Here is a 72,089-nt window from a genome sequence, read left to right as displayed (position 1 = left end):
CAACACCTTCCTACACACATACAATCTCAACTCTGGGGAGACGATAGCCTCTACAAACATTTCACAGGCATTACACCCCCCTCTTTTAATAATCAATCCACTATTGACTATGTCTTCCTGTCGCAGGGTCTAAGCAAGTGCCTCACCTCCTATGAGATGATAAAATGTAACAAGAATGATCATGCCGCCCTACAGGTCGGACTAGACATGTCAGCCAGAACCTGTTGTTGCGCAACCCCCTTAGGGATCACTAACAGTGAAAAATGCTACATACCCATGAGGAGGATTAAATGGCCACAAGAAAGTTTGAAATTTGGAAAACAAGCTGGGCGGGGTGGCCAACCTCGTCCCGAAAGTCAGGGATAATTACAGGCTGGTCCAAGCTGTCCTGCGACTTATGTACATTTCTTCAAGGAAACCCCAGAATGCACTAAAATTAAAAAACACCTACACACTTGGACTGGTAATGGAAATTAAGAAAAGTGTGCCGCATTGAGGGGTCATACAAAGGGCCATAGAGAGGGCGCATGGGATTTGAACACCATTTGCACAAAAGAGCAGCTACATACCATGGGTTGAGAACACAAACATTTGGTGTGGGAGCTCAAGAAGAATGCGTAGGAGGCTAAATAGATTACAAATTTTGACTGATTGCTTCAAACAAACATCAGCAATTTTGGCAGTACGCCATATGCTACAAGAACAAAAGCAGGGGAACTCCGTGCAAGCAAGGATTTGGTTGCCCCCTGTTAAAGTACTTTACTGCGAGCCGCTGGACCAATGCCCAATGACCAACGCTGTTGACAAAATGCAGGGGAGACTGGAAAGTATTATCTCTCACAAGGGAACCTTCAATCAGATCAGAAAGGATGGTGCCTATGGGCTCCCAGGCTCATTGTTCCGGGAAAGACAAGTAGTTTTGGGCCTCAGCATTGGTGATACTGTATGCTGAATGCTGGCTCAAAGAAGATGTCCCGGAGTCATGGAATGGATCCATCCTCCAACCCGGCTTCAAGAAGGGCCCCAATACTGATCCAAGAAACTATCGCTTAGTTGCTCTATTAGACATTGAGGACAAAGCATAGGCCACCATATTACTTCAGGAATTAGCACAGTGGGCTTGCGAGGCAGGCTGCCTACCCTTATATCAAACAGGGCATCAACAGTGGACAACATCACCTTCTTCTCATATCTAGCCCAGCAAGCAGCAATTCATAACTCACTCCCACTGTTTGCATGTTTTATCGATTGCTCAGCTGCCTTTGACGGAGTTGCTTGGAACATCTTATGGAAGAAGCTTGAGAGGTAGAACATCTGTCCTAAATTGCTACAAGCAATCATGTCCTTATACCAAAACCTGGGTAGGTGTAAAACTCACAGGGAAAACAGCAACTGCTAAGATTAACACAGACCGAGGACTAAAACAGGGCTGTGTGCCGGCCCCAATGTTATTCAACCTTTACACAGCAGAGCTGGTTGATGAAGCCACTCTAGTCACCCCAAGAATTGGCGACAAGAGGATTACACTTTTGTGGTATTTAGACAGTCTAGTGCTGCTAGATCACACAAAAAACTGTCGGCAATAAGCCCTCAATGCCCTGAATAGGTACAATCTCAGAAATGAATCCGTGGCCAATGGGAACAAAACAAAAGTTGTGATAGAGATCGCAGGTCACCCGGCCAATAATAATTTTTCACCATACACGTACCAGGCCCATATTTTTCCAATTCATCACATACATTAATCGGGAGACCTAACACTCTACTACCATTAACCCTGGTTCCTACCTATTTATTTCTATTGTACCTGACTTACCAATCCACCGTTGCAGGTACCTAAGATCCACAATGGATCAGGGAGCTAGCTGTAAAAGAAAGGCAGGCAAAATACAAAACCCAACTTATTTCTATTTCGCATTAAATGATCACAGACAACTGGGAAGTTTTAAAAGTTTATCTAGAAATCAGGTTCGGGAATTAGCAAGTTTACAGTTAAGAAGCAATCAATAATCAAGATAACAATAAGAACATAGCCATAGAGGGACAGTGTCAGGGCAACCATTTATGAGTCTACAAGAAAGTTATAACAATGCGGTCTACTAAATAGATTTAGAACTTGAGTCACGAACTAGACTTTACTGTTGGGAAAATTACTGCAAGGTATGGATTGGAAATCCTATGCATCTATAGGAGGGGGAAAAATTGGAACACGCTATATTTCTAGTATCTTAATGCAAAATCAGCTTTCAGGAGAATTTATATACCACAGTTATGTTTCATAAACAGAATGATGAGAATGTGTTCTAAAAGGTAGGGGAACATAGGAACATGCTAAGGAAAATATACTGTATGACTTTGTAATAGGTTGCGGAAAGCATGGAAATTAACATATGCAATGAAAATGTCTTTATTAAAGCAAAGACAGAAAAATAGAAGGTGCAGTATAGAGTTTTCGCACTCTATTTACCTAGAAAGGTGTGCAGACCAACCCTGGCCACGGATCAGTCAAGGACAGGAAATACCCCAAGGAAGGACAGGCATCTATGGGACAGCAGGTGCAGATTGGACACCCCAGGACAGGACAGGAAAACCAGATTAGGATCAGGACAGGACCACCAAGGCACGACCAGCACCCGCAGTTCGGAAGCAACGCCTGCGCTCCACCCTCTCTGCAGCTATCAGTCAGAACCCCGATTGGGTTAGCGAACTCCCCAGCAAAGTGCTTTGCCAGCACTTAAGGTTTAGTAAAACCTTTAAAGTCTATGGTCAAATTCGGACAGAGTGCTCCGCAGCGCTCTGTATTCAGTCACCTATTGAGTGCGTTGGGTCAGTGACAGGTCAGCTATTCAGACAAGTCGGACAATTTCTCTAGCTGAACCTAGGCTAGATATACTGTTTTCGGGTCAGTGTACCACCCCCCCAATGTTGCAAAGTGTCAGAATCCCCAATTTCGATTGGTCCCCACATAGGATAGGTTAACACACCAATCAGAACAGACTTCTTCAAGCTTAGTTTTGCATCTTATGGTACCGCCTAGCAGATTTGGGGTTCCCATGACATATTCTACAGAATACAATAGGATTTATACAAATGTAACAAATGCAGAACATTTTCGTTTCTCTTGCTGGGTGAAGGTGCATCTTCCCAGGCACGTCTTGGCAAGGACCTTCAGTTGGCACTCGGTCAATGCCATCAGCAGCATACTGGACATGCGCACTAGGGACCTTCAAGATGGTTCACGTCTCATTCAGACCCCCCCATATCGCGGTACATGAAAAGTAAGCGAAAACAAATTAAAACATAGAATATAAATGAATGTACCATATACCATGAGTAGTTACTTTATATTTCTTACAATAAAAATATACTATGCCATTATGGATTAGTGCAACAGACCATAACACGAGAGCATCAGTGCAAGCTTCACCCTGTGAGTATTTAAGACAGCCCTATTAGCGGCCAATACGCATGCGCACATTTTCCCACCACAACTGCGACTACGTCACGTCACGTGAGTGTGACTAACGCATGCGCAGTAGTAAATTCCCAAGCGACGGCCATTTTTAAGACAAGGATTAATCGTATTAGTAAAACACATAGGCAAGCATCACTAAGATACATGTATACCAAAAATAAATGAAATTAGTAAGACATACAGTTTGGGTTACTGAGTTATAAATGAATCGAGGTTCTTGATTTCAGCAAGTCGCGTAATGTGCGAAATCTTGCTTCATCAATCCCCTCTTTGATGATATTTACTATCATCGCAACTTAATGGAACCAGATGCCAACTTTTTTCACACTTTGTGCAGTTCGATTTCTTCCAACATCCTATTCAATTTCTCTTTCACATCTTTATTAGGGTGAGAATTTTTCACCCTTTTGTAAATTTGATTATTCAAGTCTTCCAATTCCAGTTCATCCACACTCCGTTTCACACCTCTCTTATTCACAGCGTATTTCTTTGTGTGTTTGCAACATTTGCAACAAACAAATATGAGAAAGATTATGAAACCTATCACTCCAATTGGCATCAGTACCTTGAACAATACATTTTTACCTAAATTAGCAAACCAATGACCTACATTAGAGAGACCATCGACAAGTCTCTTCCAGGCACTGTCAACCTCCAGTGGTTTGAGTTCCCTTTCCAAATTAGTAATGTTTTTCACATATCTTTTGATCTGTACACTTTTGTCCGGTATGTAAGTGCAACAATGTTGCGCCTTCAGCATCCGGCAGACTCCGCCCTCTTTTGCTAATAAGGTGTCCAGGGCAAGTCTGTTCTGCAAAACCATTGATCTGATCGCAACCATTTCGGTATTGACCAGCAGGAATCCATGAGCTGTGTCAGTAGACAACACATCCACTATTGTGGATAATTTGCAAATTCTGTGTGTGTTCAGAACCACTCCCACTCCAGGTATCAGTGCACTAAAAATACTACCCATTATTTCACCTACGCTTTCTCTTTTACTACGCACTAAGCCATTAGTGTTTTCATTGCTTCCAGCAATTTCTTTCACATGGTATATTTTCGGGAAAACAATGCCAAAGTAGCAGCTTCCATACCAGTGATCCGGCAATTTGAAATAAGCCTTGTTTCCACATATATAATAAATTCCGGGAAACACAGGTTCTGACCCATTTTTGAAACCCCAACCTCCAATTACCTTGTAATTATGCTCACATTGCCTGGAACCAATGAAAATGTTATTATAATAACTAGTCTTCTCGCGATGAAGACAGAGTTTCCCTTTCCTTTCGAAATCCAGCAACAAAGCAGGACCACTCCCACCATTTGAGGTGCTTTCCATGTTTTCAGCCCATTTAGGCGTTTTCTGTCTCTTATCATTTGCCTTTCTTTGGAAACTCTCCCTTCTTTTCTCTGCCATGTTTAAAAACATTTTTTCTTGTTCATGTAATGAACAGGTCAAGTTATCTCTGTGTGCTTCATTTAAGCCTGTAGTACCTATTGTCAGGAAGTATTCTCCCATATAACGTGTAACGTCACTTTTAGTATGTACAGGATTCAGATTTCCACGTATGGGCAGTTCAGAAAATATCACGTCTGAGTTAGAGTAATAGTACTATAACGGTCCTCTTTTGTAAAATAAACTAGCTAAAATGCTACAGGAAATTCCATAGGTCAAAGGTAGGTGATGATAAGTCACGCCTTCAGCTACAGAAGTAGGTAGCTTCATGCAGACATAGCAGTCTTCTATTTCCATAGTTTCTACATAGTGCACTAAAAGATTAGCGAAAACATTTAAATGTGTCTGGTTTTTAACTCCATGATAATGTAGTCCTTCCTCATCTGATGCTTCTAAATCGCGTTTGGTTTGTCTGAGTGCTTTTTCACGTCTTTCTACACTTCGTGTTGTCAGTTCATCAGTGTAAGAGGTCACAGTCTGAGTAGGGTCAATATTAGTATTTTTGCTCACCATATAAGGAATGAAAACTGTTAGTCCTATCCAAATTATTAACACTATAGCTATGCTACATATACATACTCTGCAGCATGTTTTGCAACAACTGCGTCTAGGCCTTCCATTCACATTTGAATCAGACATTTTCGTTCAGAAGAAGATTTCTCAACCCCTCTTTGTAACTCTGCACAGGTAGCTTACCCTGCACAACTTCAGGTTGGTTCGTCTTCCTCGGCAGAATAATCAGCTGTCTGTTCTTCGTCACTTTCGTCAGTAATATCAAGATCTTCGAATTCTTCTAACACTAAATATGTCCATTCAGGATCTTGGTATTTTTCGTTTAGTCTTTTTATTCGTTCACTCCGTCTTTTGGAGCTTTCTCCAGCTTGATCGGTAATACGGGGACTTTTCCTTCTTTCTGCAAGTTTTTCTTCTACTGTTTTTATTCTCAGTCTCAGTTTCTTAATATATCCTGGTTCAATATTTTTCTTTTTCTTGAGTCTTTTAGCTGGCACTGTGATTTGGCTTTCTTCTGATACTCTTTTATTTTCGTTTGTTTGTGGCACTTCTGTCTCTGTCTCTTCCCTCCCTGTCTGACTAGTTCCAGGTCTTGTATCTATTTTTTCTGCCTGGTTACTAAGCTGGCCTCGTTCAGGGGAATTTTTGTTTTGGCTTTCGAATGTCTCTATTTCTGAGTCCTGAACACGTTCTTCTATTTCTATCTGATCCTGTTCAAGCACTTCGATCTCTTGATTTTCTTCTGCTCGAACTTTTGTACTAGTTCTAGTCTGTCCTTTTTCAGTTTCAGGAGTTTGTGGAGGTGTGTCAATCACCTGTTCTGTCCCTGTCTGACCTTCCTTTTCTTCCTCAGATTTGACGTGAATCTCAATGATCTGAGGGTCTTCGCCTGTGCCTATCTCTTCCTCTCTATTCCACTCTCTATCTTCTTGGGTTCGCTCTCTTGTTCTGATTGGGTCTTCGGTTAGGTCGATTATAGGTATCCAATCATCTTGGCTGGTGCTCGGTTGTTCGTCATCAGCTACTTCAGGACCAACGTCTGCAGACCCCTCAGCTGGACAACCTTCAGCGCCTTTTTTCTCATCTGGAATCACCTTCTGTGTATGGCTGGCATGGATCCACTTGGGCACGCCTGCACACTTCACTGCTGTCGTGGTCACCAGTATTATTTGGCGTTTTTCTCCCCACCTCGGTGCAAGGCAACTCGAACGAGTATGTTTCTTTATTCTGACCCAATCGCCAGGGACCAATTTGTGGACTGGAGTCGTTGGATTGGCGACGGCGTCTTCTCCAATCTGGCGAGAGATAGAACGCAGTTGGTCACCCAGTTGCTTGCAGTACTCAAGTACCAAATCATCAGAAATGTTTAACAGTTTGTATCCTGGTACCCATGCTTGTCTCATCACTCTTCCCATCAGGATTTCATGAGGACTCAGGCCTGTCTTTCGGTCTGGAATACTTCTGAGTCCCATCAGAACAAGAGGCAAGGCATTTATCCAGTTCCTGCCAGTAGAATCACACATTTTTGCTAACCTCGATTTTATAGTGCCGTTTATTTGCTCTACTACTCCAGAAGCCTCTGGACGATAAGCACAGTGCAGCTTTTGGGTGATCTGGAATGCTTTACAGAGCTGATCGATTATCTCATTCTGAAAATGTTTGCCTCTATCTGATTCAATTGTGACTGGAACCCCGAACCTAGGTATCAATTCTTGTAGTAACAATTTGGCTACTGTTATGGCGTCACTCTGTTTGATAGGGTAGGCTTCCACCCATTTTGAAAACAGGCAGACAACGACAAGGACATATCTTTTTCCCTCACAACGAGGCATGGTGATGAAGTCAATCTGTATTCTCACAAAGGGACCCCCTGATTTCCCAATTTTCCCCAGTTCAACTACTGTTCTTTTGCCAGCGTTGAACTGCTGACATGTCAAGCACCTCTGGCAGAGTGACTCTGCTACCTTCCTGAACTTCGGATTGTACCATGTTTGTTGGAAAACCAGAACCATGGCATCCCTACCAGTGTGAATCTCCATGTATCAGTCTGGCCATAGAAGCAAGCAGATGCCTAGGCAACACAGGCATACCATTTGGGCCCACAATGACACCATCCTCACTTCTTGGTCGACAACCAAGTTTCCTCCACTTCTCTTTCTCTTCCGATGGCACAGCATGCTGCCAATCTCTCACCTCATCCCATGTAGGCACCTCTTCAAACACCATAAGTTGGCAGCTGTTTCCAGGTACTCCCAGTTTAACATTTACAGACATGCGATTTATTGCACAATGTCTGGCCACTTCATCAGCAAAATTATTTCCCAATGATACATGATCAAGGCCCTTTTTATGAGCAGCACATTTGACCACTGCCAATTCTTTTGGTAACTGGATGGCCTCCAGTAAATCTTGTACAACTTTCCCATTTCGAATGGGTGTACCTGATGAAGTCAAAAATTCCCTTTGTAACCACAACTGGCCAAAGTCATGCACAACCCCATAACAGTACTGACTATCAGTATATACTGTTATTCTTTTGTTTTTCCCAATTTTGCAAGCTCTTATCAACCCAATCAATTCGGCTACTTGTGCAGACTTTATTCCATATAAACAGGATGCTTCTTTAATGCTGTTTAAAGTGACTACAGCATAGGCAGCACTTAGGCCCACTAGTTCGTGTCTTATACATGAGCCATCTACATACAGCTCTTCATCGTTAACAGGCAAAGGCATTTCTTTAATGTCTGGGCGTGGTTTAGTACTGAATTCTGTCAGGTCTATGCAGTCATGCTCGTCCTCTCCCTCGTCTTCTACAACCATTGAGTCAGGGAGTAGGGTGGCTGGATTCAGGATATTACACCGAGTAATGACCACATTTGCAGCACCCACGAGAATCCTCTCGTATTTAGTCAGCCGACTAGGGGTGAGATACTGGGTCTTAGTTCGGGTTAGTAAAATTACAACTGCATGAGGAACATACACAGTGACAGGATGTCCCATTACAATGGATTCACTTTGCTCTAAACTCGTGCAAGTTGCAGCTACTGCTTTCAGACATCCAGGTAATCCAGCAGCTACTGGATCCAAAGTGGCAGAGAAATATGCCACCGGGCGTCTAGTCAACCCATGCTCCTGAGTTAATACTGACAATGCACAGTTGTCACGTGTGTCACAGAACAGTGCAAACTCCTTAGAATAGTCAGGCATCCCTAAGGCAGGGGCTGTACACAGGCAGTCTCGTAATTTAGTGAATGCTGTTAAGCTTTCATCATCCCATTCAACTGGGTCCTTTGCTCCTTTCTTGGTCATTTTTATCAAAGGCTTTGCCAGGACTGCGAATCCCACAATCCATTGCCTGCAGTAACTTACAACCCCAAGGAACATTCTGATCTCTTTCTGAGTACGGGGTAACTGCATCTTTTGAATTATTCTGACTCTCTCTGAAGTGACTTTTCTGATGCCTTTTTCTATCTGGTGCCCCAGATATTTCACTGACTTTGAACAGAACTGCAATTTTTCAGGGGCCACTTTATGTCCCTTTTCACCTAGGTGATTCAGCAAGGCAATGGTGTCAATCACACAATCTCTATGACTTTTAGATGCCACCAAAAGGTCGTCTATATATTGCACCAATACAGACTTTCCAGTTAAGACTAAAGATTCGAGGCACTTTTTCAGGATCTGATTAAAGATAGAGGGGCTTTCTGTGTACCCCTGGGGGACCCGATTCCAAACATACACGTGACTGTCGAAAGCAAATGAGAAAAGAAATTTGCTGTCTGGATGCAATGGGATCGAAAAGAATGCGTGACATAGGTCTATCACGGTAAACCACTCAGCATCCCAGGGAATCTGATATAGGATCACTGCTGGGTTTGGGACAATAGGACAGCAAGGAACCACAATTTTGTTTACCTTTCTCAGGTCCTGCACTACTCTGTACTTGCCACTAGGTTTCTTGATTCCAATTATGGGTGAGTTACACGGACTACTCAAGACATCTTGTATGATGTTTGCTTCTAGCAACTTTTGTATTTCAATCGCAACTCCTGCTCTCACTTCGGCACTCATTTTGTATGGCTTGGTATTGGGGTAAACTGCATTTTCTTTCATGGCTATTTGTATGGGGTCTACATTTGCCATCAATCCTACATCCTTTCCAGTAAAGTCCCATACTTCTGATTTCACTGCCTTTTGAAGTTCTTCGGGTAAGTCTTGCACAGTCATTCGTTTAATTTCTGAGTCAGGTCTGATTAACATTAATTTATATATGCCATCCTCGTCTGGGGTTTGGATTTCGACGCCTTTTGGTGAGCAAAAGATGGTACAGTTCATTTTGCACAACAAATCACTTCCCAGTAAGTTTACTGGACTGGTATCACGCACTACAAATCTATGCATTTCTTTAAAATTCCCTATTGTGATCTCCATGGGCTCGGTAACTGGGGTACTAATCAATTGATTAGACACACCCACTACTTGGATTGCTTCTCCCGAGAGGGGTAGGTTTGGAACGTCCGCTGTTCTCACAGTAGAACGGGTAGCACCAGTGTCCAATAGAAAGGTGACATCATTTCCATCAACCTTTCCTTCAATGTATGACCCTGACTGGTCTACCGGCAAGGAGGCGCCAAGAACACACTCCTTGTCCTCCCCTCTCAGGCCTCGTCAGTATTGATCGTCACAGAAAAAGGTATCATTCAACAAAAACTGCGAAGTTGCTGCATTTCTATTTTCATCGCCTCCCCAAATCTCTATGTCATCACCCTGTGGTGATTTTCCCTTATAATTTGGCTTTGGCGCTCGGGGCAATTGACTTGCTTTTACCTGATGCTGAGTCTTTCTTGGTTTTTCATTCTGCGTCTGTGGAGTCAAATCAGGGGTTTGGGTATTATCATGCTGTAAATATGGACACTCGTCTCTCCAGTGCCCGATTTCTCCGCACTGGTGGCAGGGAAATTTCTTTTTAGCTTCTTCTCTGCTCATTTTTACCTTAGGCTTCCCTCCACCCCCAGAGCCTTGATTTTGGGTATTCTTATTCATTTTATTTAACTGCTTCTCCTGTTGTTCTGCTAACTTCACTTGTGCCCACATGACCTTCTCCTTGAGAGCCTTTTTCTTATCTGCCATCTCGTCCTCACAGTATTTTGCATACCGTAGGACTTCATCCATTTTCTTAGACTGTAGTGTAGTTCCTATTATCCCAATAGGCTCTGCGCATTGGAATAATACCTCCAATAGTATAGACCTAGACCAGACGTTAACTAGGTCTTCTACTGTCGATATTAGACTTAAAGTTTTGGGTTTGCCAGCTAGCTCAGAGTTCACTAGAAACTTTCTCGAATAGACAAGGAGGAGTTGAACCTCCCTGGATAGACAAGAAGGGATTTAGTTTCTGACAACCATAGAACATGACAACTTTGCTCTCCCCTAATCAAGAGTGTATCTCTAGAGTCGTGTGAAAACAAAAGACAACTTATTTTACTCAGTCAGTACGTGCATTCTTAGTTTCACCAGATTGTAGAGAAAAGGAAGAGACGGGCGTGTTCAATAAAAGATGTTATTTATTGATCAGTCTCTCTTCTCGTACAAGAGAAATGAATCGATATTATTGCAATACTTATGGTTAAGTAAAGTGCATACAATAAAAGCAGAAGTATAAAATAATACTGTAAAAACATTTATGTGGTTTCTAAGCCATATGGTGGTTTAAAATGGATAAAATAGATATATACATATAAGCATTTGACTAATCGTACTCAACTGGTGCTTCTAACTACGCCTACCCCAGTGTACCTGACCTAAGCCTAATACGTGGGCGGGGATAGAAAGTAACAGTTTTAAGTTAAGTTTGTTTTGCCAAGTGACTGACTCAAGAATTCTCTGCAAGGGGTTATTCAGTTCCGTACCTTGAATCTAGGATGATTGAGGGATGGTATCTCTCATCTTTGGTCTCGATATTCCAGGCTGCCTGCAAGGGCTGCTCGGAAGAGCCGGAGCTGGATTTCTCGGCAGGAGAAAGCAGCGTCTCGTTCTCAGCGCGTCAGGAAGGCGGGGCAGCTAGTGGGCTTCGCTCTCTGCTGGGCTTCGGGAAGTCTCGCTGCTCCGATCTCGTCACCACCGCGTGTGTTTGCTTAAGGCAATATCGGTAATATTTATACCTGTAAGGTGCCGAGATTGACATAAGGATGGACATAGATACGTCAATAAGGATGTCATACGAGCTGGTCGTTAGCGCATTCTTTTACTGAAGTTCTCGGTGAAATCAAAACAATGGCCGCAGGGTTTTTCCCAGGTTGTCATAGGTTTGATTTGTTTTGAGAACTCCGTATGCCTTATCAGGGGCTGGAGGAATATTGCTTGCCTAATTAGATGGCAAGCGTTATGACCTAATCAGATAACGCGCTCCTGTGCCGTGGTCTGGCGTAATCAGATAACGGTTTCTGCATCATGGGATGGCTGCTAGTTAACTCGTTAACCAGAATAGGGTCAGGAATAGGGGGATCGATACAGAACCTATAGGAATACATCACACCCACTCCACGCTAACTATGGCCATATTTACGAATCTAGGCATAGTAAAACATACTGTAGAGTATCGTGTATACCTTACCACCCCAAAATACATATAATGCATTTCGAAATTATGTAACATACGGGGAAAAAAATAGTCATATGTACTATATGCACTCAAGCAGTAGAATAATGCTAAATTAATCACGCATATGTATACATTATTAGTAATTGAATATGAGAATTACACATGAAATGGCTCTTAATACAGAAGAAAGGTTCGAGACCACTTCATCACAGTTCAAAAATAATTATAAACATACCAGCGGGCAGCTAATGTCTATGAAGTTTCTAAAAATAGAAATTAGTTCTCTAAGAATAGTTCTTACTTTAAGCAGAAGAAAAGTGTCCCGTAAAATTTAACAAAAATATTTTGGGGCTGCTAAAAAATTGCTGTCCGTGAACTGGAGAAAAAGTCGAGCTTGCTACTTTATTATTAAAGTTGAAGGCCAAATTCAAGGTGTCGGGAACGCCGTGTGCTAGCTTGTTCAAGAGTCATTATTTCTGCTCTGGTGAGAACATCATATCGTTGAGACTGCTGAAAAAGCTGTCAACAGCTTCCTGTGATAGTTCCACTAATTCGGAAAAGGATGTAACCATGCATTCATGTGCATGATCGTCTCTATTGACGTTTTGATTAGTATTGCTGACAGAAGGTTGTACCTGATCGATGCTGCTTTCATCTCGATCTTCACTACCCCTTAATCGTAGTGGTGAAGTTTCCACGAATGCCGTCATCAGGATTGGCAGCCGTTGAGGGCAGCACAATGCATGAGCCTTTACCGGACCCAACAATGTTTCTGCATCCATTGGCGCATCCGATTGTAGCGTCAGACAGGTGTCCAACACGCATTCTTCTCCGCACAGCATGCACCTTAATACAGGTAAAACACATCTTTGCCATATCGGTCGAAATGAAAGAAACCAAGTCATGTTCAGGTCTCTAAGCCGGGTTAGTCCCATGATTTTTGATATCCGGTCCCGGTATCCAATGGCTCGGATTGTTTCTTCCCTTGTCGCAGGTGTTTTGTCTGTGACATGGTTTGCCATAACGAAATATAAGGACTAAGAATAGGATTCCTGCAATTAGTCCCAAAATGAGGGGAACTCCTCCAAAAATCGAATGGACGAAGTCTGGAAAAATACCCAGTATGGCTTTGAATGGTGTTAATGCCATCGAAAATACAGTCTTAAATACATTTGAGACTCCACTGGTATCAGAAATATTTAAGATTTCATTCAGGATTTCTGCGAAATGTATGGGGGAATTAGTTGATAACAATGAGTGAATCTCTGCAGTCGTCCTTGCGACTAGGAGATCATACGTTTCTTTTGATGACGTGAGCCTGGTCGGCGTCTGAAGAAGCACTGTTTTCATTCTGCTTAAAGTATCGACTCGAATAGAAGTAATTTTCAAGTGAGGCCATGCCCTTGCCTCCCTGTCTGGAAACGAGCTGGGGAACAATAAGCGTCCACAGCACATGACCTTCGCAGTCGTACTAACGAGATAAGGAACCCCGGGCAGTAGACTACAACATCTGCGATCCACAATTAGAATGTAACTCCCGTTATAGAGTCTTTTAAAGAATGGTTTTATCTCTGTTGCAGGTGTGCCTAGCTGGTGACATGAAAGGTTATTTGAGTTCCCTTCACAGGCTCCATGCAAACTAATTCCATTACACAGAAGTGTACCGCTTAGTGACATCGCACAATTATTGCCACTAAGAAACACTTTCTGTCCTTTATTACTGACACATGCATGTGAATAGGGCAAGTTCCATGTTGTCTTAATGTACCCTTTTCCCAATTTTTCGTACATGCCAGCCTGTATATATTTTTGGCAGTATTGAAACCTGAAAGTAGATATCGGAATATTAATTATCCCATGTATTATCCATTCAATGACAGGTCGTTCTGACATTGTCAATGGTAATCTCTCGAGTTTCTCAATGCTCAGGATTGTATAATCAGCACCCTTCTGTGCCATACTGATCTGTTTATCAGTAAGGTTAAAGATATTGAATAGTGACGTTGTGTTGATTAGACGCCAAGGCACATAGCCTGAACGCAGATTTTGTAACGTCCAGCCAAGCTGTACAATAGAACGCAATTGAGACTGACCGTGTTGTAACAACAGTAAGTCTTGCGATATTATGTCGATTGCTGATGACACAATGCTGTCCAATGAAAAGATTCTGGAGGACAGAGTCATTAACCCATTGTCCACTACAGAAAGCGATTTTTCCAAATTAATACGGTCATTTTCCCGTATACTTTCTGCTGTCTCAATTTGAGTTATCTTCCAGGCCTCGTTGTAAGCTGCATATATAGAGGCTGCTATGAAGCGTTTTTGACGCTGTTTGCGTGGTCCCATAATGAAATCACGCAAGTCAGCACCATCAGTAAGTAAAGTTAGGTGTTGCTTAATTTCTGTCAGTGTGGAAGTTTTTAGCCATTGAAGGCAGAGTTTGCCCACACTGTAGGTGGTGATTATCCCTGGGTGTTGTCTTTGGGAATATCTAGGGTCTGGCCTGGTCAATGTGAACCCCTGTGTTTTGTTCAGGAATCTGTCTTGACAGTTATTAGTATCTGTGGGCCAGATTAACCATTGTTTCCAATCAGGATTTGTTCTGTTTTGGTTTAATACATAGTTTACGTCTATCTCTTCATCTGCAGAGTTATTGCTGTTCATTGTTGGTTTTGGAATAGACGGTTTATTTAAGTCTTTGATTTTGGCTAATCCAAGACAGGTAGTTTGTTGAATAGTGTCATTCAAGAATATAATTTGTTCTGGGATCATGCAGGCTCTAAACAATGATTCTATACCTTGTACTTGCCATTCTTTTGTACCCCAAACACTTTTTACTTCAACATTTTTGTCCCAATAATCAAAACCAAATGTATTCATTTGTTCAAATAATGAGTCCGAATATATCAATTTTGTGTTTGTAAGCATGGTTTTTGTTCCTGTCTTATTTGACAATTTGAAATAAAATGTTTCAGCATTACTTGTGTTGAACCCTGAAAAATATGAATATTTGTCATAAACGGTTCTTGAGCTTCCTTTTGGAGGGGTTGCACAATGTTCCCATTGATTATAATTTAAAACATTTCTAGGTTGTGCAGATTTATGTAGAAAATGGTTACCATAGTGGTTGTAGCAGTACATACTATCATAATTAGATGAACCCAGCAAATAATCATGTTTGGTAAATTTAGCAGACATCACTAGATCAGACATCATGTTGTTAATACTTTCAAAGTCCCAATCATCAGCAAATGAGTTTGGTTTTACAAAGTCACTCAACGAGATCTTGATTTGGTGTGGATATTTGAGGATTTCTACCGGACCATAAATTTCATAGTCAGTATTGTCCCATGCTACCCCACCCGGTATAGGATTGGCTGTGAAATTGACTGAAGAAAGTTCTCTTTTCTTGACGTGTGAAGACGTGTGTGGCTTGAGGATCAAGTTGATTTTCTGGCTTGCTGTGTCCATTTTTGCATATTTTCCCTCAATGAAGCGTCCCAAACATAGTATCATGATGAGCCAAAGTATCAGGATAAATACACCAAAGGACACCCAAAATTCAATCCACGGAGAAATCAGATAGGTTTCTTTCAGCTGTTTCAAAAGTTCCTTAGCTTTATCTTTAGAAGTTTTTGTTGATGGCTGTGTCTTTGATTCACTTAGATCTTCAGAAGAATCTTCAAAGTTGATGAAGTAGCCGGATGCCGTTCTGTCTATTGTTCCAATTGCTTCAGGATTACTGTTTCTTGCAGCTTCAGCATATTCATTTGTTACTTCATTGTAGGTTGGTGTGTCTCTACTAAATGTTTTTATTTGGGTTTTCAGAGGTGTGAGTTCCATTGCATTGTTGCATAGTCCTTGTCGTTGTTCTGTAGGCGTTTCGAATGTGATTAGCCTTTTAGTTAGCACCTCTGTACTTGTAGCAAACCTTGGTGTTCTACTACTTATCGGGAGTCCACTTGGCCTACTGTTTGTTATCGGCCACATGATTGTGGTTGTACCAGGTCGATGGATACAACTCGGTTCTCCTTTTTACCAGCAAGCGGCGGTAGTACAACTGATCTTGTCCCGTTGATGGACAAGACAGGAACTGCTTTTCTGTAAGAAGGCCCAAATTCCTTCTTTACCGCGATCTTTTCTCTGACTAGATCCCCGACTTTTGGAATCCAGACAGGTCTTGCTGGGACAGGTGGTGGTTCTTCAGTGGTTGTTGGCTGCTGTTTCAACTTTATGTTGCTCAGGTCTTTTCTTGTTTCGTTTAAGTCCTGTAAAATAGCCAAACGATCTTTGATATCAAAGCTTTTTTCTTTTACCACTGAAGTCTGACTGTCAAGATCTAAGACTAGCATCCTAGTTCCAAACAGTAATTCGTACGGACTGAATCCCCTCAGAGAATTTCTTGGCAAGTTGTTTAGACTACGTTGGACACTTATTAGATGTTTGACCCACCCAGCTCCCGAACCTAATACCTTTGCTGTTATAGATTGCTTTATGTCTTGGTTTTTTCTTTACACCGTCCCGTATCCCTCAGGAAGGAAGTGAGAAGAATCCCGCTTCGCTATGCTCATTTGGCCGTGCTTTCCCACAAGCTTGAGGGCTAAAGTGAAAACATTGGTCAAACGTAGCATGCTCCTAGCGTATATGCCATTTAGACTCGCAAATCTTGTATAACAGTCCCGACGTCAGCCGAGTGCTGGGGTCTACATTTATAAGTGGAAACTAGTCTTTATGTGTTAATGGGACGCATTATTTACACTTGTTTCACTGATTATTGTTTAGCCCTTATTGAGTGAAACGCCATGGTATTACCCCGTTCCTCTCGCCGCTGCGATCTCTGTTGCAGCCCGGGCATTTTTTTACAAAAATGTGATGATGCAGGCTCATGCCTGGCCACCAGTACACTGATTGTAGTTCTTCCAGAGAATCTTTTAGTTTGAGGTGTCTGAGACCCTCGCCCATATGTGCGTCTGCTATTAACAAAGTTCTCCTGTCCTTGTTTGGAATTACTCTATCCCCCACTCCAGGCATTCGAGCAAAAGGAACGGAGTTCGCATCGATTATGTATGTATATTTGAGTGGATAACTGATCGGTAACGCTGAGCAGTCGCCTTTTGATGACGTTTTCACCGCCAGCATTGTTTCACCGTCAATGTATTTTACTGCACGCTTTTTTCTAGCTACGGAAGCCGATTCAGTTGCTACCGCTGTGGCTTTCTCAGCCAATGAATTCCCTGCAACGTGAACGCCATCACGCTGATGACTCAGTGAGTGTATCACGTGAGTCTTTGGTAGTTCTTTTTTTAACAGAACTATTTGTTCCCAAAGCAGTTTTTGTTTTATTGTTGCACCTGTGTCATCTTTGTAACCGTTTTGAATCCATTTCTGTAAATCGCTGTTATATGATTTGACGCAGTAATACGAATCGGACACTATGAGTGTCGGGAATTCGCGATCTGCATTATCTAGCGCCATTTTCAATGCTATTATTTCAGTCTGTTGTTCTGAATTAGTTTCTACTGAGTGTGTTTTTGTTAATAGAGGTCTTAGTATACCTCCGCGCCACACTTCTTTTGTAATCTCACATGTGGGGTTGTATGCTTGTTCCCCCCAAACGGATGGTTGAGCATGTCCGTCTGTATAGATTACACAAGCGTATTGTCGTAATGGCAGAATGTCGATTGGCAGAGGGAATATTCTTTCATATTCTAGATATTTTAGTTCCTCTAGTTCTGGATCAAAGTAGTATTTTACTTTGTCCATTGTAATGGAATTCACCCATTGTATCCATTCCGGAATCAATGCTGTTGTTGGTAAATTACACGGGGTTTTTAATGCCTCAAAGGCTGATTCTGCTGTTCTGACTGTGATGTGTCTACCGTCAGCTTTATCTTTTTCTCTAGCTATTGCGGTTTGAACTGCATGAACAATGTTTTCTTTAATGCTGAATTTCTTTTCAGCTTCTGTGTACAAGTGTGATTTGAATGCAATTGGTACCTTTTCTCCCTCGTTAGAGGTCAGGTATGTGAATCCGCATCTTCCTGGGATGACTCGAATCACAAGGTTGCGTGTGTTATCACGTGTTTCTAATTTTGTTTTAATTAACATATCTGTTTGTAAGGATCTCAGAATTTCTGTGTGTTTTTAAGTCCAATTGTTTTTTTTTAAATCTGGTTTTATTAGATCATAAAGGGGTTTGACCCTTTCTGCGTAATTTGCAATGTATGTTCTTCCGAAATTTAGGAAACCTAGAATTGACTGTAGGTTTTTTAGTGTTCTAGGTGCTTAGAGTACGGCACATTTCTCTAGGAAATTGTCAGCCAGGCTTTTGCCTTCACTTGATAATTCATATCCTAAGAACAGGACTGTTAGATGGGCAATTCTAGATTTTTTAAAGTTGAATTGGTAACCCTCTGCCGCGAACCCAAGTATTATGGTGTTCCCTCTCTTCAAGTGAGTATCCAAGTCATCATCTGTTAGGTATATGTCATCGACATAAGATAATGCTTCGTCATCATATGTTTGTAGTAACTCCGTTACCCTCGCTGAGAATACTCCTGGGCTGTTCTTGTACCCCTGGGGTAACCGACAGAATTCTTTTTGAGCGCCATTTATTGAGAACGCTGATAAGTATCTGCTCTCTGGTGCTATATTTGGACAAAAGAATCCATTAGAGATGTCTAATGTTGTTTTATATTTTTTGCGCACTATGTTATTCATTAGTGCAGCACTATGCGAGTTTTGTACTGCAAAAGTTTTGCAACACGAGTTAAGGTGTCTGTAATCCAAAACTAGACGATATGAATTGTCTGGTTTGGAGACAGGAAACAAAGGGTTGTTCATTTGTGAGGTGCAAGTTTCAATCACCCCCTGGTATTCTAGTTGATCTAGAATTTCTTTTACCTGTTTTTTAGCTTCTTGCTTGATTAAATACTGCCTTTGTGCAGTAGGTTGTGATTTTAACTGGATTTTGTGAGGAGGAGAGTCCTCATCCCATCCTACATGATTTTTATATAAAGCAGGAGCCTGAGCTACTGCCCACTTTCTTGCAAGTGTATATTTTTTATGAATTGGAATATGATTTGAGAAGGCAGGCATAATTATTTCTTCGCCATGTGGGCACTCCCTGACAAACTCTGGTGGCCAGTCTTTTTCAGCTAGAAGGATGTCATAGCCCTTGGAGAGATTATCCCAAAAAAGGCCCCTTATTTTTCTAGTCTTATCCCCTTCTATGCGTAAAGTTATTTCATATATTTTGTGAGGTTTGCTAACTCTGGTGTCTGCAGTTTCCACCTGAATGTATTCATTCGTGTCCACTGTCTCCAGATGATTCATAAGGACTTTGCGTGCTATGCTCACTTCTGCTGCGCTGTCTAGCATTGTCTGAGCCCACTCTCCGTTTTTCAGCTGTGTCCTCAGTATTCTCGGCATTGTTGAATACTTTAATGCTGGCTACCTTCTTTTTTGGAAACTGTAATTTTTTATTTGGATGAGCAGGTTCCTTGTCTTTGGACTTGACGTGCCCTTCCCTGGGTTCCGATCGTCCTCTTCTTTCCGATTTCTGCGAGGAAGTCTGAAAAGATTGAGAGGGACGTGTATCAAAATCTTGATATCTATCAGGTTTCTTTATGTTATCCCTATTTCTAAGGTTGTATTTTTTCACAGAGGGCTCCCTTTGGGGAGACTTGGGTCCTTGGTGCGGAGATCTTTCTCTCCGCCGAGGAGACCTTCCTCTGGACTGGAATCTTTTTTCTTTTGGATTGGATTGTTTGTTTCCATCCCAGTTCTTCTTTTGACTGTTTAGATTATTTTTAATAAATATTTTTTCAGGACTTTCAATTAGTTGGGGTTTCACTGGTATTCCACCCAAACTATCTCTACCTAGTTCTTCATAGGATTTTTCTATAATTCTGGCAATTTCAGCTGGTTGGTCTGCTATATCTGTCTCTTTTAACCTCTGGCGGATCGCCACATTCGCTGCTTCTCCTTTTATGTTGGCTAGTAATATTGCCGAGACCTGCTTGAAGTCTTTTAGTAATTTCATACCAAGAGTTAAAGCGGGTTCTGGACCGTATTCGTCTTGAATTTGTTTTAGCACATCTGGTATTACTGACATGGATGGAACTCCATGTGTTTTTGTGTAAATGGAAGCAAAGACTGTACCCCAAGTGTCACAGTCCTCCACGTGTGGTGCGATTCCCATTGGAAGACAGATAGTCAGAATCCTGTGTTTATCCACAGGGGTGGTGTCTGGAAACACCGCCTCTATTTGGGTGATTTTTTGTGCTAACCAGAATGGTATTTGTTCCCGTTTAGCTGGTACTTTACCTAGGCAGGACTGTATGTTCTGTGGTGTAATTTTATTTGTGTTCCCCTGATGTGGGGTCAGCTGTGGAATTTTAACTACAGGTTGGATGGTTGAAGTCCGCATTTCATATTGGACTAGTTGTGTATATATTTTAATTAATTGTTTTAGTTGTACTAAAACATCTGCTGCAGACATTCTTTCGATGTCTGGATGTGGTGTGTATCCGGCTAGGACCGGCCACGTTGCTACTGGTCTACCTAGTGGACCGAGCCTGGTGATGTGATTATTATGTTTTAGGGCGCCATTAAACAAGAGCAGATGCTCTTGGAATTTGAGTGGTACTTCCACTTCCTCGAAAGGAGTGTAGGTATCCGGTGGTTCCTCTGTTTTATAACAGTGGAACTCCTTTGTTACAGCATTTGCTGCTGGAAAGTTTATCCATGAATAGAATACCTCTGTCTGCCGATATTCGTGTGCCTCAATTACGAATATGACTGTACCACCTCTTGGTGTCAGTCCATTTTCTATAAGTTTTAACGTTATAGATCTTCTTATGTTGACCGGGATGAGTATTATATCCGGGTCTGCTTCTTGCATAGTATTATCAGCTGCTATTACTTCAGCTGCTACTCTAGCTCTCTCTCTTTCATCATCACTGTCTGGCATTTTACTTTCAGGATGGTTATTCTGTTTGTTTGCAGATCAGGTTTCTTGTGGAAACAAAGATGAGATGCACAATATTTTGGAACAGTGTATCCTTCAACGTTGATTGAACCAAAAACCATACATAGGAGTTCCCTCCTGCGAGGTTTGGCGGATTTTACCTCTCACCCACTCCAGACGTCTTTGGAGTATTATGGGAAAAAGGGGTCTGAGTGAAAAAGCACGACTGAGTTACTCTAAAGTCTTGCGTTAGTTTTATCGCCTATCCAAACACGTTGGGCGCCATGTAGTGTAGTTCCTATTATCCCAATAGGCTCTGCGCATTGGAATAGTACCTCCAATAGTATAGACCTAGACCAGACGTTAACTAGGTCTTCTACTGTCGATATTAGACTTAAAGTTTTGGGTTTGCCAGCTAGCTCAGAGTTCACTAGAAACTTTCTCGAATAGACAAGGAGGAGTTGAACCTCCCTGGATAGACAAGAAGGGATTTAGTTTCTGACAACCATAGAACATGACAACTTTGCTCTCCCCTAATCAAGAGTGTATCTCTAGAGTCGTGTGAAAACAAAAGACAACTTATTTTACTCAGTCAGTACGTGCATTCTTAGTTTCACCAGACTGTAGAGAAAAGGAAGAGACGGGCGTGTTCAATAAAAGATGTTATTTATTGATCAGTCTCTCTTCTCGTACAAGAGAAATGAATCGATATTATTGCAATACTTATGGTTAAGTAAAGTACATACAATAAAAGCAGAAGTATAACATAATACTGTAAAAACATTTATATGGTTTCTAAGCCATATGGTGGTTTAAAATGGATAAAATAGATATATACATATAAGCATTTGACTAATCGTACTCAACTGGTGCTTCTAACTACGCCTACCCCAGTGTACCTGACCTAAGCCTAATACGTGGGCGGGGATAGAAAGTAACAGTTTTAAGTTAAGTTTGTTTTGCCAAGTGACTGACTCAAGAATTCTCTGCAAGGGGTTATTCAGTTCCGTACCTTGAATCTAGGATGATTGAGGGATGGTATCTCTCATCTTTGGTCTCGATATTCCAGGCTGCCTGCAAGGGCTGCTCGGAAGCGCCGGAGCTGGATTTCTCGGCAGGAGAAAGCAGCGTCTCGTTCTCAGCGCGTCAGGAAGGCGGGGCAGCTAGTGGGCTTCGCTCTCTGCTGGGCTTCGGGAAGTCTCGCTGCTCCGATCTCGTCACCACCGCGTGTGTTTGCTTAAGGCAATATCGGTAATATTTATACCTGTAAGGTGCCGAGATTGACGTAAGGATGGACATAGATACGTCAATAAGGATGTCATACGAGCTGGTCGTTAGCGCATTCTTTTACTGACGTTCTCGGTGAAATCAAAACATTGGCCGCAGGGTTTTTCCCAGGTTGTCATAGGTTTGATTTTTTTTGAGAACTCCGTATGCCTTATCAGGGGCTGGAGGAATATTGCTTGCCTAATTAGATGGCAAGCGTTATGACCTAATCAGATAACGCGCTCCTGTGCCGTGGTCTGGCGTAATCAGATAACGGTTTCTGCATCATGGGATGGCTGCTAGTTAACTCGTTAACCAGAATAGGGTCAGGAATAGGGGGATCGATACAGAACCTATAGGAATACATCACAAGACTGCCAACAAATCTTATTGTCTTTGATCCACTGGCAAATTTCGGGTCTTAAACCGTTTACAAACCTGTAAATGAAGTGGGTCATGTCCTTCATCTCGATGTTATCTATTCCACTGTAAGTTTTGAACATCTGCAACAGTCTCTCATAAAAGGAGTGCACAGACTCATCCCTTTCCTGCGTGGTTCTATCTATTTTAGTCCAATCAGTTTCCTTTGCAGGCACCTTCATTTTCAGATGTAACATGACCTGGTCATATTTTCTCATTACCTCATCAGAGGGAGCACCGGTTACAGGGTCCCTATCATACTCTTTGTTAGGCCAATCGATGGCAACCTTGCATTCGGTCCATAAATCCACAGGAACCACAATGTCGAAAAACCCATCCAGGTCTTTCCACAAGCACTTTTGCACCTTTACAAACCTTTCCACCTGCCTGTACCAGTCCACAGGCTTTTCTCGTAATTTTGGAAAGTCATTGGTAAAGGACACAATATCCTGTTGGGACCATGGAACGTGCACATATTTTCCCCCTGGCACTTCACGCATAGGGTATAACTGCTCAGGTTTGTCAGCTTCTTTTAGAACGAACTCGGAAGACGTCTGTTTAGATCTGGCCTCATCTTTCTTCTTTGCCCACCTGGCTTTCCACTTTTCTACGTCTCCCCATTTTTGCAACACAGTCAATAATTCTTTAACCTGCGCCTTTTTCCCTGACACATTCATATTTTCCAGATCTTTGTCTGAAAAATCAGCTCTATAAGGTTTCTGCAGTGGCTTTGATTTTGAAATATCGATTCCCATACTAGCTGCAGTGTCTGTTAATTTTTCATGGAGCACTCTGGTGTTTCGGGTAAAACTTTTGCCGATAAACAGCAACTCTTCTTCAGAATAGGTATTTAATCTGTCTAACCCTACATTTCCTGCCATTAGCTCCTCCATTTCTATTCTAAGCTTGAAAATATCTAAAGGTTTCGACTGAGGAGTTTGTTTTTCTAATTCTCGACTCCACCTTTCAATTTCTTCAGGAGTCACCAACGTGACACTCTTGGTACCCGAAGTCGATTCCATTTGAATCTCCCTCGTGTTAAAAGGATTGTGTCTTTTCTGTAACCTTTTCCCTGCACCCCTAATGGGCAGATCCATTAGCGAGACCTCAGACTCGCATTCACTGGTCTGGTCATCCACAATTAAGGGCTCCTGTCTTGGCTGTGCTACAACTGGAGTAATAACTGGAGTCTTCGGACTTCCCTGTCTATCCCCATACAGCGGAACCACTGGTCCAATAGTTACCGGGATTGTCAATGCTGCAGGACTTGTGTTTAACTGGGAAATCTTCTGAATTATCTCGGCTCTCTGCTTAGCTAAAGCCTCTCGTTCCCTGTCCTCCAGTATCCTGTCTAATGAATTGTCATGTAATATCTGCGGAGTCAAAGTTGGGGCATAACTCGGGGCAGTGGGATGTGTCTCACTTGGTCCTTACCATAATTAGGTTTTGGGAACAGACTTCCTGTACCTAGGGATCTTGGTTCTTCCTCAGACGGGGGCCTTGAGAACGGAAGTCCTGACGTGGAAGGCCTTGCCTCACCCTCGTAGGGAAGTCTAGAGCAGAAGTCTCTTTCTCTCGAATATCTTGACTCCCCACAAAATGGTGTCTCTAGCACCTAGAGGTCCCAAACCCTCATTATATGGAGGTATTTGACGACTCTCTCCTACACTTACTGATCTGGCCTCTTCCTGAGGAGGAGGTCTCCGTGAACTATCCCCTTCACTAGAGGGTCGGTGTCCTTCATTATAAGGAGGCGGACTTCTCAAAAACATGTCATCTAATAATTCATCATCCAACTCCCCCATGGGCACCCAATGTTTACATTTTTCTGTTCTTTTCTCTCCTGCAGGAGGACCACCCATTGGCATCATTGGAAACAACCCTTCTACAATCATATTCTGTCTCCACTGTTTCATCTTTTTGTCTCGGGTCTCCTGCTTCAATTTTGGATAACATTTTGTTAACCCTTTATCCATTCGGGGCTTGTCTCTCTCGAAAGCTTCGATCTCCCATTCCTCTAAAGCTTCGTACTGCGTTAATCTAGGTCTGGGATGTAAGTCATTCATTCGGGTTCTCAGATTAAATAGAATTCTGCCATTGAATGTACCCTCTAACGGAAAAAGCCAAAATTCCGTCATCCTTGGTGTACTCCGCCCAGTTTTCTAACCATACACACGAGTGGTACCCTTTATCAAACATCATGAAAGATGCGGGAGTGTTAGGTGGCGGAATGACAACACCTTCTCTGGTTTTAATCGGTTTGTCCTTTTTGAAATAGTTCTTCACCTTATTTACAAGGGATATTTTTCTCTTATTTCCGTACATAATGTCGGTTTTATGCCCTTTCCACTGATCGTTTTTAAACCCTAAATGTCGTGGATCAGGTCTAGTATGCGGTCTATACGAGTGCCACATACGATTTCTACTAGTGACTCTGTTTACAAATTCACTTCCAATCCAAGTGCGTCTTTTATTTTCGTGTGACCAATGAAATGCACGAATTCAAATAATCTCGACCAATGGGTGCGCGGCCTTTCGTGAGACAGGTTCTCACGCTCCGGCACTCACCCCTGCTTTACAATTCCAGCTCCGCTACACACCTGCTGCATCTACCAATCCCAGCGCGGCACGGAGTGACGTCAGAGCTGCTTCGCGACTGACTCCCTCCTTCACAAGGTAACGGAAACTTAATTTCTCTCTAAAGTGCTTGTGCTTGGTTATTTAACAATGAATACACATTCGCCACTGTACTCAAGTGTCTAGACAGGAAAGATTTGTTTCACTGCAAGTAAACTCCTTCTGTCTACTTTTCACACGCTACGGATAGATCTCTTCTGCCTACCCTTCATTCAAGCATTAGTGAACCTGCTACTCCTTTGACTCATCCACTTCTTTTCGGGATATATTCTAAGCCCAAAGTTTCACCAGCGAACCCCTTTGCTATCACTCAAGCCCCGACGAACCTGCTACTCCTTCTGCTGTGACCCCTACTAGGTTATATCACGATAGAAGTTTTGCCAGTGATCTCGTTGCTATCATTTATTCAAACATACATTTCAGGGAAAAAAACCCTAGTCAGTGCTTCCAGTTCTGCCTAACCTGCACCAACTTTCCTGGAGTCAGTGACCTCAAAACAAGAGGATTCTTTTCACCACTCGCTATTCAATTCCCCGGGGATTCCCAACAACATGAAACGCTTAACTTACAAATGTGTTAATACATATATCAGTACAATAATAGGAAAAACAATTTAAAACATTTCATAATTTTCAAAGCAAAACATTTCACGTGAGTGATCAGTTCACGGAAAAAAGTCTATCTTTTTAGCAGCAATAATGTTCTCGACTAGCAGCAATAATTTCTAACAGTATCCAACTTATCTAGCTTAACTAGTCCTACCTGACTTTAACTAGTCGCTAACCATAGCTCTGCTACCAGAAAATTACTGATAGAGATCGCAGGTCACCCGGCCAATAATAATTTTTCACCATACACTTACCAGGCCCATATTTTTCCAATTCATCACATACATTAATCGGGAGACCTAACACTCTACTACCAGTAACCCTGGTTCCTACCTATTTATTTCTATTGTACCTGACTTACCAATCCACCGTTGCAGGTACCTAAGATCCACAATGGATCAGGGAGCTAGCTGTAAAAGAAAGGCAGGCAAAATACAAAACCCAACTTATTTCTATTTCGCATTAAATGATCACAGACAACTGGGAAGTTTTAAAAGTTTATCTAGAAATCAGGTTCGGAAATTAGCAAGTTTACAGTTAAGAAGCAATCAATAATCAAGATAACGATAAGAACATAGCCATAGAGGAACAGTGTCAGGGCAACCATTTATGAGTCTACAAGAAAGTTATAACAATGCGGTCTACTAAATAGATTTAGAACTTGAGTCACGAACTAGACTTTACTGTTGGGAAAATTACTGCAAGGTATGGATTGGAAATCCTATGCATCTATAGGAGGGGGAAAAATTGGAACACGCTATATTTCTAGTATCTTAATGCAAAATCAGCTTCCAGGAGAATTTATATACCACAGTTATGTTTCATAAACAGAATGATGAGAATGTGTTCTAAAAGGTAGGGGAACATAGGAACATGCTAAGGAAAATATACTGTATCACTTTGTAATAGGTTGCGGAAAGCATGGAAATTAACATATGAAATGAAAATGTCTTTATTAAAGCAAAGACAGAAAAATAGAAGGTGCAGTATAGAGTTTTCGCACTATATTTACCTAGAAAGGTGTGCAGACCAACCCTGGCCACGGATCAGTCAAGGACAGGAAATACCCCAAGGAAGGACAGGCATCTATGGGACAGCAGGTGCAGATTGGACACCCCAGGACAGGACAGGAAAACCAGATTAGGATCAGGACAGGACCACCAAGGCACGACCAGCACCCGCAGTTCGGAAGCAACGCCTGCGCTCCACCCTCTCTGCAGCTATCAGTCAGAACCCCGATTGGGTTAGCGAACTCCCCAGCAAAGTGCTTTGCCAGCACTTAAGGTTTAGTAAAACCTTTAAAGTCTATGGTCAAATTCTGACAGAGTGCTCCGCAGCGCTCTGTATTCAGTCACCTATTGAGTGCGATGGGTCAGTGACAGGTCAGCTATTCAGACAAGTCGGACAATTTCTCTAGCTGAACCTAGGCTAGATATACTGTTTTCGGGTCAGTGTACCACCCCCCAATGTTGCAAAGTGTCAGAATCCCCAATTTCGATTGGTCCCCACATAGGATAGGTTAACACACCAATCAGAACAGACTTCTTCAAGCTTAGTTTTGCATCTTATGGTACCGCCTAGCAGATTTGGGGTTCCCATGACATATTCTACAGAATACAATAGTAACAAATGCAGAACATTTTCGTTTCTCTTGCTGGGTGAAGGTGCATCTTCCCAGGCACGTCTTGGCAAGGACCTTCAGTTGGCACTCGGTCAATGCCATCAGCAGCATACTGGACATGCGCACTAGGGACCTTCAAGATGGTTCACGTCTCATTCAGACCCCCCCATATCGCGGTACATGAAAAGTAAGCGAAAACAAATTAAATCATAGAATATAAATGAATGTACCATATACCATGAGTAGTTACTTTATATTTCTTACAATAAAAATATACTATGCCATTATGGATTAGTGCAACAGACCATAACACGAGAGCATCAGTGCAAGCTTCACCCTGTGAGTATTTCAGACAGCCCTATTAGCGGCCAATACGCATGCGCACATTTTCCCACCACAACTGCGACTACGTCACGTCACGTGAGTGTGACTAACGCATGCGCAGTAGTAAATTCCCAAGCGACGGCCATTTTTAAGACAAGGATTAATCGTATTAGTAAAACACATAGGCAAGCATCACTAAGATACATGTATACCAAAAATAAATGAAATTAGTAAGACATACAGTTTGGGTTACTGAGTTATAAATGAATCGAGGTTCTTGATTTCAGCAAGTCGCGTAATGTGCGAAATCTTGCTTCATCAGTTGTTATCTTTGGGAGATACCCTAAGAAAAGATGAAAGCCAGCATATGAAATAGTCTGGCTGAAACATGTAGACCTACTCTTAGGATATTTGAGTCTAAACCTAAAACTCTACACATATCCGCATCTCTTCATTTTTAACTCTGACATAGGGCTCACCATTAAAACTAATTAGTAAAAGGGGACCTATAGATAGTTTTAATATCACAATCACTACACCACACAACACTAAAAAAAACACTCAGCTGTAGTTCAGGTATCATAGCACATCCAGGGTGCACTCGGCACCTCGGGTGGGCCCCGATGATGAAGCATGCTACCAACTAGGTTGGTGGGTGAGGGTTTTCTTAAGAAACCTAGGGGGTTTGCATTAAAACATAAACTTGAGGCTTCAACAACGAGCCAGTTCTTTTTGATTATACACATTCATAAAGGGGAAATGAACTAGCTCCTCTTGACACTTCCTCTCTCTATTATTGATTTGCATATACAAGACAGTGCACAGCTGTGAGGGCCCCTTCTTTGGCAAAATATTCCCCCGCAACGATGGCAGAAAACCCTGGCTTAACATTCACAGCAGAGGATATACATGAGATCCTCTCAGGCCCACTGTTACTCGCTGATTTCAATATTTCACAAACCATCCCACAAACCCATGATTGGGAAAAACTCACAGAGCAAAAAAGAAACAGAATTCGGACAATCCTACATGGTGTGATTCTTACCAAATATCTACGCAGTAATACAGCCCCGAAAGGGCTACTGGTCACCAATGCACCCAGGATTTTTTGGGAAGACCCTTCCTGACGCACAGATAGCATGGCACTGCACCAGGGACTGGATAGTCCTAATGGTCAAAACAGCTAAAAGGTTGTTAGGTGCCATGCTTATTGAAATCCAAACCACAGAAAACCACGTTAAAATTACTATCACCTCCTTCAAGATAAAGCTGGATGAGACCAACAAAGAGATGAACGAGTACCAAGAATTCTTGACCCAGTCAAAAAATCTCCAAATTCCAAAAAGATCTCAAGAGATTCTCGTACTCCAAGCTCTACCCACATGCAGAACAGAACTATGTCCCACCCAATAAACTGGACACCCTGTCGGAAATCTCGGGGATGATACCTCAATGAGCATTGGGACAAGCACAGGCAGCAACCCGAGACAACGAGGGAGGGGCAAGCCCCACTAGTGGGAATCTTTTCCCAGCCAAGACCAAAGGTTTTTCTCACTCAATTCAACCAACCACCCCAACACCCCTTTTTTGGATGGAACCCCCAGTTTCACCCGGCTCCCCAGCACAGCTTCACACAAAATCAAAAGCTGCCTTTTTTAGAGAGGGGCAGGAGAGGAAGAGGCAGGAGAAGAGACAGACAGTGGGTACTCTGGGGAGAGGAAATAGGACCAGTGGGGGCGAACACCAGGAGCAAGTCCAAGGAGTCCCAACCAGGACCGAGTGGACAAAGAACATGAAAAACACCAGTCACAAACAAAATCTAGCATTTAATCTATCCTCGACAGTCCTCACGCCGATAGAAGAGAGAGTCCTCAACAAAGGACTCAGCTTTGTACCAACTGCTCGCCTGGACAAATTCAACTCTATTGCAAACTGGCAGAGTTTTTCAGAAAAGTTCAACTTAAAGCGTTCTGTGAAAATCAGACACTAACTGACAACACAGGGAATCCAAGTGCACAGGATTCAGAATCAAATCCACCTTCTGCCCTCCACCATCCACCACACCAGTGGAGCTAATCGCCTTCGAACAGGCAGTCTTCAATGAGATAGAGGAATCCAAGGAAAATGAGACCTTCAACAATCTGTACAATGAGGATTGGGAAGCCCTGCGAAAACTAAAACATAATGACTCAATCACCATCAAACCAGCAGACAAAGGTGGAGGAATAGCCATGCAGAACAAAGAGTACTACACAAAAGAGTGCAGAAGTCTACTCGACGATGGCAGAACTAAAAAAAAAACAAAGGAGGACCCGTCTGAGGCACTGAAAAATACAATCCACACCCTAGTGAAAGAAGCAGAAACAAGGAACCACATTTCCAAACAAGAAGCAGAGTTCATCTGTACAGAAAAAGCCAAAATGCCATATTTTTATACGGTGCCTAAGATGCATAAAAACACAAGAACACCACCAGGCCGCCCAATCGTGTCCTGCATAAACTCCCTCTTATAACCATAATCGCGATTCTACGATTTCTTTCTGAATCCGTTGGTACAAAAATCAACAACCTACCTAAAAGACACTAAACATCTTCTTAATCTCATCAAAGAAATACCCTTTGACCCACTTAACAGCCTGCTAGTTGGGCTTGATATTGAAAGCCTATATACCAGCCTCCCCCAGGATGACAACTTACGAGTCATAAACAAAACCTTAGATGAGATCACATGGGATTTCAACACCCCCAAAGAATTTGTAATTATTATTATTATTATTAGTGTCTCTTATAAAGCGCGCAGCTACCCCAACGGGGTGTCCCGGCGCTAAGATTAGCAACTAGTCCCAACAGGCAAAAAATGTATAGGCAAAAGAGGTAAGTTTTCAACGCCCGACGGAATTCAGGTTCAGATTTCATCGAGCGTAGGCCCATAGGCAATTTATTCCAACGTTGGGCAGCTCTTAACTCGAATGTTTTCCCTCCAGCACGAGATTTAAATCTTGGGATGGCCAATAGATGTTTAGAATTAGAGCGAAGCGCTCTGCTGTTACAGTAAGGACGGAGAATGGTTCTGAGATGGGCAGACCCCTTGCCCTGAGTAGAGCGATAAGCTAATATCATGGCTTTGAACTCAATTCGTTTATTCATAGGCAGCCAATGCAATTCGCGGAGATAGGGAGAAATATGCTGCCTGCGTGATAGACCTCCAATCAGACGAGCCGCAGCATTCTGGACCATTTGAAGTTTGTGGCAAAGGCCGGAGGATAAACCTAAGTAGAGTCAATTCGCATAATCCAGATGCGAGATAATTAGTGCATGCACAATCGTCTTTCTATTAGCACTGGGCAGGTAGTTTATGAGTTTTTTTAGCATTTTGATCTTGGTAAAACATGCTGCAGAGACTGATTGGACCTGAGACCCGAAAGACAGCTGTTGATCCCAACGGACTCCTAGATTTCTAACCGAATCCTTCGGTATCGGGGCTTGGCTAAGATCTTCCGGCCACCAGATATTGGAGTCAAGAGGGGATGACTGATTAAAAAAGAGCACTTCAGTCTTAGCTGCATTCATTCTCAAAAAATTAAGATCCATCCAATCAGCAATATCTCTGATACAGGATTTAAGAGGATCAAAGGTGGAAGAGGAAGGCTTCTCAAAGGTAAAAAGCAGCTGTATGTCATCGGCATACGACGTGGTTTTAATACCAGACTTGGAAATCATATCAGCTAACGGGGCAAAGTAAACATTAAAAAGAAGAGGACTTAATGAGGAGCCCTGAGGGACACCCCATTTCAATGGTCTAGGAGTGGAAGTGAAGGGGGGTATGAAAACATTGCGTACGATTAGTTAAAAAGGAACCTATCCACTTAAGGACCTTGCCCTGTATTCCTAGTTTCCTCAGTCTGTCCAGTAATATGGGGTGAGAGACGGTGTCGAATGGTGTTGATAAATCCAGCAGCACCAACACCGCCCTCAAACCCTGATCCAAAGTCCATCGGACAGAGTCGGCCATCTCAATTAAGGCCGACTCCGTGCTGTAGCCTTTGTGAAAGCCATGCTGAGAATTATGGAAAAGGTCATGGCTCTCGATGATGCAGTAATGCAGCGCGCAACCCTTTCTCTCAAAGACAATTACTTTGAGTTTGAAGGGGAATTTTTCCTACAAACAAATGGGGTGTCTAGGGGCAGCACATTTGCCCCCAGTGTGGTGGGCATCTACGTTTACAGCTTTGAAAAAACATACATCTTGAACACCAACAACCCATTCAAAAAACACATTAGATTTTGGCGCTGTTTCATCGACGACATCCTGATGATATGGGAGGGCCAAGAAGAGACACTTACCACCTTCCTAACATGGCTTAATGGCTGTGAATCATTGTGCGCTTCACCAGCATGGCGGACAAAAGAAAACTCACTTTTCTGGACTTAACCATTGAGGTAAAAGAGGGCCATTTGAAAACCACGACCTTGTATAAATCTACCGCCAGAAATACTCTTCTCAAATTTGACAGCTTCCATCCACGATCACTCAGGGAGAACTTGCCATATGGCCAATTCCTGTGCATTAGAAGGACATGGAGGATTACCAAGAACAATCGAAAAATCTAGCCGCAAAATGAAGAAGCAGAGGTTACCCCCAAAAAATAATAGGCACATCCAAAAAAAGAGCACAGAACCAGAACAGGGAGACGCTGTTGGAAGAGAACCAGCGAACAGACACGATAATTCCACTGACTTGCGTAATCACTTATAACACCATCACAAACAAAATGACTAAAATCATGAATAAACACTGAAAAATCTAAAACACTGGGAAACTAAAGTGGAAGTAACCACTTTTCTCGTTCAAACAAGCAGACAGTCTGAGAGATCGCCTGATCACCACATGCCCAAAACAGACCATCAAATCATGGGACATCTCTGTTCACAATGCGTGGGGCCTTCCCAGTGTTATAGGCCATTTCCTTTGTGGAAACTGCAGCATATGCCACCTAACGACAACCACATAAACCTTGGAATTGGAACAAGGCAAAACATGGTCTTTGAGGAAACACACCAACTGCAATTCCACACATGTCATATACATGATTGAGTGCCAATGCGGTCTCCGATACATCGGCATGACCAGCAGAAAAATAAAAATCTGAATCGTAGAGCACAGAAGCAATTTCTGCTGCAATAGAAACACCACCAGAATGACCGATCACTTTATTAAAACAGGACATGCCCCAAACGATATACAATGGGTCATCATAGAGCAGATCGAGGCATCTGGGGCATGGGAGAACCTGCTACTTCACAAGGTACAACGCTGGATCTATCGACTTTCAACTCATAAAAACAGGTTGAAGGATAACATCCCATGGAATGCACTAAATAATACATGGTTCTTGAATATGGAAATATTTGGTTCGCCACAAGACCCTATAAGTGGTACAGTATTCCACACCCTGACTGGGGACACTCAGATGTACGGACATAAGTCTGAGGCAAAAACTCAGTACCCCAAACACACCCCACACAGGGTGAGGTGTCCCCCAAGTGCTGTACACATAATACTGAGCACATAAACCCCAATGAGTAACTCCCAAAGGGGTAAAAAGCATTCCTCATCCCTAAACTGGTCCCGGTATCTAATTAAATTCTACAATAACAATACTACTCAAACACCTGGAATGTTTGTCTACAACTGTTTTCTTAGGATTTTCAACACTCTTAGATCCAATAAGGTATCTCTACATCCCTGACAGTCTGTGTAAAAACTCTTTTACTACTAAAATCAATCAGGTCTCCCAATAGATATAATTTGCATACAATTCTTTCAAAATCACCAAATATTTAATTTTATGTGCCAAACAATCTTGCAACATTGAGCAAATTACATTTTGCATATAGTTTTTTTGAAACCAGTTTTTGTGTCAAGCATACGGTGCGGGCATGTCCTTGCAATACTGAGGAAATCGGAATAGTCTCTCCTCGATTTCCATGAAACAACGCCCCTGTGTGATGACGCGATAATGCGGACGCCGAGAACGGACACCGGAAGACTCCGCATTTAATGCGGGTTTCCTAAGTGGCCAAACACCCTCGGAATCCCAGATGAAGGCAGCAATAAGTACTAGCAGGGGGCAGTGGACCGTGACGAAGTAAGTAGAGCGCCCGGGCTCACACACTGGGAACTGCGACATGCCGAGAACAGCAACTGGAAACTCGCCAAGTAACCCCATACTTTCTGATTTCAGCGTGTGACTACAGGCACTGCCCCCTTGCGGGATTCATGTTGTCAATGGCTAATCTACCATAGTAAGCATTATTTTAATAACTCTGAAGCCAAACACCTTGCCGCATATTAGCAGCTGCAGAATCTTCAATGTAGTACATACATCTGAAAGAAACAGGTTAGTATTAGATTCCTTACCTTAGAATATCCCCAGGCGTCAGTCTGGATCCGGAAACTTTTGCGTAGCAGTACCCCTGCGCGTCGGTAGGCGTCGTCTGCAGGCGTCCCCTGCGGCTCCGCGTCCGTCGTCGGCGTCGTGCGCCGTGATGACGTCGCTGGAGTATATAGACGCCGCCTCCGCGCGCTGACGTCATTTCTTCTTTTTTCCGCGCCAGTTGGCGCAGATCCGAAGAGCAGTACTCCGGTCTTTTGACCAAAGTTTTTTGATTCTTTCTAACTCTAAGGTGCCGATAGGATGCCCGGGTTTAAGAATTGTGACGGGTGTGACCGCACGATGTCGGTCACGCACCACCACCGACTCTGCCTCCGGTGCCTGGGCGCGGACCACGACGTGGAGTCCTGCGTCAACTGCCGGGCCTTGACGAGTAAGGCTAGACGGGAGCGGTCCCGCAAGCTACTCGAGCTCCGGGTGTCGGCCCCGCGTCAGGAGCGGTCCCGGTCCGGCCGGAGGTCGAGGGAGCGGTCGAGGGAGCGGTCGCGGAGCCACCACGAGCGCTCCGGAAGTCGTCACCATTCCTCTGGTTCCTCAGGTAAGAGGCACAAGAAGTCGGGGCGTCGTCATCGTACCCCCGACTCCCCCCGACGCTCGCGCGATGCGGCCGGGGGTTCGGGTGGCCCCACACCCGCGGCTCCGCGTGGGTCGCCGGCGCTGCCTGCTCCATACCCGACGGTCCCTGGGCAAGGCGCGTCGCGCGAGGAGATAGAGGAGTTCCTCATGGCCATGGGAGCGCTGTCTCCTCCGCCAGGGCCTACGGCGCCTGCGGGCCCGGTGGTCCCGTCCGGGGGCCCGAGCGGTTCGGGTGCTCCTGCCCCGACGCCGTCGGGTGCTCCGGCCCCGACGCCGCCGGCGGCTCCGGCCCCGGCGCCGCTGGGCCCTTCAGGGTCGACGCCGGCTGGTCCACCGGCCTCTCCGGCGCCGATTCCATCGGGGCAACCCATGGTGCCGCCTCCGCGCGGCGCCGGGACTCCGACGCAGGCTCCGGCCGGCGTCGGGGCTCCGGCGCCGGCTCCGGGCGGCGCCACCCCCATTCCCTCTCCTACTCCGGACGCGGAGTCGGACCGGCGTCGTCCGACGCCGAGTCCGGCGCCGATGGGGCCCATTGACCCCGAGGAGCCGGTCTACATCATTGACTCAGAATATGGTGAGGATGCAGATTATGGAGAGGGTTGGGAGGGGTCTGAGAACCCTCTGTCACGCGAGTGTCAGTACGACGTGGACTGGACAGGTGACTTGGGTGATGCCAGTGGTCTGGACGATTCTCCTAACCCTGGTTTTGTCTCGCCTCCTACTGTGGCCTCGGAGGCTGGGGCTGCTTATTCAGTGGTGTTGATGAGGGCTGCCAAGGCCTTGCGCCTTGAGCTCCCCGTCGCGGTCGTGAGGCCTAACATCCTCACTGAGGTCTTCAAACTGCAGTCATGCCCACAGGAGCCTCTGCTGCCGTTCAACGAAGCCTTGACAGACGTTCTTTTGGGCACGTGGTCCAGGCCCGCTTCAGGTTCGCCTGTTGATAGGAACGTGGCCAGACGCCACCGTCCGTGTCCGGATGACCCCAAGTTCCTGTCCACCCATCCCACCCCTGAGAGTCTGGTGATCCAGGCCTCGACTTCCCAAACCGCATTCCCATCGGCCCCGCCCGACCGGGAATCTAAGAGGTACGACCAGTATGGGAAGAAGGTCTTCTCGTCCCTGAGTCTGGGACTGCGGTCTTGCAACACCGCATGCCTCTTGGGCCGCTACACCCACTCTCTGTGGGATACGGTCGCGGAGTGTCTGCCACAATGCCCGCAGGAGGTACGGGCAAAGCTCGGTCAGGCTATGATTGAAGGCCGAGACGCAGCACGATATTCCATCAGGTGTGGTCTCGATACGACCGACTCGCTAGGCAGAGCGATGTCCACGACGGTGGCGATTCGTCGCCACGCCTGGCTGAGATCCGCCAACTTTTCGCCGGATGTCCAAAATACTTTGATGGACATGCCGTTCGATGGCAGTCGCCTGTTTGGCGACAAAGCGGACCACGCGCTGGAGCGCTTCAAGGACTCCAGGGTCACGGCCAAGTCCTTGGGTCTCTCGACCCAGCGCCAGCAAACGGGTTCGTTTCGCTCCTTTCGTGGCCACGGAAGGGGCGGTCCCACACGTGCTGCCAGCCACGCACCGCAGAACACTTCTCAACGCGGTGGCAGCCGTGGATTCCGCCGTGGAGGCGGTCGGGGACAGCGGCGAGGTCAGGCCACACCTCCCCCCCGCAGCATCAGCCTCCAAATCCTCCTAGTCCGAGCTTTCAGGCCCATGTGACGCCAGTGGGTGGCAGGGTTCGCCATCACCACTCCCGCTGGCGCACCGTCACATCGGACAGGTGGGTGCTGCAGCTCGTCCGAAGGGGCTACTCCCTCCCCTTCGAGAGCACTCCTCCAGCCATGCCACCGCAGAACCACCGTGTGTTGGGGGACCACTTGACACTTCTGCAGGAGGAAGTTACGGCCCTCTTGGCCAAGGGGGCCATCGAGCGCGTTCCTGGGCCAGAAGTAGGGTGTGGTTGCTATTCCCACTACTTTCTGGTACCCAAGAAGGACAAGGGGGGCCTACGTCCTATCTTGGACCTACGGAACGTCAACGGCTTCCTCCGGAAGGAGAAGTTCAAGATGTTGACTTTGGCTCAGGTCTTGGCTGCTCTGGACCCACAAGACTGGATGGTTGCGTTGGACTTGCAGGACGCGTATTTTCACATCCCCGTCCTGCCGGCCCACCGACGTTACCTGCGGTTCACGGTAGGCCACGAGCACTTTCAGTTTATCCTGCTCCCATTCGGCCTTACCAGCGCCCCACGGGTGTTCACGAAAGTGATGGCGGTGGTCGCAGCTCATCTGCGCCGGTTAGGGGTTTCAGTCTTCCCCTACCTCGACGACTGGTTGTTGAAGGCGGGCTCGCCCCAGACAGTCGTCCACCACCTCAGATGACGGCAGACCTCCTGCACGAGCTGGGGTTTTCCATCAATGTGCCGAAATCACACCTGTGTCCCTCTCAAAAGCTCCTTTTCATCGGAGCGGTTCTCGACTCGGCGCAGTTTCGGGTTTATCCTCCGGAACGGCGGGTCCGGGATATTCAGGCTCTGATTCCAATCTTTCAGCCGTTATCCCGGGTTTCGGTCAGGTTGACGCTGCGGCTGCTGGGGCTGATGGCTTCCTGCATCCTTCTGGTGCATCACGCCCGGTGGCGGATGCGGGCTCTGCAGTGGGACCTGAAGTTTCAGTGGGCCCAGCATCAAGGCAACCTATCCGACCATGTCCTGATCTCGGAGGGCACTGCGAGACAGTTGCAGTGGTGGCTTACGGACCGCGATTGGGTCAGAGGCAGATCCCTCTCCCTTCCCCAACCGGAGCACGTAGTTGTGACGGACGCGTCCCTCCAGGGCTGGGGAGGCCACTTGGGAGAGGCGGAGATCAGAGGCATCTGGTCTCCGGCGGAGTCCCGGCTCCATATCAACATGTTGGAGCTGCGGGCGATTCGCCTAGCACTGAAGGCATTCCTCCCCTTTGTCAACGGGAGTGTAGTGCAGGTGTTCACGGACAACACCACTGCCATGTGGTACTGCAACAAGCAGGGCGGAGTGGGGTCGTGGACCCTTTGCCAGGAGGCTCTGCGTCTCTGGCACTGGCTGGAGCGTCAGGGTGTGACTCTGACGGTTCAACACCTGGTAGGTTCTCTGAACGCCAGGGCGGACGAACTCAGCCGTCGGTGCTCGGTGGATCACGAATGGCGTCTGAACTCGGACGTGGCAAAAGGCCTCTTTCTGCAATGGGGAGAGCCTTGGTTAGATCTATTCGCCACAGAAGAGAACGCGCAATGTCATCAGTTCTGCGCGTTGGAGTTTCCAAGACGGCACTCGCTCGGCGACGCCTTTCGGCGCGAGTGGAGTTGCGGTCTATTGTACGCCTTTCCGCCTATACCACTTCTGCCCAGAGTGCTGAAGAAGATCAGGCGCGACCGGGCCCAAGTTATCCTTGTGGCTCCGGACTGGGCTCGAAGGTACTGGTATCCCGAGCTACTCAGCATGTCAGTCGGTCCCTCGATCCGACTGCCCCTTCAGGAGGACCTTCTGTCGCAGCAGCAGGGCACGGTCCTCCACCCGAACCTGTCCAGTCTCCACCTCCATGCGTGGAGATTGAGCGGCGACAGTTGAGGCCATTTGACTTGCCTCCTGAGGTTTGTGATGTGATTCTGGCAGCCAGGCGTCCCTCCACAAAGTCGGTATACGCCTGCCGGTGGAACAGATTTGTGGCATGGTGCACAGCAAAGGCTGTGGACCCTCTTTCTGCCCCTCTTTCCGAGGTTCTCCTCTTTCTTCTCTCTCTTGCCCAGCAGGGCTCTGCTCTGGGCACTATCAAGGGCTACCTTTCTGCCCTTTCGGCCTTTCTACGGCTGCCTGGTCAACCTTCTTTGTTCAGGTCCCCTATTGTAACAAGATTCTTGAAGGGCATCACGCACATGTATCCACCTGTTCCGTTCGTGATGCCTCAGTGGGACTTGAACCTGGTTCTGACGTTCTTGATGTGCGCTCCCTTTGAGCCGCTTCATTCCTGTCCTCTCCGTCTCCTGACTTTAAAGACGGCCTTCCTGGTTGCCATCACCTCTGCCAGGAGGGTGAGTGAGCTCCAGGCTCTTTCTGTCAAACCTCCTTTCCTGTCAATTCATCCAGACAAGGTGGTTCTGAGAACGAGACCTTCTTTCCTGCCCAAAGTAGTCTCTGCTTTTCACATCGGGCAGTCCATCACCTTACCCTCCTTCTTCCCGCCTCCGCATCCTTCAAAGGATGAAGAGCGGCTCCATCGTCTGGACCCAAAACGTGCGCTTTCATTTTATATGGATCGCACACGCCAGTTCCGGGTGGATGACCAACTGTTTGTTGGCTACGTGGGTGCGAAGAAGGGAAGGGCGGTACATAAACGGACCATCTCTCGGTGGGTAGTTCTGTGCATCAAAGCGTGCTACTCTTTGGCTCGGAAGGAGCCTCCGGTTGGGCTGAGGGCCCATTCCACTCGGGCCACGGCGGCTACTACTGCCCTGGGCCGGGGAGTCCCTTTGCAGGACATTTGCCAGGCGGCTACGTGGGCCTCGCTGCACACCTTTGCGAGGCACTACTGCCTGGACAGTCAAGTCCGGATGGATGGCTTCTTTGGCCGTTCGGTCCTCCAGGACTTTCTGGTGTAGGATTGTATTGGTTCGCAGACCCACCACCGGGGTTGGTATTGCTGGGGTATCTATTCTAAGATAAGGAATCTAATACTAACCTGTTTCTTTCAGATGAACAAGTTACTTACCTTCGGTAACGATATATCTGTAAGAAACAGTAGTTAGTATTAGATTCCTTGCCGCCCCACCCATCCTCCCCGTTCTGCGAACTGATACCTAGGGTTAAGGACATCCCTTTCAGGGCCCTAGTTTCAAATGGCACCAGTGTTGGTTCTCACATGGCTCTGCGTGTTCTGGCGCGGAAAAGCTGTGTACAAAGAACTGACGTCAGCGCGCGGAGGCGGCGTCTATATACTCCAGCGACGTCATCACGGCGCACGACGCCGACGACGGACGCGGAGCCGCAGGGGACGCCTGCAGACGACGCCTACCGACGCGCAGGGGTACTGCTACGCAAAAGTTTCCGGATCCAGACTGACGCCTGGGGATATTCTAAGGTAAGGAATCTAATACTAACTACTGTTTCTTACAGATATATCGTTACCGAAGGTAAGTAACTTGTTCAACCGGATAACAAACTGCGATGCACGCATGGATGTAACATTTTGTCACTACCGCATAGATCAACTACAGCTCAAGTCTGACATTGCGTGTGGCACACATGAGTGCATGCACTTCTCATGTTCCAAAAACTAAATGTTTTTATGTATTTCTGTTTGTGTTTTGTCTTTAATTCCTTTTCAGATCACTACGGCACTACCAATCCAAGGAGTAATAGGAGAAAAAACTAGTTTCTCTCCACTTTTTAACCGCACCTTAGGGCGAGTCACTCTTTTGCAATCCGGCCTGGAAGACTTAACCTTGACTGGTTTACACATCTTCAAACTGGTCCTGAGGAAAGCCAGCATATGGAATAGTCTGGCTGGTACATGTAGACCTACCCTTAAGATATTTTAGTCTAAACCTAAAACTCTACACATATCCGCATCTCTTCATTTTTAACCCTGTCATAGGGCTCACCGTTAAAATTAATTAGTAAAAGGGACCCCATAGATAGTTTTAGCATCACAATCACTGCACTACACGGCACCAAAAAACCCATTCAGCTGTAGTTCAGGCATCATAGCACATCCAGGGTGCACTCGGCAACTCGGGTAGGACTCGACGATGAAGCATGCCACCAACTAGGTTGGTGGGTGAGGATTTTCTAAAGAAACCTAACAGTTTCTATTAGACCTGGCATCTTTGGCGTTGTTTCCCCCAATCTTTTTGCCTCTACCTCCTGTATTTTTGATGCTGTGCTGGATTTCTTTTTTGCCAGTTTGAATGCTTTGGGCACTTTGCCACTGCTGTTCAGTGTCAAAGTGCAAGTGCTCCCTGTGTAAATTGTTATTATGATTGGTTATCCATAATTGGCATATTTGTGTCACCAAGAAGTCCCTAGTAAAGTGCACTGAGTGTGCCAGAGCTGGTGATAACAAATGCTACTAGTGGGCATGCAGCACAGATTGTGCCACCCACATGAGTAGCCCTAAAATTGTGTCTCAGGCCTTCCACAGCAGGGCCTGTGTGCAGTCTGTGAACTGCCATGTCCTCCTGGTCAGTGTACCCACTGGCCAGGCCTAACCCTTCCCTTTCTGTACACATTGGTCACCCCTATTGAAGTCCCAAGGTACCCCCTTGGGCAGGGTGCAGTGTATGTGAAAGGTAGAGCATGTACTTGTGCAGGTGACATGCTCTGGTAGTGAATTACAGCCATTTTTGTTTTTCACTATTGTAAGGCTATCTTGTCTCATATATTATAGAACACAGGGTTGAACCCATAAAGTCAGTGGGACCTGGGTAGTTAGTTATTATAGACAGAGGGGCCCCAGACTACAATATTAAGTGATTGTTATAAAAATAGAGATAGAAAATTCAATTCAAAAACTAGAGATCAATTGTAGTGCAATGTTTTATTCACAGTGCACTATTATAGCCATGGTTAGACAATATATTAAACAAATATTCAATACCATTTTGTGCCCATAAAGAAGGGGAAAGGGGAAGGGAGGGTGTGTGGGGTACAGCTCGGGGTAAAGAGAAATTGTGACTCAATTTACAAATGGTATGGCATTAGCATATACATTGAAAATCATGTATACTTATTTATTAAATGGTCTCCATCTGACGGGACCTTAAAAAATGTGCAAACATCTGAAACATTGTTATATGCGGTCAAACTCCTAAATGGCTGTAAAAAATCACGCTGGTATTAGGGGTTGACGGAGAGGATGTCGGTCTACGTTTCGACCCAGTGACGTGTAGGATTGATGATCCTTACAGGGCGGGTCTTCGTCAGGACAATTGGGGAGGGCAAACCTCCTAGGGTCAAAGAAAGAATATAAAAGCCTATTTAAAGAGAGACTCATAGTGTCATGACATTACAAAACAGAGAGGACTTTAAGTAGAGGCACAAAATGTGCTCACAGGGGACAGGACATGGTTACCTGCACCCTTATACGTAAGGGGGGGAAAAAGAGTGTGGCGGCGGTAGTTCGTCGGCGATCTGGTTCAGTAGAAACAGAAGGATAGCTCGGCAGAATTAATCTGAGGGGATAAAGGTAAGGGTCAGTGAGTACCTATCCAAAAACTGCAGAAATCTCTAAATCGATAAGAGACCCCTAGAGATGGATTAGGGGCCAGTAGGTCGCTCACCGGTTGGTTGAGATCCAGGGAAAGAGTATTCCGTCTATGTGTCAGCAGAAACGGCTGGAAACCCGGCAGCGCGGTTCTGGGGATGCAAGGAATTAAGTTATTGAAACTGGCCGCCACAGATTTCGAGTCACAGGAAGGATCATAGGAAGGGGGGATATATCGGTCCAAGGGTAGGCTTACCTAACTTGGGAAGCTTGAACACGAAACAATCCGTCTAGTGGCTCGTCTGAATTCCCCGTAATCAGGAAGTCAGGCAGGGAGGGGGCGTGGTCACTATAAGAGCCTGAGTCATGGAGGTAGAGAAAAGACTCGTATTGGGCGGTTGCCTAGTAACCGGTTGCGTCCCCGAGGGGAAGCGAGTCTTGCCAAACAGGATATAATATAAATGGCATTCTACAATATAATATGTTGAGCTAAATGTTAGTGGAAACATATTACGAGAAAAATATTATGAGAAAAATATTGCGGTTCACGATGGTTGTTACAGCACGCTATATCTTAGCCCAGGGTTTTGTCCATGCGTGAAACAATTGCGTAAGATTATCTCAATGATAGTTAGGACCATCCATTTAGTATTTAACATAAAACCAGAATTTTTTTTAACATAAAACCAGAAAATTTTTTGTCATGTCTGCGTGGACCTACCGCCATGGTGGTCAAACGCATTACCATGTCTTAAAAAGAAGCATACTTAATATATGCGTGGACCTACCATCAAGGCGGTCAGACGCAGTATATAACGTTAGCTCCAGAGTCAGACATGAATAACAGATAGTGACAAATTAGAATTGTGCGAGTATACCACAGCCAAGGACTAACAGGAAAGATTTTATAGGTTGGCCAGTTGGGCGAAACTACTTTCAGATTCATTTAGGCCATTATGGATTGAGTCGAAGAAATGTATCCATTTAAGTTCCCTGATGTTTAGAATGGGAATTATGTTACCACCCCTGGGGCCCAATTTGACCTGTTCAAGTACGGTCCACTTTAGATGTTCAGGTGAGTGATTCTCTTTAATGCAGTGTTCTACTAGAGGTGCTCCCTGAACCTCACAGCGGATGCGACTGCAGTGCTGGAGAAAACGCATTTTTGCTCGTTGCTGTGTTTGCCCAATGTAGATTAGGTCACATGGACACGTGATGCAGTACACCACGTTTGTGGTATTGCAGTTCGTGTGTGATTTAAGTTTTACACGTAGATGTTTGTGGACAAATTCTTTGGTTTGTATTGTAGATGGACATGCCTTACAGTTGCCACATCTAAAATGGCCTATGATTGGCGGAAGGTTCCACATGGAAGTAATTGTAGGTCCATGGTCTCTATCCAGAAACGAACTTAAGACGTGGTCTCTGATGTTCTTGGCCTTTTTAAACAAATGCAAAGGTAGATTCTTGAGGGCAAGATCGTCTGAAATCAAATGCCAATATTTATTGACCACTTTCTTGATCGCATTGCTCTGAGTCGAGAAAGTTGTTACGCAGATCAAACGTTTCTCATTGCTCATTGTGCGATCCTTGTCCTGTAACAAGACCTCTCTGGGATTAAACCATGCTCTTTTTCTGGCTCTTTTGATCAAGCGTCTGGGGTAGCCACGTTCTATCAGTCGTTCCATCAAATCACCAGACTGTGCCATGTAATCGTCTTTTTTGCTGCAGTTACTGTGGAAAAGTAAATTTTGCCATGTTCTGTGTCCCTACGTGTTCCCCATCTTATGTTATATGTGCATGATTAATATGCAATTTGTATTCCCCATGATCGATTAAAGACGCAATTACAGCTGTGTCCATCTCTAGTATGCCAGTTCCTAGTTTTCGTGAATACAACGAGCATCAGGCCTATGTAAAGCTACGTTGCCACGTTTCTCAGTGTGCACGTTATTTCATTATAAAGTCCACGTTTCTAGGCCTCAAAAGGGCCCGGACTCAGATTCAGCTCCTGTCTCCTGAACCCTCGCTGAGGAGCGATACAGCCCCCACCTGTATCCCTGACCCTTCACTTACTTCCTGCCTCACAGTGCCCGGCTCGGCCTGGCTCTGCCTGTCAGTCTGCCAAGAGTATGTTATGATTCTAGTTATCAGTCCAGCTCTCCTTCCCTGCATTCCTAAGCTACTGAATCGCATCAATAGTTTCAGTCATCGTCTAGCCTTTACGTCTCCATGTAAGAGAAATACTGTATTTATGGTCATTTAATATTCCTCAACACACACTACATGTAGAATAATGCATGCACCAGTCTTAGTGTCTGTTAGCCTTTACCCTGATAACTTTTGGATTCTATCAACATGTTCTCTAAACATCAGATACCAGATAGTGTTTAGGTACATGTCGCTCTGACTCTCCAGACTTTAGTCTCTTCTTCTAGCGCAGAAGTCATAGCCCCCAGCTTCTCCCTAGTAACACGTCATTGTCAGCTTGCGCGCACCACTAGGTTAGAGGTCCCGGCTCCTTCGGTAGCCCCCTCCATGTTTCCGCCCCATTTGTGACATATTCCTTTACGTTTACATCACATGTCTATGTATACGCCCTGTTCACGCCTCTTGTTACACCTACTTTCTGCCTTATCTTTCGCGACTGCTACAGGCCCTGCCCACTGCTACGCCTATTGTATTGGACATCATGTATTTTGTTTAACTATATATGCTTGTGCACGGTTATTAAAAGTGGCTAGCCATCCCAGATCTTGCCCGTGCAGGTTGTCCTGTTCCTGTCCTTTATGCTGTATTAAACCTGCAAACTCCTACTACCTCGAATCTTGACTCTTATTTATTGAGCTATCTGTTATTGTATATCCAGTCAAAAATAGAGGTATTATTTATTTATTTACCACATAATGGCGCCCGAATAGGGACTTGCCCTTTCCTCACGCGCCGGAGAAGCCACGCAAGCCCCCTGATCCTCTGCAGCCGTGACGGAACCATACCGTGCACGTGCAGATATTTCTGCTTCAAGTATCCCTCAGGCCCATGGAGGAGACGGAGGTTGCGGTCCAGCATCCAGACGAGGCGGTGGAGGAACGCGGCGAGTCCCGACCAGAGCCCAAGCCGAGAGTCCAAGGTCCGAGGTATCCGGAGGCCCACCCGTAACAGAAGTCCGAAGTTCGTCCGTCCGTCGTCGTAGCAGTCCAGTCCAGTCCGAGGCCTTCCGTTCTTGCTGCCCGGTGAGTACCGTTGCTGGGGTAGTATCTAGACAGGGTCAATTGCATTGTCTCTGGTCCGTGGGTTTGGGTACACAGATCCAACACGAAGTGTCCACTTAGGTGGATGCGGGTCCTGACGTGTCTCTTTATGAGACCGGTAAGTTTCGTACTGTTTCAGCAGTGCATCTAGTTTCTGTTCTAGTCCGTTCTGTTCTCGAGAAATTCATGTATTCTGTTTTCAGTATTCCAGGTAGTGTTTTGTCCGAACTGTTATCCTAAATGTCATTCATGTATTTCAATGTCGTGGTATGAAAGTGGTGTTTCTTCAGTAATTATCGTGTTCATTGTGTATTGTATTGTGTCTAGACTCCAGCCCAGTCATGCCATTGTTTTCCAAGTTACGTCAGTTAAAAACTAGAAAAGGTCTGTTAGAAGAAGCAGTTCCTGTCCCGCCTAGGGACAGTCCAGGTCATTTTATGTATCAAAAGCATGGCATAAGTGCCATATTGTATCTAGATTTGTGGGTGGAGTACACCAAACAGTTAGAAGAAAAGTATAGATGGCCCGTATCGGGTACATGGGATGCCGAGTGCATCATGCGAGTAGAAGAAGCATTATGGAAAAAGAAAGCCAGACAGTCACAGAAAGATGCCAACGAGTTATGGCGCAAAGAATCTCATAAAAGAACCGAAAAAGAAATCAGAAAGTCAGAATTAAGTAGAGAATCCTTAGAAAAAGCCCAAGAAAAGGAACTAATCGAAATAGGTGAACGAGTTAAAACCGAACAGTCAGACAGGCAGAGAAATGCCCTTATTAAGGGTATGTACCCTCTTCTTGCCGAGGGCTTGCCAAAAGCAACCCCGGAAGCATCCAGTAATTTTCCGCCACCTTTAGTTCCGACCAAGCTACGTCACAAACCGACCGCAGCTGATATTTTTCTCTCGTCCTATTTGGACGACACAGTCCCAGAATATGCAAATCCTGTTCCGCCAGCTCCTGTAAATAATGTAATTCATGGTCCTCCAGTCACCGGGGCACCTGTTGCAGTACCTGTTACGGTACCCCCGGTCCAGCCCGTAGTACAAATTCCCGCCACATCAGTCACTCTGCCAGCACGAAGAGTATCAGTCGACGATTCCAGTTTAGGGGCCGCGGGAGGAGGTCCTCCTGGTACCCCGCCGCCAAGTAGACGTCTAGGGGCAGTCGAGTTACATGAACGTGCGTTACAGCGTACGCCTAAATATCAGTCCATTGCAGAAATCAGGCGAGCTCTTACTGAATGCTGTTATGATCCAGTCCCAGGCGAGGATAGTATGGTTATATATTCCGTACGTATAAGGCAGGTGTCCGAGTATTTGGTCACCCTACCGAATATGAAAGAAGATCTAGACAGAATGTATCGTTTCATTCGTACTGGAGACGATCCAGAAAGTATCGGTGAAGTCATGTCTCTCAGAAAATCTGAGATCCAGTTCATGCTATTAAAGTTTCTGATCAATTGTTTAATTAGGGAACAAGATTCCCCGACTAAAGATCCGAACGAAATGAAAATTCTGACAAAGTGGAGTGATAATATAGCCGAGGGTAAGCACAAGACACTCAATAGTATAGAGAGTATGTACAAGAAAATACGTAAAGAAATAATAAGGTTACACGAACAACGCAAAGAAGCTCTAGGAAGCGAGAAAGAAAATGACTCTTCTACTGAAGAGGTAAACGACGAGAACCCCGCCAGAATAGCGTATGTAGGTAAATCTAGATTTCCAGACCGACATTCACGCCTAGAACACAAGAAAGTTTTTCCTCTTCCAGCACCAGAACAAGGTTCTCTAGAACAAGTATTTCAAGCTACCGATCACATTCTGAAATCACGAATCGGTTATAGTGAACTTAGTACCATGCATGAACAAGAACTAGCCCGATCAGCAGTCCGATGGATTACTGATTCTACCACTTTTCCAGACGAAATAGTGGCACAAATGTTTCTGAAACTGCCCCCAGCCGAGCAGCGACTGGTGGGTATGTATATGATCCAGCACCTCATTACATTGTATGAGGGTCAGCATTCTGATCCAGGTCCGTTACATGATGTCCTGAACGAGTTACTCCAGTATAGATGGAAAGGTTTAGGTACCGATTTAATTAGTGTCATTCTAGAACAGCGCCACAAATATAGAACGTTTTTGAACCCACATTTTGTTCATGTCTCACCTCCAGAAAGTAAACCGTTTTACATAGACAGACAGCATCCGTTACGAGAAGTACACCCAGTTAGGACAACGGGTGGTGAAATGCAACGAGTATTTGTTTACACCCCAGTTACAAAGATGGAACTCTTAGAGATGAAGAAATTAATTCCCTGTCACGACAAAGATCCAGCAGGGTTCCACCGAGAATTAAAAGACATGCTCCGTATGGGAGAATACACGTATCCAGATATTATTAAAATGTTAAAAGTCCTGTTGCCTGCGGGCATATACGAAAAACTCAAGGAAAAGGATTGGGAGGTGGGAGAGAAAAAGATCGATTGGACAGCTCTAGAAGCTGAAGATAAGATACGAGTACCAGGTACCGGTCTTGGAGATAAATGTAAAGAATTACCAGAATTATTGATACAAGTTTTGCCTAGATTATTAGCCACTAAAAAGGAAGACTGGGATGCGATCTCAGCCTGTAAACAGAAACAAGACGAAGACACTAGTGATTTCTATTCTAGATTCGAGAAATGTTTTAGCATCAACAGTGGTTTAAAGACGAGTAGCGAGTCATACCCTCATCTTTTTGTTGCTAAACTAGTCGAGAATTCAAGTCCACAAGTTAAAAATCGAGTTTTGAAAGTCGAGAGTACCTGGCAAGCTAATACTCCGTCCCAAATGCTCCAGATGCTCCAGTACCACCAGAATAGAATCAGAGAAGAGCAAGAACACGAGAGAAGACGTATGAAAGACACGAAAATGAAAGTACTAGTTGCACAATCTGTTCCACAAGACAGTCAGAAGAGGGGTCCGAATCAAGCCAGTCATCCTGCAGCTCCCGTTAAAGGGACATGCAATTATTGTAAACAGCCAGGTCATTTCATAAACGAGTGTGCAGTTCTGAAACACAATATAGCCACTGGTAAAACTAAAGAAAGACCACGTCCGCCTAGACAAGAACAAGTTTCACAGACTTCTCAGCCACAGAATGCACAACAGACGGTTACAGCACCGCAGCCTATCGCTGCAACACAGCATGTTACACAGCAGATGTACCAGTATGCACAGTCCGAGTATCCAGAGTATCAAGCGTATTCATGAAACAGCCTAGAGAGGGAGGTAGGCTTGCCTCTCATCGTGATTCCTGTAGATCAAGAAGGTCCCTATGTACATAGTCAAGTATTGGGGAAAGACAGAAAGTTTTTGATTGATACAGGGGCAAGTAGGACGACTATTAGTCACGACGAGGTTCCAGGGGCTCCGCTCTCAGGCTCTAGAAATGTTTCCCTTGGATTTTCAGGAAAGCCTATTGTAAACGAGATATCAAAGCCAGTTACTCTAGAAGTTGGTCCATTGTCCCGAACTACTGATCTATTACTTACGAAGTCATGTCCAGAAAATTTGTTAGGCATTAAGACACTGAAAGAATTAGGTGCAGTTATTTGTTGTTCCCCAGAGGGAATACGTTTGTTTTTACGTGACTTCAAGGGTCACTATGTTTTACGAGATTTTGATCCGAGATTGTCTAATGTTCCGCAGCATCTATGGGCACAAGGTCCAACTGATGTTGGTTTTATGCAAATCACACCCCATCGTGTGACTCTCAAGCAAGGTGTAGTGTTACCACGAATAAGACAGTACAGATTGCCACCTGAGGCTGTAGCAGCCTTATCCAAAATTATTGACGAGCTCATTGCTCAAGGAGTAGTTGTAGAAACTGACTCCAATGTATGTAATTCTCCTATCATTCCAGTCATGAAACGTACTGATCCAAATGCACCCCCAGTATATCGATTAGTGATTGACCTTCGAGAACTCAATAAATGTATCATTCCCCAGTACCCAGTTGTTCCAGATATCTCATCTCTATTGACAGCCATTGATTCTGAGGCTACATTTTTCACAGTCATAGACCTCAAAAACGCATTTTTCAGTGTCCCCATTCATCCAGACAGCCAGTACCTTTTCGGATTCTATTTAAATGGAAGGAGCTATAAATTCACACGAGCTCCTCAAGGTTTCACAGAAAGTCCTAGTATTTACAGTCAAGCACTTAAGAGACAACTAGACAATATTCACATGCCAACTGACACTGCCCTGCTCCAGTATGTCGATGATCTACTGATCACAGCCCGTTCTGAACGTGCTTGCGAGCGAGCATCACTCACAGTCCTGTATTTCCTAGCCGAGATGGGGCACAAGGTGTCCCCTTCGAAGCTTCAATTCTGTGTCCAGCAAGTGATCTACTTAGGCCACTTACTGTCCAAGTGGGGTAGGCAGTTGACACCCGATCGTATCCAGTTAATAGCGAGTCTTCCACAGCCTAAGACACAGAAGGAGGTACGAGCTTTTATCGGCCTTACTTCTTATTGCAGACAATGGATTCCTCAGTATGCATTCCTAGCCAAGCCACTGATACAGTTAACGACACAGGAGGCAGCCGTATCGACTGTCCTCCCTTGGACATCTGAACATACACTTAGTTTTAATGAATTAAAGAAAGCCTTATGCCAAGCTCCTGTTCTAGCAACACCGAACTACAGTAAGCCTTTTACACTTTTTGTCACAGAACGTGATGGTACTGCATTATCTGTTCTCACACAAGATCAAGCAGGACAATACAAGCCCTGTGCTTATTTTTCGAGCACATTAGATCCTGTAGCCCAGGCTCTGCCTGCGTGCCTCAAGTCAGTTGCAGCCACAGCACTAGCTATCAGACAAAGTGATTCCATAGTATTAGGACACTCCCTGACAGTACAAGTTCCACACTCTGTGGAAGTTCTTTTAAACCGAACACAGACTCAGCACTTGACAATTGCACGTTTAACAGGTTATGAACTGACACTGTTCCAGCCACACATAGAAATCAGATGCTGCAACGTTCTGAATCCTGCTACACTGTTACCGTCAGTTACTTCAATTCCTGCCACCCATGACTGTGTGGAAGTTGTTAACACTATGACAAAGCCAAGACAAGATCTGACAGATATTCCATTACCTGATCCCGACCTGACACTTTATGTGGATGGTTCATGTATGAGAACAAGTACAGGAGAACTAGTAGCCGCGTATGCAGTGACTACTGACACTGAAGTTATTGAAACACACCGTATTGACACCCTGTCTGCTCAAGCAGCAGAGCTAGTCGCTCTGACACAAGCCTGCATACATGCCAAGAACCTGAAAGTTAATATTTACACAGATTCACGCTACGCATTCGGAGTCGTACACGACTTTGGAGTGCTCTGGCAAGAGAGAGGTTTCATGACTTCTCATGGAACCAAGATTCAGCATGGGTTCCTTATTCAAGCTCTGTTAGATGCAATACATTTACCGACATCTATCGCTATCATGAAGTGCAAAGCACATACTAAAGTTACTGACATTATTTCCCAAGGTAATGATCTAGCAGATCGAACAGCCAAGCTTACAGCACAGACACCAGACATACCAGTTAACAAGACACCGACATCCACTCTAGGACAGACTACTTGTATGACAGTTAAGGACCCTACTCAAGATATCATAGATATCCAGTCACATGCTACTCCTGAAGAAATTAAGAAATGGTCCGAACAAGGAGGGGTCCAGACAGATCAGGGATGGGTGACGAAGGGAAAAGCCACATGGTTTCTCCCCGACTCAATGGTTCAAGTCATTATCAATACCGCACATAGTCCAGCACACTTAGGAGAAAAAGCCATGATAGACAGTATCCAGAACATTTGGTTCAACAAGCATTTACGAGCTGCAGCCAAGCAGAAAGTCCGTACTTGTATGATATGTTGCCAGTTCAATCCAGGTAAAAGTGTTCCGGTGGAACAAGGTGGATTCCAACCCCCTGACCACCCTTTTGAAGTCCTCCAGATGGATTATATTCAGATGGAGCGATGCCGAGGTTTCAAGTATGTCCTTGTAGTTGTATGCGCTTTATCCAGGTGGACAGAAGCATATCCAGTCCCAGATTATACAGCCGCGACCACTGCCAAGCAGTTGGTTCGTGAATTCTTCCCCCGTTATGGACTCCCTAGGGTCGTGTATTCTGATAACGGCCAGCCATTCTCATCTGAACTCATGAAGCACGTTTCCCTTTTACTAGGGTACCAGTGGAAGTTCCATTGTGTACGCCATCCTGAAGCAGCAGGTCTCGTAGAGAGACATAACCAGACCCTAAAAATCCGCATCGCCAAAGTTTGTAAAGAGAAAGGTGTAGACTGGCTAGTAGCTCTGCCAGTCGCCCTATTTTATATGCGCATGGTCGCACATTCCAGATCAGGTCTGTCCCCTTATGAGGTCGTATTCGGCCGCCCCCGAACATGTGGGGTACACCTAGACCCCGAAGTATTACCGATGTTTCCAGTAATATGCTGACAGATTACCTAGCTTCCTTGATGTCTGCCCTACACTCTTGTCGTTCACAGGTTGCCGCCGCATTTCCAGACAATACCGAGGTGAAACCACATGAAATCGTTCCAGGAAGTCTAGTGCTTGTCCGGAATTTCGATCGTTCAAGTCCGCTGGAGCCTCGCTGGAAGGAGCCGAAGTTAGTCCTTTTGACCACCCGCACTGCCGTCAAGTTGGAAGGCAGGAAGGGGTGGGTGCACCTGTCGCATGTCAAGAAATTTCACGGACTCCGACTAAAAACTGTTTCCAAGAACATTTCCAAGGATTGTCAAGGTTTTAAAGACTGCCAAGATACTATTATCAAGGACTGTCCCGCTATTGACTCTGATTCAAAGGATTCCCTGTTAGAGAAAACTCCACAGCAGGAGTATAAAAGTAAGCTCCGGTCTAGTAAAATAAGTCAGCCAGTTGAATTGTCTAAGTCCCCCTGGGTGAAACGGTTAGACAGGTTTCTGACATGTATGAGATAGACCCCCATAGTGAGAGAGTTAGTCAAAACTCTATCCGATGTATCGTTTTTCTAAGTTTTATATTGTTTTTGAGTTTAATGATTACCTGTACAAGTTATGCATTTCATTTATGTTTTCCAATTTCTCATGTAAATAAGTATTCTAATGCTACAGTAGAGCATACGTTTAGTGATCTGCCTCCTCACGAACTATCCTATCGTCTTGCTATGCGCAACAATACGTTTATCCGTATGTTACATTATTCACACCAGACCAGCAATGCCACTAATTGTTGGGTGTGTGGTCGACTCCCCCCTTTCCAGACACCTAAGGGAGTTCTGCCACTCTTTCCTTATCCGTTTTCACATAATGGTTCATGTGGAGCCTGGTCCACGTTAACGTCATCCTCAACAGATATGTCCTTTCTGAACAGTACATGTTTTCCAGACAAGCAAGGTCTTCCCCACAGAACAGGGTTAGATCTAGAAAATGAAGTTTATAATTTGGGTAATTCTTCTTCGAATTTTATGGTCCTGAATGTTCAGTCTGATCCTACTCCAGACTTACCTGCTATTTCAGTACTACCAGTCAAAGGCGAATTATGTGTCAGAAATAATGGTTCTATTGTCGAGTATAGTGACAGTGGGAAATCTATTTTCAAAGCTTCACGTCATTCTTATTTTGTTTGTGGTCAGACCGCATATGTTCGTCTGCCCCTCGATTGGGATGGAACCTGTTACATTGCCTTCCTGCTGCCACCAGTTTTCCTAGCCCCGTCCGATTATCACAGAAACACACATCTAGTACACATTAGACATAGAAGGGAGATCGAGTCCCCGATTGTCGATCAAACTGAAACCGCTCTAGAACAGTATACAGATTTCAATAAAGGTTTCTTCTTCTTTATAGGACCTATCCAGAATAGTAAGTTAATCCGTAGGTTAACCAGAACCCTTGAAGCAGTAGTGAATGAGACTGCCTCTGCTCTAGGTAACTTAACCGAAGAGCAATCTGCTATGAGATTTGTCGTGCTCCAAAATCGTCTCGTTCTTGACGTCATACTGGCCGATAGAGGAGGAGCATGTAGAGTCATCGGATCTAGTTGCTGCATTTTCATTCCTAATAACGCGCCGTCTGTTTATTCAGCTATAACCAGACTTCATAAAATTGCCCATCAGTTACACCAGAATCCAGGCACCTGGACATGGTCCGGTTGGCTCTGGAGTATAATTTCTGCCTGGGGATGGAAAGTATTGTCATTTCTAGGTATTGCAGTAGCGATCATATTCAGTTGCTGCCTCTGTATACAATGTGGCCCTGCGATTTGCGGCATTTGTGCTACCTCTTGTATTCCTAGTCCCAAGTCCCGTCCTAGATCCCGTTCCAAGACAATTCGAGACGAGCAAATGATACTGTATGAAATGATAGATGGTATCATGAATATTGATGTTTCCTGATGGAAACGTAGTGACAAGGAGGGAATGTGGAAAAGTAAATTTTGCCATGTTCTGTGTCCCTACGTGTTCCCCATCTTATGTTATATGTGCATGATTAATATGCAATATGTATTCCCCATGATCGATTAAAGACGCAATTACAGCTGTGTCCATCTCTAGTATGCCAGTTCCTAGTTTTCGTGAATACAACGAGCATCAGGCCTATGTAAAGCTACGTTGCCACGTTTCTCAGTGTGCACGTTATTTCATTATAAAGTCCCCGTTTCTAGGCCTCAAAAGGGCCCGGACTCAGATTCAGCTCCTGTCTCCTGAACCCTCGCTGAGGAGCGATACAGCCCCCACCTGTATCCCTGACCCTTCACTTACTTCCTGCCTCACAGTGCCCGGCTCGGCCTGGCTCTGCCTGTCAGTCTGCCAAGAGTATGTTATGATTCTAGTTATCAGTCCAGCTCTCCTTCCCTGCATTCCTAAGCTACTGAATCGCATCAATAGTTTCAGTCATCGTCTAGCCTTTACGTCTCCATGTAAGAGAAATACTGTATTTATGGTCATTTAATATTCCTCAACACACACTACATGTAGAATAATGCATGCACCAGTCTTAGTGTCTGTTAGCCTTTACCCTGATAACTTTTGGATTCTATCAACATGTTCTCTAAACATCAGATACCAGATAGTGTTTAGGTACATGTCGCTCTGACTCTCCAGACTTTAGTCTCTTCTTCTAGCGCAGAAGTCATAGCCCCCAGCTTCTCCCTAGTAACACGTCATTGTCAGCTTGCGCGCACCACTAGGTTAGAGGTCCCGGCTCCTTCGGTAGCCCCCTCCATGTTTCCGCCCCATTTGTGACATATTCCTTTACGTTTACATCACATGTCTATGTATACGCCCTGTTCACGCCTCTTGTTACACCTACTTTCTGCCTTATCTTTCGCGACTGCTACAGGCCCTGCCCACTGCTACGCCTATTGTATTGGACATCATGTATTTTGTTTAACTATATATGCTTGTGCACGGTTATTAAAAGTGGCTAGCCATCCCAGATCTTGCCCGTGCAGGTTGTCCTGTTCCTGTCCTTTATGCTGTATTAAACCTGCAAACTCCTACTACCTCGAATCTTGACTCTTATTTATTGAGCTATCTGTTATTGTATATCCTGTCAAAAATAGAGGTATTATTTATTTATTTACCACATAACGATGGATTCGCAAAAATTGTCCAAAAGGCAAGTTATCCCTCAGGCCTCTGGGATGATGGCTGGAGTACTGCAGTAGGGAATTCCTCTCTGTAGGCTTTCTATACAGAGTAGTATGGAGTGCCCCATCCTCAGCAATGACTGAAATATCCAAGAAATTTATAGTTTCCTTATCAAAGGTGATCGTGAATTGGATGTCCTGTGATCTCCTGTTAAGCCAAATGAAGAAATCTGTTATTTCAGTTTCAGTTCCAGACCATATTAAGAGTATATCATCGATATACCTGACCCATAGTTGTATGTTGGATCTGAAGGGATTAATGTCATTCAATACAAATGTTTCCTCGCATGAAGATTATGGCCAGGTCTGGGGCAAAGGCTGCCACGTGCGACATTGTGTCGCTATATACCAGTATACCCCAGGAGGAGGCACTGGTGGTAGCCACACTGGCCTTGAACAAAAGAGAAGCACCTGTTCGGGTCCCCACGTCATTCATTATCCTATTGCTCAAAATTGCCATGATGCGAAACTTTTTTCTATTCCAGAAACAGTTCTACCTACAGACCAAAGGCGTGGCAATGGGGGCAGCCTTTGCCCCAGACCTGGCCATAATCTTCATGTCCACATACGAGGAAACATTTGTATTGAATGACATTAATCCCTTCAGATCCAACATACAACTATGGGTCAGGTATATCGATGATATACTCTTAATATGGTCTGGAACTGAAACTGAAATAACAGATTTCTTCATTTGGCTTAACAGGAGATCACAGGACATCCAATTCACGATCACCTTTGATAAGGAAACTATACATTTCTTGGATATTTCAGTCATTGCTGACGATGGGGCACTCCATACTACTCTGTATAGAAAGCCTACAGAGAGGAATTCCCTACTGCAGTACTCCAGCCATCATCCCAGAGGCCTGAGGGATAACTTGCCTTTTGGACAATTTTTGCGAATCCATCGTAACTGCAGCAAAAAAGACGATTACATGGCACAGTCTGGTGATTTGATGGAACGACTGATAGAACGTGGCTACCCCAGACGCTTGATCAAAAGAGCCAGAAAAAGAGCATGGTTTAATCCCAGAGAGGTCTTGTTACAGGACAAGGATCGCACAATGAGCAATGAGAAACGTTTGATCTGCGTAACAACTTTCTCGACTCAGAGCAATGCGATCAAGAAAGTGGCATTTGATTTCAGACGATCTTGCCCTCAAGAATCTACCTTTGCATTCGTTTAAAAAGGCCAAGAACATCAGAGACCACGTCGTAAGTTCGTTTCTGGATAGTGACCATGGACCTACAATTACTTCCATGTGGAACCTTCCGCCAATCATAGGCCATTTTAGATGTGGCAACTGTAAGGCATGTCCATCTACGATACAAACCCAAGAATTTGTCCACAAACATCTACGTGTAAAACTTAAATCACACACGAACTGCAATACCACAAACGTGGTGTACTGCATCACGTGTCCATGTGACCTAATCTACATTGGGCAAACACAGCAACGAGCAAAAATGCGTTTTCTCCAGCACTGCAGTCGCATCCGCTGTGAGGTTCAGGGAGCAGCTCTAGTAGAACACTGCATTAAAGAGAATCACTCACCTGAACATCTAAAGTGGACCGTACTTGAACAGGTCAAATTGGGCCCCAAGGGTGGTAACATAATTCCCATTCTAAACATCAGGGAACTTAAATGGATACATTTCTTCGACTCAATCCATAATGGCCTAAATGAATCTGAAAGTAGTTTCGCCCAACTGGCCAACCTGTAAAATCTTTCCTGTTAGTCCTTGGCTGTGGTATACTCGCACAATTCTAATTTGTCACTATCTGTCATTCATGTCTGACTCTGGAGCTAACGTTATATACTGCGTCTGACCGCCTTGATGGTAGGTCCACGCATATATTAAGTATGCTTCTTTTTAAGACATGGTAATGCGTTTGACCACCATGGCGGTAGGTCCACGCAGACATGACAAAAAATTTTCTGGTTTTATGTTAAAAATGTTTCTGGTTTTATGTTAAATACTAAATGGATGGTCCTAACTATCATTGAGATAATCTTACGCAATTGTTTCACGCATGGACAAAACCCTGGGCTAAGATATAGCGTGCTGTAACAACCATCGTGAACCGCAATATTTTTCTCGTAATATGTTTCCACTAACATTTAGCTCAACATATTATATTGTAGAATGCCATTTATATTATATCCTGTTTGGCAAGACTCGCTTCCCCTCGGGGACGCAACCGGTTACTAGGCAACCGCCCAATACGAGTCTTTTCTCTACCTCCATGACTCAGGCTCTTATAGTGACCACGCCCCCTCCCTGCCTGACTTCCTGATTACGGGGAATTCAGACGAGCCACTAGACGGATTGTTTCGTGTTCAAGCTTCCCAAGTTAGGTAAGCCTACCCTTGGACCGATATATCCCCCCTTCCTATGATCCTTCCTGTGACTCGAAATCTGTGGCGGCCAGTTTCAATAACTTAATTCCTTGCATCCCCAGAACCGCGCTGCCGGGTTTCCAGCCGTTTCTGCTGACACATAGACGGAATACTCTTTCCCTGGATCTCAACCAACCGGTGAGCGACCTACTGGCCCCTAATCCATCTCTAGGGGTCTCTTATCGATTTAGAGATTTCTGCAGTTTTTGGATAGGTACTCACTGACCCTTACCTTTATCCCCTCAGATTAATTCTGCCGAGCTATCCTTCTGTTTCTACTGAACCAGATCGCCGACGAACTACCGCCGCCACACTCTTTTTCCCCCCCTTACGTATAAGGGTGCAGGTAACCATGTCCTGTCCCCTGTGAGCACATTTTGTGCCTCTACTTATAGTCCTCTCTGTTTTTTAATGTCATGACACTATGAGTCTCTCTTTAAATAGGCTTTTATATTCTTTCTTTGACCCTAGGAGGTTTGCCCTTCCCCAATTGTCCTGACGAAGACCCGCCCTGTAAGGATCATCAATCCTACACGTCACTGGGTCGAAACGTAGACCGACATCTTCTCCGTCAACCCCTAATACCAGCGTGATTTTTTACAGCCATTTAGGAGTTTGACCGCATATAACAATGTTTCAGATGTTTGCACATTTTTTAAGGTCCCGTCAGATGGAGACCATTTAATAAATAAGTATACATGATTTTCAATGTATATGCTAATGCCATACCATTTGTAAATTGAGTCACAATTTCTCTTTACCCCGAGCTGTACCCCACACACCCTCCCTTCCCCTTTCCCCTTCTTTTTGGGCACAAAATGGTATTGAATATTTGTTTAATATATTGTCTAACCATGGCTATAATAGTGCACTGTGAATAAAACATTGCACTACAATTGATCTCTAGTTTTTGAATTGAATTTTCTATCTCTATTTTTATAACAATCACTTAATATTGTAGTCTGGGACCCCTCTGTCTATAATAACTAACTACCCAGGTCCCACTGACTTTATGGGTTCAACCCTGTGTTCTATAATATACTTCGTGCAGACCCTAGTCTGCGAGGTTGTTTCTTTTGTAACCGCAATAATAATTAAATTGTTGATTCTTTAACCAATGAAAAATGGTTGATAAAGACATTCTTAGCTACACAGAGGACTATATTAAGGATCTCCTACAAGATCCAGCGTACAATTTCCTTTCACCAAACATACCAACTATTGACTTTTCACTTAATGATAAAATTAACAAATTAGAGCGCCTGGAGAAGAAATTGATTCGTACAAAATTACATGGACATTTCCTAGCACAATGTCTGCAATCTAACATCATCCCGGTGGGCCTACAAGTTAAAATAGAACCTGCAATATTTGTGGATGTTCCTAAATTTCGGGAAGGGTTTAGTTTGGTCGCAAACAATTGCTCGCGCCATTGGATGGTGCTTGGCATTGAAACGGCTAATGAACAAGTTGCTACCTTGACAAAACAGATAGCGGACCTGAAGGCTGAAATTACCAGCGACTCGACTCTCACCAACTCCAAAGAAGCTTTAACCAAGCTTGTAGCCTCACTCCAAGATTTTGAGACAACCACCATCAAAAAGAAATTGGAGAAACTTGCGAGAGACCTTAGATTATATGATAAGAAAAAAACATACCCCTATCTTCAAGAAGAATACTACAGCCGGGATACCCAAGGGAGATTTACCAACCGGGGACGAGGTGGATTTAGGGGCAGACGGAACTTTAGTACTTTCTCCGATTCATCGTACAGTTCCGGTGAGGATTTTGCACAACCAGGCCCTAGTGTCTCTTATCAATATCAAGGAGCTTACGGTCCTGCTTTTCAACCCAATCCTTTTTTAGGACAGGGAGGATGGAGACCCCCACGTGGCAGAGGCAACAACTGGAACAGAGGTGGTGGGAGAGGCCAACAGAATGTGAGAGAAGAGTGGGATTCCAGCAGAGGGAGAGGCACGAAACAGGTGAACTTCCCCCAGGAAGAACACGGAGAGAGATCGACCCGCAGAAAGAATTACAGGTGGTGAGACCTATTACCTCGCCTGTAATAAACATTTCCACTTACAATCTGAAGGATGAAGAAGTTAAGGTACTCAGCCGTGGTCTTTCATTTGTACCTACATCCAGACCCAATGTCTTCAATACAATAGCAGAACTGCATAATTTTTTCCGGAAAATAAGACTCTGTTATTTCTTTAAGGACAAACCATCTCAAAAAAACTCCTCAGTAACCGGCTTAAGAATACCCTCGACTTTCGTCCCTTCTACCTATGCCATGAGCCAATGCATTTTGGCATATGAAAGCCTTGTATTACGCGATGTGAGGAAGATTTTAGACGAAAAGAATTTTGTGAAACACAACATCAGCAGAGCCGAGAAACTTGCACTGTCATCTCTCAGAGACAATAAGACTTTGGTAGTGAAACCTGCCGACAAGGGTGGCGCCATTGTTATTCAGGGAGTAGATGACTACACCGGAGAGATCATGCGACAATTGGAAGATGGGATTAGCTACAAAAAACTACCGGCTGACCCATCTAAAGACATGGCGATTGAGATACTTAGAGTCACACAAGAGGGCCTTGAACAAGGTTTCCTGTCGGAACAAGAATTCGAGTATCTTAATCAAAAAAATCCAAGGATTCCTACAATATATACTTTACCGAAAGTCCATAAAGATCTTCAGAAGCCCCCGGGACGACCGATCGTGTCCGGCTGCGGCTCAATTTTAGAACCATTATGCAGATACGTTGATTTTTTCTTAAAACCGCTGGCAGAAGGAACAGCCACCTACCTTCGTGATACCACACAAACGATCAATATGATTGACGGACGTCCTTTTGATCAAAATCATGAATTGTTGGCCAAGTGCGACATTGTGTCGCTATATACCAGTACACCCCAGGAGGAGGCACTGGTGGTAGCCACACTGGCCTTGAACAAAAGAGAAGCACCTGTTCGGGTCCCCACGTCATTCATTATCCTATTGCTCAAAATTGCCATGATGCGAAACTTTTTTCTATTCCAGAAACAGTTCTACCTACAGACCAAAGGCGTGGCAATGGGGGCAGCCTTTGCCCCAGACCTGGCCATAATCTTCATGTCCACATACGAGGAAACATTTGTATTGAATGACATTAATCCCTTCAGATCCAACATACAACTATGGGTCAGGTATATCGATGATATACTCTTAATATGGTCTGGAACTGAAACTGAAATAACAGATTTCTTCATTTGGCTTAACAGGAGATCACAGGACATCCAATTCACGATCACCTTTGATAAGGAAACTATAAATTTCTTGGATATTTCAGTCATTGCTGAGGATGGGGCACTCCATACTACTCTGTATAGAAAGCCTACAGAGAGGAATTCCCTACTGCAGTACTCCAGCCATCATCCCAGAGGCCTGAGGGATAACTTGCCTTTTGGACAATTTTTGCGAATCCATCGTAACTGCAGCAAAAAAGACGATTACATGGCACAGTCTGGTGATTTGATGGAACGACTGATAGAACGTGGCTACCCCAGACGCTTGATCAAAAGAGCCAGAAAAAGAGCATGGTTTAATCCCAGAGAGGTCTTGTTACAGGAAAAGGATCGCACAATGAGCAATGAGAAACGTTTGATCTGCGTAACAACTTTCTCGACTCAGAGCAATGCGATCAAGAAAGTGGTCAATAAATATTGGCATTTGATTTCAGACGATCTTGCCCTCAAGAATCTACCTTTGCATTCGTTTAAAAAGGCCAAGAACATCAGAGACCACATCGTAAGTTCGTTTCTGGATAGTGACCATGGACCTACAATTACTTCCATGTGGAACCTTCCGCCAATCATAGGCCATTTTAGATGTGGCAACTGTAAGGCATGTCCATCTACGATACAAACCAAAGAGTTTGTCCACAAACATCTACGTGTAAAACTTAAATCACACACGAACTGCAATACCACAAACGTGGTGTACTGCATCACGTGTCCATGTGACCTAATCTACATTGGGCAAACACAGCAACGAGCAAAAATGCGTTTTCTCCAGCACTGCAGTCGCATCCGCTGTGAGGTTCAGGGAGCACCTCTAGTAGAACACTGCATTAAAGAGAATCACTCACCTGAACATCTAAAGTGGACCGTACTTGAACAGGTCAAATTGGGCCCCAGGGGTGGTAACATAATTCCCATTCTAAACATCAGGGAACTTAAATGGATACATTTCTTCGACTCAATCCATAATGGCCTAAATGAATCTGAAAGTAGTTTCGCCCAACTGGCCAACCTGTAAAATCTTTCCTGTTAGTCCTTGGCTGTGGTATACTCGCACAATTCTAATTTGTCACTATCTGTCATTCATGTCTGACTCTGGAGCTAACGTTATATACTGCGTCTGACCGCCTTGATGGTAGGTCCACGCATATATTAAGTATGCTTCTTTTTAAGACATGGTAATGCGTTTGACCACCATGGCGGTAGGTCCACGCAGACATGACAAAAAATTTTCTGGTTTTATGTTAAAAATGATTCTGGTTTTATGTTAAATACTAAATGGATGGTCCTAACTATCATTGAGATAATCTTACGCAATTGTTTCACGCATGGACAAAACCCTGGGCTAAGATATAGCGTGCTGTAACAACCATCGTGAACCGCAATATTTTTCTCGTAATATTTTTCTCGTAATATGTTTCCACTAACATTTAGCTCAACATATTATATTGTAGAATGCCATTTATATTATATCCTGTTTGGCAAGACTCGCTTCCCCTCGGGGACGCAACCGGTTACTAGGCAACCGCCCAATACGAGTCTTTTCTCTACCTCCATGACTCAGGCTCTTATAGTGACCACGCCCCCTCCCTGCCTGACTTCCTGATTACGGGGAATTCAGACGAGCCACTAGACGGATTGTTTCGTGTTCAAGCTTCCCAAGTTAGGTAAGCCTACCCTTGGACCGATATATCCCCCCTTCCTATGATCCTTCCTGTGACTCGAAATCTGTGGCGGCCAGTTTCAATAACTTAATTCCTTGCATCCCCAGAACCGCGCTGCCGGGTTTCCAGCCGTTTCTGCTGACACATAGACGGAATACTCTTTCCCTGGATCTCAACCAACCGGTGAGCGACCTACTGGCCCCTAATCCATCTCTAGGGGTCTCTTATCGATTTAGAGATTTCTGCAGTTTTTGGATAGGTACTCACTGACCCTTACCTTTATCCCCTCAGATTAATTCTGCCGAGCTATCCTTCTGTTTCTACTGAACCAGATCGCCGACGAACTACCGCCGCCACACTCTTTTTCCCCCCCTTACGTATAAGGGTGCAGGTAACCATGTCCTGTCCCCTGTGAGCACATTTTGTGCCTCTACTTATAGTCCTCTCTGTTTTTTAATGTCATGACACTATGAGTCTCTCTTTAAATAGGCTTTTATATTCTTTCTTTGACCCTAGGAGGTTTGCCCTTCCCCAATTGTCCTGACGAAGACCCGCCCTGTCAGGATCATCAATCCTACACGTCACTGGGTCGAAACGTAGACCGACATCTTCTCCGTCAACCCCTAATACCAGCGTGATTTTTTACAGCCATTTAGGAGTTTGACCGCATATAACAATGTTTCAGATGTTTGCACATTTTTTAAGGTCCCGTCAGATGGAGACCATTTAATAAATAAGTATACATGATTTTATATGTATATGCTAATGCCATACCATTTGTAAATTGAGTCACAATTTCTCTTTACCCCGAGCTGTACCCCACACACCCTCCCTTCCCCTTTCCCCTTCTTTATGGGCACAAAATGGTATTGAATATTTGTTTAATATATTGTCTAACCATGGCTATAATAGTGCACTGTGAATAAAACATTGCACTACAATTGATCTCTAGTTTTTTAATTGAATTTTCTATCTCTATTTTTATAACAATCACTTAATATTGTAGTCTGGGACCCCTCTGTCTATAATAACTAACTACCCAGGTCCCACTGACTTTATGGGTTCAACCCTGTGTTCTATAATATACTTCGTGCAGACCCTAGTCTGCGAGGTTGTTTCTTTTGTAACCGCAATAATAATTAAATTGTTGATTCTTTAACCAATGAAAAATGGTTGATAAAGACATTCTTAGCTACACAGAGGACTATATTAAGGATCTCCTACAAGATCCAGCGTACAATTTCCTTTCACCAAACATACCAACTATTGACTTTTCACTTAATGATAAAATTAACAAATTAGAGCGCCTGGAGAAGAAATTGATTCGTACAAAACTACATGGACATTTCCTAGCACAATGTCTGCAATCTAACATCATCCCGGTGGCCTACAAGTTAAAATAGAACCTGCAATCTTTGTGGATGTTCCTAAATTTCGGGAAGGGTTTAGTTTGGTCGCAAACAATTGCTCGCGCCATTGGATGGTGCTTGGCATTGAAACGGCTAATGAACAAGTTGCTACCTTGACAAAACAGATAGCGGACCTGAAGGCTGAAATTACCAGCGACTCGACTCTCACCAACTCCAAAGAAGCTTTAACCAAGCTTGTAGCCTCACTCCAAGATTTTGAGACAACCACCATCAAAAAGAAATTGGAGAAACTTGCGAGAGACCTTAGATTATATGATAAGAAAAAAACATACCCCTATCTTCAAGAAGAATACTACAGCCAGGATACCCAAGGGAGATTTACCAACCGGGGACGAGGTGGATTTAGGGGCAGACGGAACTTTAGTACTTTCTCCGATTCATCGTACAGTTCCGGTGAGGATTTTGCACAACCAGGCCCTAGTGTCTCTTATCAATATCAAGGAGCTTACGGTCCTGCTTTTCAACCCAATCCTTTTTTAGGACAGGGAGGATGGAGACCCCCACGTGGCAGAGGCAACAACTGGAACAGAGGTGGTGGGAGAGGCCAACAGAATGTGAGAGAAGAGTGGGATTCCAGCAGAGGGAGAGGCACGAAACAGGTGAACTTCCCCCAGGAAGAACACGGAGAGAGATCGACCCGCAGAAAGAATTACAGGTGGTGAGACCTATTACCTCGCCTGTAATAAACATTTCCACTTACAATCTGAAGGATGAAGAAGTTAAGGTACTCAGCCGTGGTCTTTCATTTGTACCTACATCCAGACCCAATGTCTTCAATACAATAGCAGAACTGCATAATTTTTTCCGTAAAATAAGACTCTGTTATTTCTTTAAGGACAAACCATCTCAAAAAAACTCCTCAGTAACCGGCTTAAGAATACCCTCGACTTTCGTCCCTTCTACCTATGCCATGAGCCAATGCATTTTGGCATATGAAAGCCTTGTATTACGCGATGTGAGGAAGATTTTAGACGAAAAGAATTTTGTGAAACACAACATCAGCAGAGCCGAGAAACTTGCACTGTCATCTCTCAGAGACAATAAGACTTTGGTAGTGAAACCTGCCGACAAGGGTGGCGCCATTGTTATCCAGGGAGTAGATGACTACACCGGAGAGATCATGCGACAATTGGAAGATGGGATTAGCTACAAAAAACTACCGGCTGACCCATCTAAAGACATGGCGATTGAGATACTTAGAGTCACACAAGAGGGCCTTGAACAAGGTTTCCTGTCGGAACAAGAATTCGAGTATCTTAATCAAAAAAATCCAAGGATTCCTACAATATATACTTTACCGAAAGTCCATAAAGATCTTCAGAAGCCCCCGGGACGACCGATCGTGTCCGGCTGCGGCTCAATTTTAGAACCATTATGCAGATACGTTGATTTTTTCTTAAAACCGCTAGCAGAAGAAACAGCCACCTACCTTCGTGATACCACACACATGATCAATATGATTGACGGACGTCCTTTTGATCAAAATCATGAATTGTTGGCCACGTGCGACATTGTGTCGCTATATACCAGTATACCCCAGGAGGAGGCACTGGTGGTAGCCACACTGGCCTTGAACAAAAGAGAAGCACCTGTTCGGGTCCCCACGTCATTCATTATCCTATTGCTCAAAATTGCCATGATGCGAAACTTTTTTCTATTCCAGAAACAGTTCTACCTACAGACCAAAGGCGTGGCAATGGGAGCAGCCTTTGCCCCAGACCTGGCCATAATCTTCATGTCCACATACGAGGAAACATTTGTATTGAATGACATTAATCCCTTCAGATCCAACATACAACTATGGGTCAGGTATATCGATGATATACTCTTAATATGGTCTGGAACTGAAACTGAAATAACAGATTTCTTCATTTGGCTTAACAGGAGATCACAGGACATCCAATTCACGATCACCTTTGATAAGGAAACTATAAATTTCTTGGATATTTCAGTCATTGCTGAGGATGGGGCACTCCATACTACTCTGTATAGAAAGCCTACAGAGAGGAATTCCCTACTGCAGTACTCCAGCCATCATCCCAGAGGCCTGAGGGATAACTTGCCTTTTGGACAATTTTTGCGAATCCATCGTAACTGCAGCAAAAAAGACGATTACATGGCACAGTCTGGTGATTTGATGGAACGACTGATAGAACGTGGCTACCCCAGACGCTTGATCAAAAGAGCCAGAAAAAGAGCATGGTTTAATCCCAGAGAGGTCTTGTTACAGGACAAGGATCGCACAATGAGCAATGAGAAACGTTTGATCTGCGTAACAACTTTCTCGACTCAGAGCAATGCGATCAAGAAAGTGGCATTTGATTTCAGACGATCTTGCCCTCAAGAATCTACCTTTGCATTCGTTTAAAAAGGCCAAGAACATCAGAGACCACGTCGTAAGTTCGTTTCTGGATAGTGACCATGGACCTACAATTACTTCCATGTGGAACCTTCCGCCAATCATAGGCCATTTTAGATGTGGCAACTGTAAGGCATGTCCATCTACGATACAAACCCAAGAATTTGTCCACAAACATCTACGTGTAAAACTTAAATCACACACGAACTGCAATACCACAAACGTGGTGTACTGCATCACGTGTCCATGTGACCTAATCTACATTGGGCAAACACAGCAACGAGCAAAAATGCGTTTTCTCCAGCACTGCAGTCGCATCCGCTGTGAGGTTCAGGGAGCACCTCTAGTAGAACACTGCATTAAAGAGAATCACTCACCTGAACATCTAAAGTGGACCGTACTTGAACAGGTCAAATTGGGCCCCAGGGGTGGTAACATAATTCCCATTCTAAACATCAGGGAACTTAAATGGATACATTTCTTCGACTCAATCCATAATGGCCTAAATGAATCTGAAAGTAGTTTCGCCCAACTGGCCAACCTGTAAAATCTTTCCTGTTAGTCCTTGGCTGTGGTATACTTGCACAATTCTAATTTGTCACTATCTGTCATTCATGTCTGACTCTGGAGCTAACGTTATATACTGCGTCTGACCGCCTTGATGGTAGGTCCACGCATATATTAAGTATGCTTCTTTTTAAGACATGGTAATGCGTTTGACCACCATGGCGGTAGGTCCACGCAGACATGACAAAAAAAAAAAAAAGAAAAATTCTGGTTTTATGTTAAAAAAAATTCTGGTTTTATATTTAATACTAAATGGATGGTCCTAACTATCATTGAGATAATCTTACGCAATTGTTTCACGCATGGACAAAACCCTGGGCTAAGATATAGCGTGCTGTAACAACCATCGTGAACCGCAATATTTTTCTCGTAATATTTTTCTCGTAATATGTTTCCACTAACATTTAGCTCAACATATTATATTGTAGAATGCCATTTATATTATATCCTGTTTGGCAAGACTCGCTTCCCTTTGGGGACGCAACCGGTTACTAGGCAACCGCCCAATACGAGTCTTTTCTCTACCTCCATGACTCAGGCTCTTATAGTGACCACGCCCCCTCCCTGGCTGACTTCCTGATTACGGGGAATTCAGACGAGCCACTAGACGGATTGTTTCGTGTTCAAGCTTCCCAAGTTAGGTAAGCCTACCCTTGGACCGATATATCCCCCCTTCCTATGATCCTTCCTGTGACTCGAAAGAACCGCGCTGCCGGGTTTCCAGCCGTTTCTGCTGACACATAGACGGAATACTCTTTCCCTGGATCTCAACCAACCGCTGAGCGACCTACTGGCCCCTAATCCATCTCTAGGGGTCTCTTATCGATTTAGAGATTTCTGCAGTTTTTGGATAGGTACTCACTGACCCTTACCTTTATCCCCTCAGATTAATTCTGCCGAGCTATCCTTCTGTTTCTACTGAACCAGATCGCCGACGAACTACCGCCGCCACACTCTTTTTCCCCCCCTTAGGTATAAGGGTGCAGGTAACCATGTCCTGTCCCCTGTGAGCACATTTTGTGCCTCTACTTATAGTCCTCTCTGTTTTTTAATGTCATGACACTATGAGTCTCCCTTTAAATAGGCTTTTATATTCTTTCTTTGACCCTAGGAGGTTTGCCCTTCCCCAATTGTCCTGACGAAGACCCGCCCTGTAAGGATCATCAATCCTACACGTCACTGGGTCGAAACGTAGACCGACATCTTCTCCGTCAACCCCTAATACCAGCGTGATTTTTTACAGCCATTTAGGAGTTTGACCGCATATAACAATGTTTCAGATGTTTGCACATTTTTTAAGGTCCCGTCGGATGGAGACCATTTAATAAATAAGTATACATGATTTTCAATTTATATGCTAATGCCATACCATTTGTAAATATAGTCACAATTTCTCTTTACCCCGAGCTGTACCCCACACACCCTCCCTTCCCCTTTCCCCTTCTTTATGGGCACAAAATGGTATTGAATATTTGTTTAATATATTGTCTAACCATGGCTATAATAGTGCACTGTGAATAAAACATTGCACTACAATTGATCTCTAGTTTTTGAATTGAATTTTCTATCTCTATTTTTATAACAATCACTTAATATTGTAGTCTGGGACCCCTCTATCTTGCCTCATAGGCTATCATGGGGGATGCTGGCTACAGTGGCTACCAGCATATCTTCCCATAGGAGCAAGATAGGACATAAAAGTCTGGTATCCCTGAACTCAAAATATAATAACACATCTTTTAGGAAAGGTTGTTTTTAAATCCTGTGTTTGAGAACAGCACTTTTAGGAAGTTGCTGTTCTCTTGTCTGACCTTCCTGTGTACCTTGGCCTGTTTGTGAATTGGCTGTCTGGTTTGAGAGTGACAGAGGTTGGGAGCCCCCAGGAGGCTGGCGAGTCAGTCCTAGGCTGAATGACTGCATCTGCATCTTGAGTGGTGGGAGGGGATAGCACCTGGGCCTGAATAGGGCTGTGCCTGCCTCCCACAATGCTGGCTCCACCTCTCGCTGGGCGGCTGACGACCCTGCCCCTCTCCCTGAAAGGAAAGGAGAGGCCAGTAAAACAAAGTGCACAAGGAACACCCAGAACTGGATCAGACCGGGCTCAGAGCCCTCCTGCAAAAAGGGATCAAAGACTTTTAGGGGTATAAGTACAGGACCCCTGACTACAGAAAAGTAGATCATCCTGGAATCAAGAAGGAACCTCTGCCAAGGAGAAAGCTGAAACTGAAGAAGGAAAACTGTCCTGCTGTTGCTCTGCTGGACTGACCTGCTGTTGCTTTGCTGCCAAGGAGAGGTCTTTGCCTTGTGCTGTGTCCCCTTGCTTGAAGGAATCTCCAAGGGCCTGAGAAGAGCTGGCTCCCTGTTTAGAAGTCCCGGGAACAAAAGGACTTCATCCCCAGCTTCCCTGAACTAAGCTGAGAGAGTTCTGTCCTTCCTAGAGTGCTTGGGCCAGTTGTGGTGCCTCTGGAAGTTGTACCTGTGTTGGGAAGCTGGAAACCAAGATTTGAGAGGCTTTGCTACAGAAAAGTTATCGCATCGCTCGCTTGCAGAGAGCATCCCCGACAGTGCGCGGAAATTCCCGCCGCTACGGAGGTCGAGATCGTCGCAGCGCCTGTTGCCGCTGCCAGAGACATCGCACCCTTCGTTTGCGGGAATATTACCATCGCAGCATCGTCGCAGAGCCTGTCGTCGCTGGGTGAGATCGCCGCACCGCTTGCTTACGGACCGCATCATGTCACTGCAAGAGTCGTCGCAGAGCCATCGCATCGAGGAGCTGCGAGCGGAAGATCACCGCTGGATCGCGCATCGTCGTCCCGGAGATTGTTGCAGCACCTACAGATCATCGCATCATGCCCTTGCGAGAGAAAACTTCCTACGAACCTTCCTCCCCATACAGACCGGATTCGTCGAAACACGCCCGCAACTTCAGCGGGTCTGTCGCCAACGCCTCCCCATGGTCTCAGGAGCAATGCATCGCTTGTTTTCCACCGCACCAGCTTCTGCTTTGGAACTTTGTCGCATTTAAAGGTACTGTTGGCTAAACGTGACGCAACTGTGAACTTTTCACGCAACTGTGGATTATTTTATCACAACCTTAAGAACTCTTTTTGCAACGATATTCTTGAACTGCGTATGTTGGATTTTTGTCGTTTTGGTCTTCTGTAGTTTAGATTAAATACCTTTATTTTTCTAAACTGTTGTGGAGTCAGTTTGTGGTGTTTTCACTGTGTTACTGTGACTGTTGGTACAAATACTTTACACATTGATTTTGATAAGCCTTGACTGTTCGTGCCAAGCTACCAAGGGGGTGAGCAGGGGTTATCTAAAGAGTGTATCCTCCTTACCCTGACTAGAAGCAAGGGTCCCTATTTGGACAGTGGTCCCTACCTCTGCCAACTAGAGACCCCCAGTTCTAACAGTTTCCCACTAAAACAAAAACTTGAGGCTTCAACTACGAGCCAATTCTTTTCGATTATACACATGTGATGTAAAGGGCTCAGACAACCAACACTGGTTGGAGTAGCGCTATAAACCTAATTAAATGCATCTGAGCAATAGGGTGTTTATGGAGACTTAAGGGGCACTGTTGAATGGTGGTAGTTAGGCAATCGATGGCGAAGGTGGTTATGGGGGGGCACCAACAAACATTGTTGCTCACAGCTCCATCAGTACTAAAGACAGCCCTGCTGGACTGTGTTCAACATTACAACCACCTGGGTGCCTGAATATGCGATTCTGGTAGACCAACTCTGCAAAATGGTCACATACGCCTTATGCAAGTTAAACAACACGCTTCACAGTTCAATGACCATTGCTATTTGCAGTTTCGCTTGTGGCAAGTTACTCCCTGCGCTCAATTATGCCCAACAGGCATTTCCAGGAATGGTCAGCACTGCTTTAGAAAAGATCCACTGTTCAGCTTACAAGAAGCTATTTAATCTTCCCGCTCATATGAGTAACACCCTGATCAGATCAGAATTTGGGATAGTACAGTAAAACCTGTAAAACTTGGCAGCACCAGCATAATTTTATTATCAGGTAACAGCTGCTCCTCCTAACACCATGAAGGCCATAATAAAAATAATTCCGACAAGTTTAAAACAACCCTGGTCCACAACTCTTGCGGTAGCCAAAGAACGTCTGCATCTTTAAACAGAAAAATGGGATACAAACAAGATCATTTACACCAGTATCAAACCTGCAATAAGAAAACTGCTGTACAACCGGTCACGGAAGTTGGACATAGAAGCATTACAAGCAAAAGCCCTGCATGAGTGTTTAACAGCGTCACAACTGAATTACACAGCAAAACCACAGCTCCAGTGGGACAACTCGCTCTCAAACAGATTTTATATGGAAGATTGGCTCCGCTTCCAATCAGCGAATTGAATCCATCATAGAAATCCCATGAAAGCATTATGTGGTGTAGATTGTGTGATTATAGAAGGGAATTCTTAGCACATGTATTACTTTGCTGCCCAGCTTTAGGACATGCCTGTCAAACACTAATGAGACCCATCTTATGGCATGGCACCCGCTCGAGCAAGGAGGCTGTCTCCTTTCTGTACTGCCTGAAAACAGTGACTGAAATGGCGAAATTTGGTAAATTAATAATGCTGGTGCATAATTCATTAAATAATGTGAATTCCCAACAGACTCAGCAGCAAAAGTGATCAGACTCTAGTGCAGCACGGCCTGGAGTTAGATATCTCATTCACAAACTTACTTGAACTTTAAAAGCCATAAACTAAGTGGGTCTCAGACTTGTGTTCAAACCGATTGTAATATCGAACTTATAGTTTGTGATCTATCTTTGCACTTTACAACCACGGCCTGTTAATACGCACATTAAAATCTATGATCTACTTGAGAGTTAGCCATGCCTAACCTGATCCTTCCCTGCCCTGCCATTGTTTGTATTTACCCTTCAACAAATCATTTTATGGTATAAATGCACACTTTTGGGATGGCATGAATTTTTCGCACTTTAGAAACCACTTTGTACTGTATGCAATTTAGTGCTTTTACGGTTTAAAAAAAAACTGAAGTGTCTTTTACAGTTAGATACTCTGTTTTATTCTTGCATAATATTCTATATATATTGTCAGTTATATTCGACTTTTGAAGAGGAACAGTGCCTTTAAGGCTTTTTTCCTCCCCCACTATTGTGTACTTGTTCCATTTTATATTATCTGTTGTATGTGTTTTGTAATTGTTTAAGTAATCTATATAT

The sequence above is a fragment of the Lissotriton helveticus genome, chromosome 7 (assembly GCF_964261635.1).
Source record: "Lissotriton helveticus chromosome 7, aLisHel1.1, whole genome shotgun sequence".
Classification (NCBI taxonomy): domain Eukaryota; kingdom Metazoa; phylum Chordata; class Amphibia; order Caudata; family Salamandridae; genus Lissotriton; species Lissotriton helveticus.
Note: the sequence above shows the minus strand (reverse complement) of the source record.